We start from the raw sequence: 60,001 nt of genomic DNA on the forward strand, positions 1-60,001 counted from the left end.
GCTGGGCTGTCTTATCATGGGCATCAGCAGTGAAGAGGCGCTGGACTCCAGGTGTGCTGAAGCTAAAGGTGATACAGGTAAAGCCAAGCAGTCACAGGAGAAGGATCACTCCCTTTGGCCATGAGGCTGTCTCTGCGACTGAGCAGCATTTCTCCCAGATCTTGGGCTACACCCTCAGGGCCCTGGTTCTCAGAGTCCTCAGGTGAGCACTCTGCAACTACCTTGCAGAACCTAGGTTGCTGTTCCCCTGTGACTGCCAGGTGCTGCTGTTGGATGTACTCCAGTCTTCCTGCAGTCATCACGTCACTTCTTTATGGTGAATTCTCTCCCAAAGCCCAGAAACTCTTTATTATTTGGTCTCTGCCAAATGTTCTCATTTCTAGAGTGAATTGCTAGGTCACATGTTAAGTCTATGTTTAACATTTTGAAGAAATACCAAACTGATTCTCAGTGTGACCTCGGTTTTTATATTCCCCCAAAAAACAATCTACAAGGACTCTGGTTTCTCCACATCCTCACCATAAAATAAAAGTCCGTCTGTCTTTTATTTTAGCCATTCTAGTGGGTGTGGAGTGGTATCTTGTCATGTTTTTGTCCTCTGAGACAGGGTCTCACCATTTTGCCCAGGCTGGTCTTCAACCCTTGAGTCCAAGTGAGCCTCATGCGTCAGCCTCTGAGTACTGGAACTACAGTAACAAAATAAGCAGAAATGGAGAAGAGTTAGGAGGCTGTTGCAGACTGAAGATGATGGTGGCTTGAACTTAGCCGGTGGCAAGATGGAAAAGACAAGCAGATGCATGTGAGGACTCCAGGATCATACCTGCCTGGTTCCACTGGGCTGTTTCGACTTACATTTCCTTAAGGACTTGATGCTGAACAGGTTTTCATGTGCTTGTTGGCTATTTATAGATGACTACCTATAAATTTGGTAAGGACAGAGTCATGGAATGCTGAGTGTTGAGCTCACACTAAGTTAAGAAAAAAAAAAGCATTAAAAGTAAATAAGAGGGAAAGCAAATTTGAAAAACACTGTGAGAAGTCTTCCTTGCAATGTTTTGGGACAGTCTCACGAGCATGTGCTAGTGAAATGACCTAGAAGACAGAGACCCTTGATCATGGAGATGAGGAGAAGTAACTGCAGGGCAAAGTCTCATCAGTGATCAGAGTGGGGCTCTGAGCCTATTTGATCCATCTGTGGATTTGAGGGGAGGAAGACTAAGGTATTCTTTTCCCATGGCTCTCATTTCATTGAAGTTGTCAACCAAGAAGAGGAGTGGAAACGGTATGGCTGGTTTGAAAAAAGAAAGGAAATAGTAAAATAATTATTTGGACAGTAATAAGTCAAACTTAAAAAAGAAATGTAGGTTTGCCAAGGGGTATAGAGTACCCACTGTGGTTTGAGACTATGATGTTATAATAAACTCACTCAACTCCACTTGATTCTCTCCGAGAACATTCTATGACTGGCCTGTGGGAACAGGAAATGTGGATAATTGGACTCGGCTGAAGCAGAATTGTACCAGGTGAATGCAATACAGTGGGCTGACTGGAGAGTTGAGGATGTGTGCAGAGCAGCAATGATATCAAGGACCACACATTGACTCTCAGACCAGCAGCAGTCACACACTGACTGATTTGGGGGTCCCATCCTGAACTACAGGGGAAACTGTGTCTTCAGAGGACAGAAGTGAGGATACATATGGTAGAGTCAGATGGTTACAGATTGGCAGAGCAAAGTGAGAGGTCAAAGGTTTATAGATCACAAGGACTCTATATTAATTTCCTAGGACTGCCATAACAAAATCCCACAAATTGGATGGCTTAAAACAATGAAAATTTATTCTTAGGGTTCTGGGGACTAGCAGTCAAAATCAAGGTGTCATCAGGGTCATACTTCCTCTGAAACCTGCAGGGGAGACTCTTTCCTTGACTTTTCTACAATGTGGGGTTTGCTGGTGATTATTGATATTCCTTGGCTTATAGAAGTAGCACTAAGATGTGTGGCTGCTTTCTTCCTGTGTACCTCTCTCCTTTCTTATAAGGACACTGGCCATATTGGATCTAGAACGCAACCTATTCCAGCATGACCTTTGTGTATTAATTACATTTGCAGTGACACTATTTCTGAATAGGCTCATATTGTGAGGTATTGGGGGTGAAGACTTCAACCTATACCCATAAAGACCCTCTCCTCTTCCTGCTCTGCCATTGTTTACAAGCTGGCTTGTATTTAGGCTGTCCTCCTGATGGTCAGGCCTGGCTGCCAAAATTCCCAGTGTCATCTGGTGCAATGGTACCTGGCAGATGAAGACGGAGCATCTCTATCTTGGATCTCTTTTAGAGGCAAAGAAACCTTCCCAAAACATCTTCACCAGCAGACTTCCTCTAGTTTCTTGGTAGCAAAAGTTTCATCACCTACCCATGCCTAATTCAACCACTGGGAAGGGGAGCAAAGCCACTCATTATGATTGGCTTAGACCAGTGGTTCTCAAATTTGAACACTTCTCAGGGCCACACCTCTAATCCCAGCTACTTGGTGAGGCAGGAGTTCAAGATGGGTCAGCTTGGCAAAGTTAGTGAGACCCTGTATCAAAACCAAACAAACAAACAAAAGGACTGAGGGGGGCTCAAGTGTAAAGCACTCACCAAATATGAGTGAGGGTCTGGGTTCAATCCCTAGCACTGAAAACAAACAAAACAAAACAAAGAAACCCACAGGTTGTGGGCTAGGGATCCGACTAAGTAATACAGCACTTGCCTAGCATGAGTAAGGCCCTGGGTTTGGTCTGCAGCACCATAAAACAAACAAATAAATGACCACAGGTTGCAGGGCTCCATCCCCAAAGTTTCTAATTCAGTAAGTCTGGATAGAGTAGGGCCTGAGAATCGGAGTTTTTCTTCTTTTTTTACATCAATTTATTTTTAATCAGTACATAATAATTGTACATGTTTATGAGGTACAATGTGATTTTTGGATACATGCATACTTTGTATAATAATCAAGTCAGGGTAATTAGCATATCTATCACCTCAAACATTTCTCATTTCTTTATTAGGACATTCAGAATACTCTCTTCTGGCTATTTTGAAACATACAGTCCATTATTGTTAACTATGGTCACCCTACTGTATAGTAGAACACCGGAACTTACTCTTATAACTACTCCCCATTCTTACTCCTTTTTCCCTTCTTATCTTCTGTTAACCACCATTCTCCCCAATACTTCTCTGAGGTCAACATTTTATTATTATTATTGTTGTTGTGACATTTACAAAAGTTCTTATAATATATCAGAGTTGAATTCACCCCCTCCACCATTCTCCTTTATCCCCCTCCCCTATTCCTGGAATAGTTTCAACAGATCTCCCATTTGAGGTCAACATTTTTATCTTCCACGTGTGAGTGAGATCATGTGCTATTTGTCTTTCTCTGTCTAGCTTGTTTCTCTTAATGTGGTGTCACCAACACTCATCCAGGATTTGAAATTTTAACACATTACCAAATGAGGCTGGTGCTGTTTTTCTTAGACCACACTTTGAGATCCAGGTTTAGACCAATGAGGATTCATTTCAGAGGATGTAACTTAACTCCTGAGTAGTGCATTGCCATGCAAGGAGGATCCTTTACCAAAATCAGGATGGATTCCATCCAAAATCAGTAGTGTCTGCTACAGAGTGGAGACATCTCCCAAGGAGTACCTTCTGAGAAGAGGCTGAGAGGGAAGTGTCTAATGGTTAAGAAGAAGGTCAGAATGGAGTGATATAGGAGAGGCATGGAGAAGAGATTCGGGAGAGTGTGGTCAACACTGTCAATGAACAGAGGACCAGGAAGGTAAGCAGGGAAAAGCAACCATTGGACTGGACAACTAGGAAGGCTCTCCTGATCTTCTTGTTTCTTATTTAAAAAAAAAAGACAGAAAGATTCCAAGATGGCGGCTAGAGGGAGGAAGCAGAAAGCGAGCCTCCTATAGTGAAATCTTGGAGAGATGCTGGAGACACACTTTGCAGGCAAAATTACTGAGAAGAGGCAAAACTTTGACCCTTCCACACCTCCAGCTGGCACAGAGCATCTCCACTTCACGTTAAATGGAGAAATAAGGAGGGCCACCGGGCCGCCAGTCGCCCGCGCACAGACAGGGAAGACGTGGACAAGGTGAGCTTCACGGTACCACGGTACTCACACAGACAAGGCTGGGCCAGAACAGCATAGCAACCTCCACCCGGGGAAAAAAGAGAAACTGAGTAATAAGCAATAAGAACAATAAAGACATGCGGGAAAGAGGGTGGGGCGCACTGAGCACTGAAGATTGGGGGAAGGGAATCCTTCCCAGGACTGTAAATAAACAAGCTGGGCAGGCTGGAGAGGCTTTGGCGGGAGCAGGGGTGCACACCCAGCAACCAGGAGCAGGAAAGCTTGTGAGAGTGGTGGAGGGAGGAAAACTCCACAGGAGGGGGGAAGACCCACCTCCCACATGAACTGTAAATAAACACGCAGGCCTGACAACGCAGGTGCAGTGTCACCTTTCCCAGTGTGCTTGGAAAGGGGAAAGCTTGTAGCAGAGGCTCGAACACAGGAGAACTCTGAGCAAACAAAGCCTGCAGGGCCAGGTGAGTGCTAAGCTCACCCCTGAGATCTGCATAAATAACACTTCCAGCAACAGCAGCCTGACAGCAGCGGGCAGGCAAGCCACAGCTACAGATACCATTCTCAGAACTGTCTCCAGACTCTTTTTTTTTTCTCTTTTTCTCCCTACCTTTGATGAAAGAACAACCAAATTACACCTGAATGCTGAAAAACTTACTGAAACTGTATTGCATTTGAACTTGAGACACTTGGTGGGGTTTTTGTGTGTGTATGTGTGTAGTTTTGTTCTACTTTATGCATCCCCTTTGATGAGACAACTACAGAACAACATCTGAGGCACCATCTCCTGGATTGGAGACTGAGACGAACACCCAAATTATTAAGACTGAAACTTCATTGCATTTGAACTTGGAGGTTTTTTGGTTTTTTGGGTTTTTTTTTAATTTTCTATTTTTCATTTTATTTTATTTTATTTATATATATATATATTTCTTTCATTTACTTATTTTTTATTTTTATTCTTATCTTTATTTTTTTTATTTCTTATTTTCAATCCTCTGTCTCTCTTATGTCTGTTCAGCTTACTGTCAATTAGTACACTAACACTCCCTGTTTATACCTTTGAAACTTTCTTCTCTGACACCTTGTTCTGTTTTCTCCTTCTTGTCTGTTTATTTGTTTTTCCCTTTTCTTTAACTTATTGCTTTCCATCTCTGCTCACCCTTCCATTCTAAATATTGCCATTGTTATTATTACAAGCTAGAAAATACTTAATTGCACACAGCACAGGGACAGTACCAAAACCAAAGACAATGATGGGAAGACAGAAAAAACAGGGAAACCTGTTTCCCCACAGCAAAAAATTAGTACAGGAACCAGAGGGGAATGAAGAAAACAGATACTCAGATCCAGACTCCAACAAAATGAAGATAAACTATGCCAAAGGACCCAATGAAGCCCACAAGAATAATTTAAAAGAAGACATACTACAGGTACTCAATGAGAATTTTATAGAGATGATACTGGATAGGGTCAACCAAAATGTACAGGAGACACTCAAGAAATTCCAAGACAACAAAAATAGAGAATTTGAAAAAGCAAAAGAAGAAATAAAGGAAACCATAGAAGCACTGTATAAACACCAAAGTGAAACAGAGAACATGATGAATAAATGGATAAATGAACTCAGGACAAAAATAGACAACATTAAAGAGGAAACCATCCAGGATATGGAAAACCTCAGAAAAAAGAAGGAAACAGAACTGCAAAACAAAATGGAAGACCAATCCAGCAGAATAGAACAAACAGAAGACAGAATCTCAGAACTTGAAGATGAAATGGTAATTAAAGGAAAAATGGAAGAACTATTAATTAAACAACTCAAGACCTGTGAAAAGAAAATGCAAGAACTCACTGACTCCATCAAAAGACCAAACTTGAGAATCATGCACTTCAAAGAAGGAGAAGAGGTGCAAGCAAAGGGAATGAGTAATATATTCAACAAAATAATAATGGAAAATTTCCCAAATCTAGAAAAAGATATTCCCATACAGATGCAAGAGGCCTCCAGGACACCAAACAGACCAGATCAAAATAGAACTACCCCACAAAATATCATCATTAAAACAACAAGTTCAGAAACTAAGGAAAGAATATTGAAGGCTGTAAGAGAGAAAAAACAAATAACATACAGACATAAACCCATCAAAATCACAACAGACTTCTCAACAGAAACATTAGAAGCAAGAAGAGCATGGGGTGAGATCTTCCGGGCACTGAATGAAAATAACTTCAACCACAGGATATCTACCCAGCAAAACTATCATTCAAAATAGATGGAGCGATAAAAGTCTTCCATGATAAGCAGAAACTAAAACAATATGTGACCACAAAGCCACCACTACAAAAGATTCTTCAAGGGATTCTGCACACAGAAATTGAAATCCAACTTAACCATGAAAAGACAGGCAGCACCAAACTATAGGAAAGAAAAAGCAAGAAAGTAGAGAGTAACCTCAACTTAGGTACACACAATCAAACCTTCAAACAACTAAGACAACTAAACAACAGAAATCACCACATACCTATCAGTACTGACACTTAATGTTAACGCACTTAATTCACCAATCAAAAGACACCGCTTGACAAAATGGATTAAAAGGGAAGATCCAACAATTTGTTGCTTACAGGAGACCCATCTCACCGACAGAAATAAGCATAGGCTTAGGATGAAAAGCTGGAAGATTTACCAAGCCAATGGCCCCCGATAAACAGGCAGGAGTAGCAATACTTATCTCTGACAAAGTGGACTTCAAACCTACATTAATCAAATGAGATAAAGAAGGACATTCCATATTAATAAAAGGGGAAATAGACCAAAAGGAAATAATAATCATCAACCTGTACACACCCTATGTCAACGCACCCAATTTCATCAAACATACACTGGAAGACCTAAAAGCATATATAAATGCCAACACAGTGGTTGTGGGAGACTTTAACACCCCATTATCATCAATAGATAGGTCATCCAAACAAAAAATCAATACAGAAATCCAAGATCTAAAATATACAATAGATCAAATGGACCTAGTTGATGTCTACAGAACATTTCATCCAACTTCTACACAGTATACATTCTTCTCAGCAGCCCATTGAACCTTCTCCAAAATAGATCACATCCTAGGGCACAAAGCAAGTGTCAGCAAATATAAGAAAATAGAAATTATACAGTGCATACTATCTGATCACAATGCAGTAAAAGTAGAACTCAACAATAAAAGTAAAGACAAAAGACATGCAAACAGCTGGAAACTAAATAACTCATTACTTAATGAACAATGGATCATTGATAAAATAAAAGAGGAAATTAAAAAGTTCCTGGAAGTCAATGAAAATGAAAATACAACCTACCAGAACCTATGGGACACAGCTAAGGCAGTCCTGAGAGGAAAGTTTACAGCCATGAGTGCATATATTAAAAAGACTGAAAGATCCCAAATCAATGACCTAATGATACATCTCAAACTCCTAGAAAAACAAGAACAAGCAAATCCCAAAACAAATAGAAGGAGAGAAATAATAAAAATAAGAGCTGAAATCAATGAAATAGAAACCAAAAAAACCATACAAAGAATTAATGAAAGAAAAAGTTGGTTCTTTGAAAAAATAAACAAGATCGATAGACCCCTGGCAAACCTGACTAAAATGAGGAGAGAAAAAACCCAAATTAGTAGAATCAGGAATGCAAAAGGGAAGATAACAACAAACACCATGGAAGTCCAGGAAAGCATCAGAGACTACTTTGAGAACCTATATTCAAATAAATTTGAAAATTTTAAAGAATTGGACAGATTTCTAGATACATATGATCATCCAAAACTGAACCAAGAGGAAATTAATCACCTGAATAGACCTATAACACAAAATGAAATTGAAGCAGCAATCAAGAGTCTCCCCAAAAAGAAAAGTCCAGGACCTGATGGATTCTCTCCTGAATTCTATCAGACCTTTAAAGAAGAACTGATACCAACCCTCCTTAAACTGTTCCATGAAATAGAAAGGGAAGGAAAACTGCCTAACACATTTTATGAAGCCAGTATTACACTTATCCCAAAACCAGGCAAACACACCTCCAAAAAAGAGAACTATAGGCCAATCTCCTTAATGAACATTGATGCAAAAATCCTCAACAAAATAATGGCAAACGGAATTCAACAACACATCAAAAAGATTATTCACCACAACCAAGTAGGCTTCATCCCAGGGATGCAGGTGGTGGTTCAACATACAAAAATCAATAAACGTAATAAACCACATTAACAGAAGCAAAGACAAAAACCACTTGATCATCTCAATGGATGCAGAAAAAGCCTTTGATAAGATCATACACCATTTCATGATAAAAGCTCTAAGAAAACTAGGAATAGAAGGAAAGTACCTCAACATTATAAAAGCTATATATGACAAACCTACAGCCAGCATTATACTTAACAGAGAAAAATTAAAACCATTCCCTCTAAAATCAGGAACCAGACAAGGATGCCCACTATCTCCACTCCTATTCAACATAGTACTGGAAGTCCTACCCAGAGCAATTAGGCAAGAAGAAGGAATAAAAGGAATACAAATAGGTAAAGAAACTGTCAAAATATCCCTATTTGCAGACGATATGATCCTATACCTTAAAGACCCAAAAAACTCTACTCAGAAGCTTCTAGACATCATCAATAGCTATAGAAAGGTAGCAGGATATAAAATCAACATAGAAAAATCATTAGCATTTCTATACACTAACAATGAGCAAACGGAAAAAGAATGTATGAAAACAATTCCATTTACAATAGCCTCAAAAAAAATCAAATACCTAGGTGTAAACCTAACAAAAGATGTGAAAGACCTCTACAAGGAAAACTATACACTTCTGAAGAAAGAGATTGAGGAAGACTATAGAAAGTGGAGAGATCTCCCATGCTCATGGATTGGTAGAATCAACATAGTAAAAATGTCTATACTCCCCAAAGTAATCTACATGTTTAATGCAATTCCCATCAAAATTCCAATGACATTCATTAAAGACATCGAAAAATCTACTGTGAAATTTATATGGAAACACAAGAGGCCACGAATAGCCAAGGCAATACTCAGTCAAAAGAACAATGCAGGAGGTATCACAATACCTGACTTCAAACTATATTACAAAGCAATAACAATAAAAACAGCATGGTACTGGCACAAAAATAGACATGAAGACCAGTGGAACAGAATAGAGGATCCAGATATGAAGCCACACAACTATAAGCAACTTATCTTTGACAAAGGAGCTAAAAATATACGATGGAGAAATAGCAGCCTCTTCAACAAAAACTGCTGGGAAAACTGGTTAGCAGTCTACAAAAAACTGAAACTAGATCCATGTATATCACCCTATACCAAGATTAACTCAAAATGGATCAAGGATCTTAATATCAGACCCCAAACTCTTAAGTTGATACAAGAAACAGTAGGAAATACTCTGGAGTTAGTAGGTATAGGTAAGAACTTTCTCAATGAAACCCCAGCAGCACAGCAACTAAGAGATAGCATAGATAAATGGGACCTCATAAAACTAAAAAGCTTCTGTTCATCAAAAGAAATGGTCTCTAAACTGAAGAGAACACCCACAGAGTGGGAGAAAATATTTGCCAACTATACATCAGACAAAGGACTGATAACCAGAATATACAGGGAACTTAAAAAACTAAATTCTCCCAAAACTAATGAACCAATAAAGAAATGGGCAGGTGAACTAAACAGAACTTTCTCAAAAGAAGAAATTCAAATGGCCAGAAAACACATGAAAAAATGCTCACCATCTCTAGCAATAAAGGAAATGCAAATTAAAACCACACTAAGATTCCACCTCACCCCTGTTAGAATAGCCATCATCAGCAACACCACCAACAACAGGTGTTGGCGAGGATGCGGGGAAAAAGGAACCCTCTTACACGGTTGGTGGGAATGTAGACTAGTACAACCACTCTGGAAAAAAATTTGGAGGCTACTTAAAAAGCTGGACATCGATGTACCATTTGATCCAGCAATACCACTCTTGGGGATATACCCAAAAGACTGTTACTCCAGAGGCACCTGCACATCCATGTTTATTGCAGCACTATTCACAATAGCCAAGTTATGGAAACAGCCAAGATGCCCCAGCACTGACGAATGGATTAAGAAAATGTGGTATCTATACACAATGGAATTTTATGCAGCCATGAAGAAGAACGAAATGTTATCATTCGCTGGTAAATGGATGGAATTGGAGAACATCATTCTGAGTGAGGTTAGCCTGGCTCAAAAGACCAAAAATCGTATGTTCTCCCTCATATGTGGACATTAGATCAAGGGCAAACAGAACAAGTGGATTGGACTATGAGCACATGATAAAAGCGAGAGCACACAAGGGAGGGGTGAGGATAGGTAAGACACCTAAAAAACTAGCTAGCATTTGTTGCCCTTAATGCAGAGAAACTAAAGCAGATACCTTAAAGCAACTGAGGCCAATAGGAAAAGGGGACCAGGAACTAGAGAAAAGGTTAGATTAAAAAGAATTAACCTAGAAGGTAACACCCACGCACAGGAAATCAATGTGAGTCAACTCCCTGTATAGCTATCCTTATCTCAACCAGCAAAACCCCTTGTTCCTTCCTATTATTGCTTATACTCTCTCTACAACAAAATTAGAGATTAGGGCAAAATAGTTTCTGCTGGGTATTGAGGGGGGGAGCGGGAGGGGGTGGAGTGGGTGGTAAGGGAGGGGGTGGGGGCAGGGGGGAGAAATAAACCAAGCCTTGTATGCACATATGAATAATAAAAGAAAAATGAAAAAAAAATGAAATAAAATAAAATGGGAAAAAAAAAAAATCAAATACCTAGGTGTAAACCTAACAAAAGATGTGAAAGACCTCTACAAGGAAAACCATGCACTTCTGAAGAAAGAGATTGAGGAAGACTATAGAAAGTGGAGAGATCTCCCATGCTCATGGATTGGTAGAATCAACATAGTAAAAATGTCAATACTCCCAAAAGTAATCTACATGTTTAATGCAATTCCCATCAAAATTCCAATGACATTCATTAAAGAGATTGAAAAATCTATTGTTAAATTTATATGGAAACACAGGAAGCCACGAATAGCCAAGGCAATACTCAGTCAAAAGAACAATGCAGGAGGTATCACAATACCTGACTTCAAACTATATTACAAAGCAATAACAATAAAAACAGCATGGTACTGGCACAAAAACAGACATGAAGACCAGTGGAACAGAATAGAGGACCCAGATATGAAGCCACACAACTATAACCAACTTGTCTTTGACAAAGGAGCTAAAAATATACAATGGAGAAATAGCAGCCTCTTCAACAAAAACTGCTGGGAAAACTGGTTAGCAGTCTGCAAAAAACTGAAACTAGATCCATGTATATCACCCTATACCAAGATTAACTCAAAATGGATCAAGGATCTTAATATCAGACCCCAAACTCTAAAGTTGATACAGGAAAGAGAAGGAAATACTCTGGAGTTAGTAGGTATAGGTAAGAACTTTCTCAATGAAACCCCAGCAGCACAGCAACTAAGAGATAGCATAGATAAATGGGACCTCATAAAACTGAAAAGCTTCTGCTCAACAAAAGAAATGGTCTCTAAACTGAAGAGAACACCCACAGAGTGGGAGAAAATATTTGCCAGCTACACTTCAGACAAAGGACTGGTAACCAGAATATATAGGGAACTTAAAAAACTAAATTCTCCCAAAACTAATGAACCAATAAAGAAATGGGCAAGTGAACTAAACAGCACTTTCTCAAAAGAAGAAATTGAAATGGCCGAAAAACACATGAAAAAATGCTCACCATCTCTACCAATAAAGGAAATGCAAATTAAAACCACACTAAGATTCCACCTCACCCCTGTTAGAATAGCCATCATTAGCAACACCACCAACAACAGGTGTTGGCGAGGATGCGGGGAAAAAGGAACCCTCTTACACTGTTGATGGGAATGCAAACTAGTACAACCACTCTGGAAAAAAATTTGGAGGCTACTTAAAAAGCTAGACATTGATCTACCATTTGATCCAGCAATACCACTCTTGGGGATATACCCAAAAGTCTGTGACACAGGTTACTCCAGAGGCCCTGCACACCCTGTTTATTGCGGCACTATTCACAATAGCCAAGTTATAGAAACAGCCAAGATGCCCCACCACTGATGAATGGATCAAGAAAATGTGGTATCTATACACAATGGAATTTATGCAGCCATGAAGAAGAACGAAATGTTATCATTCGCTGGTAAATGGATGGAATTGGAGAACATCATTCTGAGTGAGGTTAGCCTGGCCCAAAAGACCAAAAATCGTATGTTCTCCCTCATATGTGGGCATTAGATCAAGGGCGAACACAACAATGGGATTGGACTTTGAGCACATGATAAAAGCGAGAGCACACAAGGGAGGGGTGAGGATAGGTAAGACACCTAAAAAATTAGCTAGCATTTGTTGCCCTTAATGCAGAGAAACTAAAGCAGATACCTTAAAAGCAACTGAGGCCAATAGGAAAAGGGGACCAGGAACTAGAGAAAAGGTGAGATCAAAAAGAATTAACCTAGAAGGTAACACACACGCACAGGAAATTAATGTGAGTCAACTCCCTGTATAGCTATCCTTATCTCAACCAGCAAAAACCCTTGTTCCTTCCTATTATTGCTTATACTCTCTCTACAACAAAATTAGAAATAAGGGCAAAATAGTTTCTGCTGGGTATTGAGGGGGTTGGGGGGAGAGGGAGGGGGCGGAGTGGGTGGTAAGGGAGGGGGTGTGGGCAGGGGGGAGAAATGACCCAAGCCTTGTATACACATATGAATAAAAAAAAAAGACAGAAAGGTCATAATATAAAAGACAACAGTATTTGTGCATCTTTATCTGCTACTGATGCCAAGTGCTAATTCCCAGAGTTGGGTCTGATCTTTCTGAAATCCAGGTGATGTGAGGAATAAAAAGAAGCAATGGAGTTTTTATTTTCTGCTGAAAAATGAGATGAGTTTGCTTAGAATTCAGAGATCTGAACTTGGCTTTAAACACAGCCACTCCCTTTGTCCTGAGTTACAGACAGGGAGTAGTGTCTGTGGAGAAAGGTTTGTCCAGCCTCGTCCATTCACAGTCCAGGCATGCATCACCATGTTCAGCAATGTCTGCTTACCCATCCACTCTCTATTTCTATTTATTATTTAGCTACATGTATACACATTACTATCTACAAACAAGTCAAGTTCTGCCCCTTGCTACTAGAATGTCTCTCTTGGCATCTTTTAGCATCTGTGACACAGAGATAATAATTGTACATCTTTTAGAGTAGTTGTGAGGATTAAGTGAAATCATGTTTATAAATAAAGATGTGTTTGTAAGGTCATTGGTATTATGGCTATACATCCATTGTTCTTTCAATGTATGACATCATCCTCAGTTACATATTGATTCCCAAATGTTGGATGAGTACAATTTTAAAACTATTTTTATAGCTACTGGCTTCCATCCACCTACATAAATCTATACGTAGAGAGATATACCTTTGCTTTCAGCACTGTATAAAAACATTTATGTACCTATCTACTTGGTTGTGTGTCTTTCTAATAGCGATCTACATGAACAATATGTAGACACAGAATCTCTGTCAGTGATGCTCATGTATCAACTCCCTCTCCTTATTTAAATGAGAGGTGCACCATTCCAGGTCCTCTGAGAATCAGATGCCAAAAAGGGATTAAATGTGCAGGGATTTTATTAGGAGAGAAGCCTAATGAAAGGGAAATGAGGAGAGAGCTGTGGAAGGCTTCAAGGACTGTCAGACTGCAATGCAAGACCAACATGAGGGAAGAAGGTAGGGAAGGAGGGTTGGAAGGAATCTTCCCAGAATGCTGCACGGCATATGGAAGTTTTAGCAAGGCCTCTATGATGTTCTTCAGCTGGTCAGCCATCAGAAGTGTCCCGTCTCCCAAAAAGAGGCCTCTGTCAGCATCCTTGCCTCACTCAGTCACTGACTTCAAGCAGTTCACAGGACAGGTGGCCTGGCATAAATTCTCCCAAGGATTTCAGAGCATCTCTGGAGCCCTTGGTTTAGTAGTTGGTGGCCCAGGATGAGACACATTCTCCTGGTTACCATATTGAGACATCATCTATTTTTGCATTTGTTCTAAACTGCAGATTCAATAGTAGAAAATCAACCAGGTATGGTGGCACATATGCCTGTAACCCCAGCACTCAGGCTGAGGAAGGAGGATTGCAAGTTTGAGGCCAGCCTGGGCTATATAGTGAGACCTTGTTTCAGAAGGAAGGAAGGAAGGGAGGGAGGAAGGAAGAGAGGGAGGAAGGGAGGGAAGGAGGAAGGGAGGGAGGAAGGAAGAGAGGGAGGAAGGGAGGGAGGGAGGAAGGGAGGGAGAAAGTGAATAGAAAAGATAGAAGAGAATCAGTTCCAATTCAGAAAATTCACCAGGGGACTCTGTCACCATGGCTGTTCTACATGGTACCCTTGATGCTGGTGTCTTAGGAAGGCCTGGGCAGTGGCTACCCTTGAGCTTGGTGGGGCTCTGCCTTGGGCACATCATGAGAAGCTCTGCCTGAGCTTATTGCTGCTGTTCCCTCTTCACTTTCAGGGATGCTTTCCTTACCCAAGGAAAGGAGAAGCCAGGACACTCTCGGCCTCAGTTGGCTGGAATGTGAGCCTCAGGCTGGGCACAGGGTGAGGTAGAAGCACCCACTCCAGACCCCTCTCCCTGGGGTCTGTGACTTCCTCCCTCATGATAGGGCTGCTGGTTCAACTCTGACCAGAGGACAAGGGATCCATGATGGCCAACCAGGCCACTGGCTCTGTGGGAATAACCTTGTGCTCCAAGGCCAAATCCCATTGATGAAATCGTGAGCAGCACAGCTTCCTAAGCCCAGTACTGTACAGATGAAAGTCTTATTTATGTGAAAGATATATCTGCAGAGGGAGCAATAAACAGCAAAGCAAAGTATGAAGGTTTGCAGCAAATGCCATAAAGTTTTATATTCCTGAAAACTAGGGATAAAAAATATAACCATTTAAGACAAAGTGGATAAAAGGGGCTTCCACACAATTGTAAAACAATTGCAAAACAGCCTTATAATAGTTAATTGCTAGTTTCTTATTACAACAGAGAGAGTCAAAATAACCTTTAAAATGTTCAGCATTGGAAAGTGAGAGAAGGGAGAAAAGAGGGCCAGAGGGAGTCACCTCCTAGAAAGGTTTGGGTCAGGTATTGAGGTGTTCTCAGAAGAGAACCATTGTCAATCCTGTCCTAGTATTGAGAGCTGGTTGCTGCCCAAGTCTGTCCCTTGCATTCCCATTTATGATTCACCACCAAAGCGAGTAGATAAGGTACTTGTCCCTGGTCCAGTGTCTTATGCCCAGGGAAAAGGTGCAAGTGCATTCTCAGCCCTTCCAGCTCCAATGCTCAGTCAGGGCCACAACATTGCAAGCACTGTGCTAGGAAGGTGAGACCTGGAGGGACAGTAATTGAAGAGTGGGGAAGACAAATTCTGAAGGAGATCTTTGAAATTCCATGGAGGAGGCCATAGAACAGAAGTATGGTGGATATGATGGATAAGAGGAGATCCTAAGGCTTCACAGAGGAGCTCAAATCTTACTTAGATCTTTTAGTTTGAGTAGGAACTTACCAGAATGACATTCTAGGTAAAGAGACCATCATGTACAAAGGCACATGATGAGTGCATCCTGAGTGGCACCACTCCAGGGGGCCCGTACACGTCAATGTAAATGGTGCCCAAGGATTGTGCTGTATATAACCTATGTGACCCAATGCAGTTGCCCTGTAAAGCTGGGGCCCCAGAAGGATACAAGGAATGGTGACCCCAAATCCCAGCACATACCACAGTAGATCTTCAGGGGAGGATTTCTTACTCTGCCTTCATTTCTCATCATTTCTGACATCAGGACCCTTCGGGGGTAGGACTGCTGCTTAGATATGGCCTGGCCCCAGGGAGAATTCTGTTCCACTCCTAAACTGTAAGGACCCTAAGTAGATATCAGGAAGCTCAGGAGAAACTCAAATCCATTTCCCTTTGTAGCAAAAATAATTACTCTTTTTCTTCACTCTGCGAGGGAGCTTATGTGTTCCTTCCACACAAAAAAGAATATTAATGAAAAATAGATTCTGAAGACAATGAGTTATCTAGGGATTCCTGGTTATCCCAGCTGTGCTTAGTCAACTCTCAACCCCATGGGATGTGTCCCCTCTGCTGGCAGTACCCATCCCACATAGAAGGCCGAAGGTGAAGGGGACTGGCAGAACCATGTTCTTCTGCAGGTGGGGGTGGGGTGACCCTCAGCCTGCCCACTGGGACTATTTCCTGCTCCAGAATCAGCTCATCCTTCTTCCTGGGGGAGGGGAGGCTGCAGGCTAATCTGGGTCTCAGAGCTCTGCTGAGGCATGCAGCATTTGACCTGTGACCCCCACAGGAAATCCTTCTGACCTCTGAGGCCAACCTCAGGAAGAAAACCATGACCTCACACTGGACAAAGGGCGAGCTGAGACTCCTCCTCCCCTCCCCAGCCCGAGCTGTCTTGACTGGAGGGGGCCAAGTCAGAAAATCTGGAGCCTGAGACAAGGGGCTCAGGTCTCAGCCACCAAAGGGACCAGGGAGACCTAAAGAAGTAGGGTGACCATATACCATGCTGGCCCAGGATGGCCCCACTTTATAGCACAGTCCATGTGTAGTTATTACTAACATCTCCATTTCCAGGACAGAGGAGCCCTGGATTGGATGATAAATTTTATCATCATCCCAACAAAAAAGGGGCTCCTATAGAACCCACACCAACACTTCCTTCATTAATTCCATAAGTATGGAGCCCCCGTCTGATGCCAGGCCCAGGGTCCAACTCTGGACTCAGTGCTGAGGAAAACTCAGATCTCTGCTGAAGGAACTCATGATTTTGGCAAACACAACCCCAAACCAGCTAAAACACAATATGGAGGTTCCAGGGAAAATGATTCTCTCTCTTAAAGATATGAGGAGGTTCATCCAGAAAATGACTTCAGGTCCTTCAAGGGCCGTAAGCCTCCTCAAGGCCACCCCCATCCCACCCCACCCCATTTCCTCTCAGCTGCCCACATCTCTCTCATGCTTCACTCCCTCTCCCTGCCCTGACTCTCAGGGACAGGAGAGCTGAGGAGCAGACAGAAGGATTTCAGATATGCTCTTCCCTCTTCCTGGTACATTTCTGTTTCCCCAATCACACACCATTCATTCATTAAAGGCAAAGCATGGTCCAGGTGTCCAGCACTGTGTGAGTGGGGCACAGGATGAAAAATACCTGCTTAGGGGACTTGCAGGCTTGGAGCCAGGATAGGTGCTAAGAGTATCACAATAAATAGGTGAATTACAGTTATTGTGAGGGTAAAGAAGGGAAGGTATTGGAAAAGTGTACCAGGTTTGGCTACACTTGCCCTCAGAAGACTCAAGGGCTGACCGCTATGGGAATCATAAGCCCGATGACAAACCCATACTGCAAGTAGGTTAGAATTTCATCAGCAGGAATCAGAACTATGGGCCCTGGGGTGGGGTGGGGGGGCAAAAGGCAAAGGTTGTATATGTCAGCCAAGAGGAGAAGGTAGAGTACAAAGCTGGAGCTCCAGCTCCCAGTAGAGCATCACCTAGAGGGAAAAGCAGGATTTCCTGAACCAGGGCTGGGAAGGTTCCGTCCAGGTCACTCAGCCACTTCCTGCTTCTATGCACTTTCCTGGACAAGGAGGATGGATCAGGAGAAGGCGCCAGTGCCTCTGCTAAAGGCCTGAGTGATGAGTCCATGCCCCATTCCAAGTGTGATTCTTCTTGCCTCAGGAAACCTTTACTGCCATCTAAATGCTTCTCTCTGCCCCCAGGAGAATGAGCTAACTCTGGAACTCTCAGGAGACAGGGGAAAGACCTCATTGCCTCAGAAGCCTGACCCTCCATCTCCCACCAGGTGGAAGTCCTGAAATCAATAGCCTCTACCATTCTGCTTTCCTGTTTCCTTCTTCTAGGTTATAGAGTAGCTCAGTATGCATCATCATAGTCATCACACTGATGAATGTGGCCTAAAATAATTTCCTTTCCTGTATTAATTCACTGTGTTTGTCATGGACCACACCACAATTTGCAGTGTTGGAGGTATCTAGATTTATGTATAAGAGCAATATTAAGAGCACAGTTAAAATTTGTCAGCCATTTACTTTCTATCTAGGACCTCTTACTTGCATAGACTCATAACAATTCTATAAGATATGTGCTGTTATTATATTGATTTTATACATGAGAAAGCTGAGCACAGAGAAGTTGAGCAACTTTCTCAAGGCTGAAAGATCAATAAAGCATAGACCATAGAGAGAGAGAGAGAGAGAGAGAGAGAGAGAAAGCACTTGAGTGTTTTAGCTTTCTGGAGGTAGCTTTAAAGACATGAGCCAAAGCCAAGTAAAGCAGGCAACCTCTAAGATCTGGAAAAGGCAGAGGAACAGAGTTTCTTCTAGAGCTTCCAGAAGGAACACATCTCTGTTAATCAGTGTTAGCTTTCCATCATGGTGGCAAAATATCTGAGAAGTCAACTTTAAGGAGGAAAGAGTTATTTTTCAGAGGTTTCAGTCCATGGTCACCAGCTCCACGACATTCTTGCCATGGTGAGACAGAATGAGGGCACACATGGTGGACCAAAGCTAGTCACCTTGTGGTGACTGGGAAGCAGAAAGAGAGACATACCGAAAGAGGCTGGAGACAAAATATACACTTAAAAAAGGACACTCCATTAGTGACCGTCTTCCTCCATCTAGGCCCACCTCCTAGTTTCTACCTTCCCCCAATAGCCCATTAAGTTATGAATTCATCAATGGATTATCTGATGACGTCAGAGCTCTCACGATGCAGTCACCTCTCAGGTGGCCCTACCTCTGAATGCTGCTGCACTGGGGACCAAGCTTTCAACACATGAGCTTTGAGGGACATATTGTATCCAAACTATAATGTGGTCCTTTTTGGACTTCTGCCTTCCAGAACTGTGTAACGACAACCTTGTTACAAGTTACTGTAACTTGTAACAGCAGCAGGAGTCACCCGCAACTAGAGAGTGTGTGACAGCAGCAATGTTGTGGACATGATGGACATTGGCCTTGTGGGTAAAAAGAAATCACAACATTAAAAACCTACTTAGAAAAACAAAAACAAACAAACAAAAACCTACTTAGGATGGTGACATCCCTTCTGTCTTTGTCCCCAGCCAAGCCTGGGAGGAGTGAGTCTCTCTATAGGCCTGTCATCCCTATCCAGCCACTGGCCTTGCCTGCCCAGATCCTGCCTCTAGCATCTCCCTCTGTCCTTTCCCTAAGACTCTGCAGGAGCTTCTCAGAGCCAGTGTAACAGGGACCAGAGTTGGGCTTTAGAGATACGGGCAGAAGAGAAATGCATATTTCTCCATGGGCCCATGTTGTTTGGGGACTAAAACAGTCTTCTGCACCATCAGACATCAATATCTTCATCACTTGTGCAGAAAGGGGGAAAACTAGAGCAACCAGGTGTGTGCTCGGTCCATGCCTGAGCATGTATGCAGAAGGCTCAGGTGCCTATCAGGGCAGACAGTTGTGAGATGGGGAAGGTGACAGAGGACCAGCCTCTGCCAGAGTGACAGGGAAGTGCGCAAACCACTCTGGAACATCATTCTTAGGGCTGGCCCTAAGAAAAGGACCAGGCTTGAAGGAAGGGGACTCCAGCAGCGCTGAAGAGGGATGGGGACGTTTATTTGGGAGGGGCAGAAGAGAAGGGGACAGTAAAATGTTTCATCCAGGTTCTTCCATAGAACTTCTGGACTTTGCTGCCACCCTGTGGACAGAATCTAGAAGGCAGGGCTGTGACTGCCGTTGGCCAAAGACTGACATCTCACTGGAGGACTTAGGATGGATGCTTCTTTCTGAGTCTTGAATTGGGGGTTTTCCTAAGTATGTGCAAATGAATACCCAGGCTCCCATAGGCTTGGATGTCATACTTATGATGTGTCTTTCTGTCAAGGGCTTAGTTCTCTTTGCAGACACACAACACAGGAGGTAGCCTTGCATGGGAGAGACCCAGTCAGGACAGGACCCCAAAGTGTGCCACAATCTCTCAAACTATCCCAGAACAGGAACTCAAAGCTGGGGCTTCAGGAAAGGACCCTTTACAAAGTAGCAGACTGTGCGGGGGTGAGGGAATAAGAAAGACACGCAGAGGTCTGAATTCAGCCTGATGGGAGTAGAATAGCCCATTTAGAAAATGAGGTGGGTGCTCAGCTCATTTTCCCTGCTTATCCCTAGAATGGGACAAGGTGGACAAAGACCCCCTGTCTGCTAAGAGCAGTGTCTCACTCACTCAGAACATGATGCGGATGAGGTGTGCTCCTAGAAATCTCTACCACAGCCTTGTAATTTCTCTAGGCTTTTCCACATTGGGAGCGTGGTGCCCCCAACACCTATGAGCTGGGTACTAATGTGACCCCCATCTTACAAATGATCAGATGGAAGCCTAGGGGGAACAGACACTAGCCAGAAGTTTCACAGCTAGACTGTAACAGGGCCACACTTCACACTTGGGGGTCTCCCATTCCACACAGCACTCCTGTATTGTTCTCAGTATGAATGGAGGTGACCAGGCCTCAGGTGCATTAGCTCTTGGCTCCCTCCCCATGAAAGCTCTATGACAGGAAACCAAGGCAGATCGCCTCTCTCCGGTCTGTCCTCTCCCAAGCTGTTTTTATTTAGTTTTGTATTTTTGTTTTTTTCCTTTGGCAGTACTGGGGTTTGAATTCAGAGTCTCATGTTTGTTAGCCAGGTGCTCTGCCACTTGAACCACACCCCCAGCCCTTTTCGCTTTAGTTATTTTTTGAATATGGCCTCATGTTTTTACCTCAGACTCTCCTCTTTCCTATGCCTCTGGCATAGCTGGGATTGTTGCACCACCAAGCCCAGCTTTTTTGTTGAGATGGGGTCTAGCTATCTTTCTGCCCAGGCTGACCTCAAACTTTAATCTTCCTTATCTGCACCATTCATGTAGTTGGGATTGCAGGTGTGCACCACCATACTTGGCAGGGTCTCTCTTTAAAGACTTTTAAGAAATGATATTCCATTCCTTCCCTTGCAGGCTCCTGAGCTAATTCGTGTTAGGAATAGCATTGGCATAAAGTTTTTCCTACAATGTAACCTGCACATCTCCAGACAGAAGAAAGAGAGCAGGCAGGACAGGCTTCTATTTCAGGGAGGGGTGTTCTTGGCCCCTAAAATCCAGGGTTTCATTCTCTAACCATGACAGCCAGGGCTGGCCAATCACAGACCTCCACAGGATGGCTTAAATTATAGGGGACCAAGTTAGAAAAAAGAGAAAAAAAAAAAAAAGCCCAACTCCCAGCACTGTATTACAGATAATTAATTATTGGCTGCTTGTGTGCATTGGTGGGGCCCCCAGGACCTCTCACTGGTGAAGGCACTTGGTATGGCCAGGGAAGAAGGCCAATGCCTTGGTGTCAGGTCAGGGCTTTGTCAGACCACTGGACCCTGCTCAACTTCATCCTCCTCCCTTCTACCCCTCCACTCCCCTCCAATCAAGGGAGGAGCTGTCCTCTCTTGCCCACCACTCCTCCCCAAACACTTGGAGGGAGGAAGAGGGAGTGATTAGCATGGGGCATTGTCCCCGGATAATGGGCCCCAGCTGTCTCATGAAAGAAGAGACAAAGCGCCTGGCGGCTCCACACGCATTATCCCCTCGTTAAATCTCTGTTATTAGATTAGATTCAAAATGTATTGATTCAGAGGCTGGGAGGAGGTGGTGGAAGGGAGGAGAATCTGGCTTGTGGTTGCTGAACCTCACTCCCCACTCCTTAACCCAACCAGGAAACGTTTCCTACTCTATGTTCTTGCAGAAAAATCTTCCCTCAGCCCATCCCATGGCCTTGAGCTCAGCCTCCCTGCTTGGGCTCTCCTGAAAGCTGCTGAGTGTCCATTCCTGACAGGTGCCCTTGAAATCCTTGAGCACAGGGGGTCTGGAGCAGCTCCAGCCCTTTTGCAGAGGGCTGAAGGGTTAGAGCCTGGCACTTTGAATATCTCTGATGGAATCTTTTTAGTAGAAAGGACAGCTTTGGAAAGCAGGGTAGGTGGAAAAGATGAGAACTGGGGGTATTTGGGAGGTGAGTAGAGAAAGCTGCAGGAGGGGAGTGGAGATGAGAGAGAACTGCACTTATAAAGACAGTTCTTTCCTCAGAAGAGTTGTCTCCTGAGGAAAGAATCAGAGGCAATGGGCCAATGTGGCAACAGGAGGGGAGGAAGCAGGTTCCGGGAGGTATACAAGTGGAAGTGAAAATCTGTGTCTGCATATTCCCTAGACAGAGCAAAGATCTCCTTGGGAGAAGTCCAAAATCAGTATTGATGGACAGGAGTTAGCGCACGGGAGGATTCTGCAGCCCCTGGCCTCAGTTTCCAATCCCTGAGAAGCCTGAGAAGCTTGATCAATGAGCGGATCAGATGTGGCTAGTGGAGCACAAGATGTTACATGTGGCGGCTTGTTCGCAAGGTGGTTAATTGGCTGCCTCATTGCAGGGCTCTGTTGCCCCATTGATTATGGGTGAAGGTTGAAGAGGGGGAGATAGACAATCAATAGGTTGATTAGTGTCTTACTAGCTCTCTGGTTGGACACTTTGTCAATAACCACCCACTTACTGGCCAGTGGTGCATTGACGGTGCCAAACTGCCCACCTTTCTATCCCTGTGGCCTGAAAATGACTGATTCAAGCAAGTCCTAGTATGTGGGACAGCTTTTGGTTTTAAGACCAGGTTCCAGGGGCCATCCTGAGTGAGGAGGGATGAACAGTCCCCGGCTGTTGCCCAATGTTGCTCAGCTCAAGGCAACAATGGTGAGTGGAATCCAGGCTCCAGCACTACAATCTCCTTCTTTTTTTGAAAGACCCTGATCCCTACTCAGCAACAAAACAAAGTAAGTGTTAAGTCCCTAAATCACATCAAAAGTTCCTATATCTGGGGCAGAGGCAGTGGATGAGACCTCATTCCCACTTCACCTTAGAAATAAGCAGCCAGTTAGTACTTGGTGGGTTCTTTCTGCATGCTGGAGAATGTGGGGAGAGAAGAAGTTGAGGGAAGCTAAGCCAGGTGAGTCCCCTTCCTCAACTTCTCAGCTCCTTCAGACACAAAGAACCCAAGGACCCACCACCCATCCTCCTGGATAGTTGCAGAGTTTGGTGTTAGGGGAATATATCATTTCAGGTATTCCATGTAGAATCTTTTATAATTGGCTTAACTGGAACATTTGGGGAGGAGGTGAAAATGATAGAACTCACCCCAGGTATTTTTTGGGGGGTCCTGATGCTTAAGTCTGCCAGCATTTAACCACTTCTGCCAGAGTCACAGGCAGCCCAAGACATGGGGAGGGATAATGTTGGACTGCATAATCAGAAAAGGCCTTATCTATACATTGTGGGTACTAAGAAAGGTCGCCTTTGGTGGGATCTAGTTTTCCTCTTCTCTGACTACTCAGTATGTAGATGGAGTGGTGCAGTCAGGGTGTTTCTTAGCATGACTTAAGCCCTGATGTCTGAGACAGACGGCCAGGATATGAGAAGTAAGATCAAACAGCATTATCCCAACTCTGCCTTCTTCACAGTCCTGCTTTCTGGTGGATGTGCCAGGTGTTGGCCGCTGAGAGTCCCCAATGCAGACTTGTAAATCCAAGCCTTGGCTTGCTTTCTTGGAGGTTTAAAGGTAAGCGCCAAACCAATGGGTGCTGGCCATGGTGCTGAAGTTCTGAACTGCTTTATAGGATCCACTTGCTGGGAGAGAGCTTGCTCCCACCTTCGCTGAGAGATCATGAGCTAAATGTTCACAGTCCTCATCTTTACCCCATAAGTCCCACCTCCTACTGTTTCTTATTTATAATTGCTACCATTTCATCCCTCCTCCTTTCCTGGGCCAGGTAACATCTAACAACTAAAACTACAGGTAATTCTCAAACCTCATTTCTACCAGTAACTTTCAACTATTTCTTCCACCCTCCAACCTTTCCCCAAAGCTGCTGACAAATGATTGAGAAGAGAGTTTCAGCCTTCATTGTGTTTATTACCCCACTCCCACCCCACCAGCTGATGGAGCATGAATGGTAGGGAAGTGGCCACAGGTGAGGTGAAGAAAGAGACACTAGGGGTTGGGTAAACCTAGTGCAGATTTATCAGGCACCTGCAGTAGAGAACTGGTTTTGCCTTCAGTCTAAAAACAAGACTGGTGGAAGTGAGCTTTATTCAGAGAAGTGCTAATGGGGAAACTGAGACTTAATGCATAGATAAGTAGAGTGAAGTTAGGGAATGGTGGGTTTCTCCTGATCTAAGATAGCATGTTTTAAAGTCATAAATGGCAGTTGGAGTGATGAGGGAAGGATTTAAGGCTCTTGAACACTAAGTTTGGGGAGAAGGGCACGGACAACAGTTTGGGATTGCTTAGATGAACTGGTAGAAATGGAATAATGCTATATCTGTGTCTTGGGAATGTCCCGGGCATCCCCTGGGCCTGAAGGATATAAGCAGAAATCCTCCATCCCATCCTAGCCAACCCCACATCCCCTCCCTGCTGGGCTCTGTCCACTCAGGAATAATTCCAGATGGACCAAAGTGTGACCAAAGTGATGCTGTAGGCCAGCACTGCCAGCAGGTAGATGCGGAAGAGCAGCTTGTCCAGCACAGACCCCACGCGCAGCCAGTCCCGGGCCACCTCCCGTATCTCTTCCCGTTTCTCCAGGTAGTGCCGGATGGAGGACAGCTCCTGCAGTAGCCCACGCACAGCCAGAGAGGTCTCCCGCGGTGGTGGGGGAGGACTGCCTCTGCCCCTTGGTGCTTTCTCCAAGTCCTGGGGTCCCCCCAAATGACTGCAGTGGTTTCCCATGGCTGAAAGAAAGGCAGACACTGGTAAAAGAGGGAGGCAAGTGGGGTGACCTGAATACTGCCTAATTTGTTTCTACAGTCTGAAGGGTTTTTTTTTATTATGAACAATTTCAGATATAAAACTGTAGAGAATAACTCACATATTTGTATACTTACCATATAACTTAAGCTACTTAAAAAGCCAATATAATGGAGAGTCCCTGTATACCTCTCCTTAGTCACATCCTCCATCCTTTCTCCAAACCATCACTATCATGAAATTAGTATTTATCCTTCCTGTGCATTTTTTAATCTTATGGTTTTTCTCAGCAAATCTGACATCCATTATTTCACCTGAACCTTACAGTAACCCCATGAGAAAGGTCCTATAGGAGAGATTACTATCCCCACTTTTCTATGATGGTGCTGAAATTCAGAGAAGGTAAGTGATGAATGTAGCAGGAGCAACAAAAAGGAGATCACCAAGGCCAGGTACCTGGACTCCCAATCCTCTGCTCTTGGCTACACCACATTGCCTCAGAAGGGGGCAGCTGGCCAGAGTCACTAGCCTCTTCTCCGTGATGTCAAGTCCTCTGGACAAAAAAAATACACGCTCAGAGATGGCTGCCTTCACCAAGTGAAACTGGGCACTAGGCTGGTGGACTACTTCACCAGCTCATGATGAAATAGTGAAGTGTTCTTAGCTAGGTCAGATGTCTTGTGTAAAAGGCCTGGATCAGCCAAGAGGAAGGACAAAAAAGAGTGAGTGGGGAAGGAGAATCAAAGACACAAGCTTAGAGTCAGGTGGGCCTGGGTTCAAATCAAGTTTCCTCAAGTTCCTGCTTCTGTAATGTAGGGCAAGTGATTTAACCTTCCTATGCCTCTCTTTCCTCATTTGGAACACGAGAATGAGAATCTTATTGGGTTGTCATGAGTGTCGCGTGTGATAATGCACAGAAAGTGTTTTGCGTGTGCCTGGCACAGAGGGCTGGATGAATGAACCAACCACACAGCCAAACACTATCGACAACAACACACGAAACAATTGCTCAGGAAGAAGAGGTATGAACTACTCCATGTCTAGTGAGTTTTTGAGCCCCATCTCTGCGTCATAGATGTTTGAATCAGAAAGCCTTGATCTTTGAGCAGTTTAGAATGAGACAGTTTTAGAAATCCCAGCTGCAGTGTTTAATCATATGAAGCAAGGAGGCCAACAACTTCCTGAAGAACATTTATTTGACCTCACTTACCGGTCCACCTAAGAGGCCATTCATAATCTAGAACGCTGAGCTCCTGATAGGCTCAGCCTCTAGGACTCCTCCAGCCTGTCCACCCAGGCTGAGGAGAGGTATGCAAGTGAAACAAGAGTTCGGATTGACACGTTTGACTGAAGTCTATCTACTTCCAATAAGTCTAGGCGAGAGGCACCGTGTGTAGGACCAGACCCAATTCCCAGGTCCTGGACAGAATCCTTGGCGCACCACAAGATATGGTCTCTTTGTATCGGATTCTTCTTTTCTCTCTCTCACCTGAACAGTCATCAGTCTTCGTGGCTTGGGAGGTGGCTGGAGGCCTGTGGGAGGTCGGCTGCTCCCCTTGGCCGAGTAGCCTGGCAATTCTCTCCAGGACCAGGTGCCGCAGCCAGGCAGGCACGGGTTTCTGTAGGTCTTGCTTGTGTACCAGCCGCACGATGAGGATGGTCTCAGCTAAGCTTATCACCAGCAGAGCCATGCACACCACAAAGTAGACACCTGTGCACAAAGCAGAACAGGGGTGGGGGGAGAGACACAGACAGTGGGTGGAAGCCAGGTTCTCACCAGACTGAACTCTTCACGGAGGGGAGGCCTTACCAATGAGTGGCGTGCCGATGGCAGTGGCCGGTAGAGTGTCAGACACAATGATCAGGAAGACCGAGTAGCCCAGGAGAAGTGTGATCTTGAAGGAGACCCTCTCGCCACTGTCTGGGGGCAGGTAGAAGCCCACAATGTCCACGACCATGAGGAAGATGCTGGGCAGGAGCAGGCTTACTGCATAAAATAGGGGCCGCCGGCGGATGACCACCTGGGACCAGGAAAGGAGTTTGGGGACAGCCTGGAGCAGGCAGGCTCTGCACCCAGGAACTACCAACCCTCCAAACCACACCCCATTGCCTTGTGGAGCTTTCAGCGTGGATTGCTCAGGGAAAGAAACAGACAGAGCCCACATTCTGCCTCTCATCTAATTCACTGACATTCCAGGGGACGTGGGTGACTCTGGAGTTGGGAAAAGGATGATGAAATCTTCCCACTATGCCTCTGGAAGTCACCCTGGGTGGGAAGGTCTAAAAGTTCTAGTCCCCACTTTACCCACAGCCACTCCCACTCACGTAAAACTTCATTTCTGCGTAACTGTCGCTGCTTTCACTGAACTCCTGAAACTGGGTGAGCACAGCCAGCAGCTCCCACTCGCCCTGATTCATGAACACACTCTTGTCAGACTTCACTTTTTCTGGCAAGCGCCACAGGGAGACGTTGATGTCCTGGACTGAAAGAGAAACAAACAGGACCAGCTTTGGAATTTAGCACTCAGAGGCTGTGATCCTGTGAAGGTGGAGCATGGAGTGAGCAGCAGCTAAGGGACCCTAATGTCAGAGCCTTGGACCTCAGAACCATATAAGCCATTTGTTAGAAAGCACACACACATGCACGCACCCCCCAAGCACCCTTCTAGGTCCTTGTAAGAGCAACTCATTTAGGATATGAATGCATCAACCTTCCTTGCCTTGACAGAACTACCTGTCTTTGAAGGCGAATTAGGAACATAAGAAAAATCTTCATAGCATTGTACTGGGATTTGAACTCAGGGCCTTACACTTGCTAGGGAGGTACTCTATCACCTGAGCCACATTCTCAGCCCTTGGTGCTTTATTTATTATTTATCTATCGGATTGTTTGTTTATTTGTTTTGTTGGTACTGGGGGTTAAAGTCAGGGCTTCCAGCTTGTGAGGCAGGTGCCCTACTGCTTGAGCCTCTACCCTGCTTTGGTTAATTTTGAGATAGGTATGCCCAGGTTTGCCTAGACCATAATCCTATTTCTATTTCCTACTAGCTGGGATGGCAGGTATGTGCTACCATGCCCAGCGTTTCCTATTGGCATAGATGGGTTTTTGTGAACTTTTTCGCCCTGGCTGACTTTGAACTGCCATCCTCCTGACTTTCACCTCCTGAGCAGCTAGGATTACAGGTCTGAGCCATAACACACTACTACCATAATTTTTTAACGGAATGAATAGATAGGAAGAGAAATGGAAGATGCGTTTCTTCAGTCGGGCAGTGTTCACCCTCTGGTGACCACATAGTGTTTATTCACTCGGTAAAATTTGAAATCTAATGGCGGGCTAGAAACCGTGCCCCGCCCTCTCTCAGTTTATGAGAAAAGCAGACACTGAATGAATATTGATAAATAAAAGAGGTGGTGGGAGAGACAGGGCATTTAAAAACTGTATCGCATGGGTGGCTAGTCTAGGGGGTTAGGGAGGCTCCCCAGGAGCTGATATTTAGGGGCCTACCAGAAAGGTGAGGAGAAAGGCTATCCGGGCTGGGTGGGACAGGAGGGAGAGCGGGAGAGAGAGGAGGTGTAGGTAGCCTAGGAGAGGAAGCAGCGTGTGACAAAGAGAATGTGGGGGCTCTGGGCCTCAGGACAAAGGCAGCTGGGCTGGCCCGAGCGTGTGCCAGAGGAAGCTGGAGGGTTGCACTGTGTGCAGGACCAGGTCAAGGATTTGGATTGTGTCCCAGGACTGCTGGGAAACCGTCGAGGGTTTTAAGTGACAGATCAGATTTGCATTTTAATAAGAGCTCACTGGCTGCTAAGAGGAGCACGGACTGGAGGGGAACAATAATGACTGGGGAGACCAGGTAGGAGGCTAATGCAGAGTCCTGGGCAGGAGATGAGGGTGGCTTGGTTAGGAGAGGGGGTGAGGAGAAGTGGGTGGGTCTGAGAGACATGTAGTGCGGATCCTTTTGGGGTATTGGAAAAGAGCTGTTTCTTACAGAAACAGTTCACACTGTGTCACTAAATCCTTACAACAACCAGGGAAAGAGTGAGGGCAGCAATACGGGCCCTATTTGGAGGAAGAAGAAACAGGCTGCTTGACATTAAAAAAACAAGTGGCAGAGACAGGCATGGTGGTACATGCCTGTAATCCCAGCACTCGGGGGCTGAAGCAGGCCAGCTTGAGCTACATGGCAAGACCTGGGTGGGGGGGAGGGAGAGAGAAAGAAGAAAGAAGAAGAAGGAGGAGGAAGAGGAGGAGGAGGAGAAGAAGAAAAAGAAGAAGAAGAAGGAGAAGGAGAAGGAGAAGAAGAGGAGGAGGAGGAAAAGAAAGAAAGAATAAAGAATAAAAAAGAATGAAAGAAAGAGAAAGAATAAAGGAAGAGAAGTGGTTGAAGCTGAGACACAGCTCGGTAGCAGAGTGCATACATAGTATATGTGAGGTCCTGGATTCAATCCCCAGCACAGAAAGAAGGAAAGGAAGGAAGGGAGGGAGGGAAGGAAGGGTGGAAGGAAGGGAGGAAGATGAAAATAAGTGGTAAGTTGAATAGAGAGAATGCACTCTAGACAGTGCTCCTGGCTCAGGTGTCCAGCCCTCCCCAACCACTCCCCTCCACTCCCTGCTCAAAGCCCACATACTCACTGGTGTGCAGCCAGCTAGTGAAGGTCAGTGAGCAGTTCTGTACGTCAAAGGGGAAGTTATAGATGTTGAGGCTACAAGCGGTCACCACCTGAAAGGGCTTGTAGTTCTGGACCTCACCCTGATGCCGAACATACACATACGGGATACTTGGAGACTTCCCCACGTCCACACTGGCCAGAGAAGAGGGATCAGTTTAGGAACTCAAGAGGCAGATCCAGCCCCAGGTGTCTGAAGATCTTTGTGCAGCCCAATCAGGAAAGAAATTCAGGGAGGGTAGACGCAGCAGGGCAACGTGTACAGTTTGGTCTGGCCTCAGTTTCCCAACATTCTTATCTATCTTAGGTTTCCTGACTCACCATTGTCACTATTTTCTAAAGCAGTAAAGAGCATTTCTCCTTCACTTATCTGCAACCTAACCACAAATCCAAGGATGGAATCCATGCACCTCAAGCCCACCAACTGTAGGGAACTTGCCCCGAATCTATCATGCCCTCAGAACTTGGCTTCCAGAGCCAGCAGGACTTGGGAGGAGAACAGAACCTTGTATTCTATCCCCATTCTGATTTCTCTTTGTTTCTCATTCCTAGAAGTGCTTGAAAATTAGAATAATTTTCTCTGGAGGAAAGAGAGCTAAAGAAATCATGGTAAGAATTAGGAGAACCCAGAAAAGGTCAACAAGACTTCATACTGGTTTTTTGAGACCCTTAAGCTCTTTCAAGTGTCCACATGGCATAAGGTGGACTAAGCCCATGGTTTTAGCCTTCAATTTTGAGTGGAGTAAGGCTGAGAGATAAAAAGTCAAGACTAAGCTTACTTCATTGTTGTAAATGGGAGTGGAGCCTGAAACAGATTTCCCAGAACCCCTTCCACCTGAACTTTACAGGGCATTGGAAGGGTAAGGTCAAGGTCAACTTCCTCCCTTGGGAAAGTCATAGAGTTGAATAATGCAGCGGTTATTAGGTGGATTCAACTGTTCCCACAGCCCACCCTGATTTCCCTTACTCTTGAACTCAAAACTCCTGTTGGTGGACCCTGAATGATCCTGCATGATGGGAAGAAGGTCTGCTGGCTGAGACCAAATGGTCCCATGCTTGGGTGCTGTGAGTAAGGCTGATGGGTTCCTCTTCATATTGGAGGGGCAATTTGTGGCCTGTTAGGCACATGTGTGACTTAGGAGTTTTGAACATGTTCTTTGGCTCCAAATCTCCTCATGGTTGGGAGCAGTGGCTGCCATCAACGTTCTATTCCTTTCCAAAACTTAACTGTCCCTTTAAAAAATCCAGCTGTCCCCATTAGGCTATTGTAACTCAGTGTGAGCTCATTCACTGACATCTTTCCACATGCTGGGGCCCTTAGACTAACAAGTAGAGTCTCAACATCAGGCATAGGAAAGGAGAAGTTTTATAAAAGAGAACATATGGAAAAAAGACAAAGGTCAAGCTCAGTTGATCTACAACCTGAAGTCTGAATGAGACATGTGAATGCAGCATCAGTGATCTTGCCTCCCAGTGCCTGGCTTCTTCAGCTCCTGAACTCCCCCATCCCCCCAGCCTCTGATGACAGTACTCACAATTCATTGATGAGAATGTCGGGGACCCAGATGCTGTCCGTGGGGATGGACAACTTGGTGATGTTGTCAAAGTCCTCAGGATTCCACTGGAGAAACTCATCAGTCCAGAACTGGGGGGAGGAGCAGGAATGGTGATGGGCAGTCCCTCCACCTTGGGAGGGTTGCTTACATGTCAGGCAGTCTTGACCCCTCATGCCCAGGCAATAGGTGAACATCTTCTTGGGGAAGTATGAGATGAGTGTCCATGGCACACAAGTCCTCTCAGTGATAACTGAGAGGTCTCCCCTTCCCCCCGCACCCGTACTCTCCGTGCATACATAACAACCCAGGCTGATGCTGCATCTCTCCTGGAGGGCACACAGCTATTTGTAATGTTGTGAGACCACCCCCCAGACACCACATGCAGGATCTTGGACAAATAGCTATCTGAGTCTTGCTCTGCATACATATAAATGGAAATAACATTCATCTCACTGAGTAGAGATCATTACTGTTAAGTTTGAACTCAGGGCTTTGCACTTGCAACATAGGCACTCTACTGCTTGAGCCATGCCTCCAGTTCATTTTGCTCTGGTTATTTTGGAGATGGGGTCTTATGAACTATTTGCCTGGGTTGGCCTTGAACCATCATCCTCATAATTTCAACCTCCCAAGTAATTAAGATTACATGTATGAGTCACTAGCACCTAGCTTACTACTTCTTCTTCTTCTTCTTCTTCTTCTTCTTCTTCTTCTTCTTCTTCTTCTTCTTCTTCTTCTTCTTCTTCTTCTTCTTCTTCTTCTTCTCCTTCTCCTTCTCCTTCTCCTTCTCCTTCTCCTTCTCCTTCTCCTTCTCCTTCTCCTTCTCCTCCTCCTCCTCTTCTTTCTTCTTCTTCTTCTTTCTTCTTCTTCTTCTTCTTCCTTCCTCTTCTTCTTCTTCCTTCCTCTTCCTCTTCCTCTTCTTCTTCTTCTTCTTCTTCCTTTGGTGGGACTGGGGTTTAAATTCATGGTTTTGTGCTTGCAAAGTAGGTGCTCTACTGCTTGAGCCATGTCTCTACTCCCTACTGTTAAGTTTTGATTAATGCATTCTCTATTCCCCTGCCAGAATGGTTAGTCTAAAATGTAAATTTGATCATATCACTCCCTTGCCTAAAATTCTTCAATGGTACCCCATTCTCTCATTGCCAACTGCAACCAGCTGAGCAGACAAGTGACCCTCGGAGTCTGGAGGGTTCTAGAGAAAGGAATTCCAGGCTGCCTTCTCTTGTTTGGGTCCCTTGTCATGACACAGGGTATGCTCTGCACTAAGGGATCCTTCTGTGACAGAAATGGAGTGGTATTTCAGGTATCTCTGGCTTCTTCCTCTACCCCACTCCCTGTCCCATGAGCTGGTGGTAGTGGTAGAACATTCCTGTGATGGTGAGAAGGGAGTTCACAGAGACCATGTATGACAGCTGTGTCTACAGAAGTTCTCAGGCTTGACCTTCTGGGACTTGTCCTCATCTTCAGCCACTTTCATTTCCCCACCGTTCCAACTTCTTCCCCACAACCCCAGGAGCTACTACACCAGAACCTGCCTGTGGACAGCAGCCTCCCTCCCCCGCCAACTCGAGGCCATTGCTCAGCCAAGGCCTGAGATGTACACACACCATGCTCATCAGAAGCTGGATGAGTGGGAATAGGAACAAGTTGTGAAAGCTAAGTAAATGGAACCATACTGTTTCAATCATCCAATTTGGCTGTTGTCCAGTTTGGCTTAACAGAAGGAAGAACTTTCTAGTAGTTAGAGCTGTTTCCTTGAAAGTGAAGTTACTGCCTTATGAGTTCCCAGTTTGAAGGTGGTCCTTCCACAGGAGTTGGGCAGCACTCTTCTGGGAAATTGTGAGGAAACAGAAGGGGCTTGGGGGACCTTCCTGCCCTGAGATGGGAAGATTCCAGATTCCTGGATCTCACACAGAGTGTGCCTCTGAACCTCTCTCCCCACCATCCTGCACCAATGCCTTTAAGGTTCCTGACTCTTTTATTTGGAAAGGTCCCTGGAAGGAGAAGTCCCCTTCCTAGAAAGTGGGGTGAGGGAGGACCTGGTCTGCTTACCTGCCGGTACCAGATGTAAGTGGTCAGTACCTGATTCTTCTCATCCTGGGAAAGGAAAGGGAGTTCAGACAGGTGGTCATGGGACCACATGCACCATCCCCTCAACAAACTGCTTCATTGTGGATCTTTTCTCCTGGGAAGGGAGAGTGAGGGAATGGGCTGAGGGGAAGTGGACAAGCTGGAGCTGCCTAGACAGCCAGGAAAAGTTGGTCTATTACTAGGGTACGCCTATGAAGAAATACAATGATTTCTTTCAATTTCAAGGAAATATGTATATATTATGTATGTATAATATATACCTTCTATTATTACCAACTATTATGTTGTACCATATGTCTCTAAATATTGTATATTTTCATATACTGTATATTATTAAGTTATATAATACATAGTTTACACACACACATGTATATAGGCTGCCTTGGTACGAAATTGAGAGGCATAAAACCACTAGAATAAAAACTCTATCACTCTCTCCCACTCCATCTAATTCTAAGTTTCCCTTTTTGAAGCACCACAGTAACCAGTTTACTGTGTTTCTTTTTAGAGATGATCTAAATGCGATAGCATTGTCTGGTATCGAGGAGGGCATTGACTGTCCTATAGACTGTGAAGTCAGGTCCCATCCCCCACCCCAATGCAGTACTACTACTGCAGCTCTGTGATTGCCTTCCTTACTATAATTATAATTATAATTGATGAATGAATTGATTAGTTAATTGATATGTCCATTGACAGTTATCTATTGTTATCATTTGGTGATGCCTGTCATGTACCAGGGACCAGTGCAAGGCACTGATGGCATAGAGATGAATAGGAGAGTCCTTACCCACACACAGCTGACATAGGGAGATGGTTCCCATCATGCACTGTGTGGACAACCATGTGAAGGAAGTGACCACTGGCTGTACAAGTGTGGGAGTGGAGTTACATAAGCGGCCCAGGCGAGTGCTTTGGGCAGCTGTGCAGTATGTCCATGGCCATGGTGCCAGACCACAGATACTATAGTTCTTGATGGCCACCATGCTAATCAGGTGTCACCTTGGTCTCACATGGCCCTTTCTACCCACAGAAAGATCCATTTCTAATAAAAAGGTAAAGGCAGATTGGTGCTGAGCTCACCACACTGAGGATAGCATAGATAATGACATCGATGGAGACAGTGGTCGGCTTCCTCCAGTCCCGCACAGGCCTCACTGCCTTCTTGTAGTGGGCCAGGAGGTGATCAGACAGTCTCAGCAGCGCAGGCATCGTGCTATTGGGGGTCTGGGGGGCTCCCCTCTGCCTGGCTGGAAAGGAGAACAGCTCAAAGTGGGAGCCAGAGCCCCGAGTCTTCCCCTGGTTCTGTTGCTCTAGATTACAAGTGATAAAAGGAATGTGTCCCTACCTTACGAAACTCCCAGGTCCACCCACAGATTAAAATTCCCATCATTAGAGTGTTTTGTGGAGATTCCTGGTGTTGTAAAGGCGCACTGCATGCTCATTTACAGGACAGCAAGGAGCTGCTTTGTCAGGGCAGGTGACAGGAGACAGATGAGGGCCAAGAAAGGTAGAGAGGAGGCAGGCCTTGTGGGCCTGAAGGGGGAACCTGGGCAGCTAGAGGGAAGTGGGTGGTGGGGGTATGTGATTATTGACAGGCAAGAGAGCCATAAGAAGGTGAGACACCAAGTGCACAGGCACTGACCCCACCAGTATGCCTCCAGGTTCCCTTAGCTAAGGTCAGATCATAGCAAGTACACAGCTCATTGTCTACTTCTTGACCCTAGCATAATACTGGGGGGAGAATAAAGGAAGGTAACCATGCCATGAAAGCTAACATTCCCTTCCCCTCCTGCCAAGGCCACATGTGCTTCAGGGAGAGTTGGTCAGGTCCTTTTCCTAGGGTGTCGAAGTGGGCTAGGAAGGAGGTGGGTGAGGTGTTGGGGGCATGAGAAAGATCCAAACTGCTCCCATGGCAGGAGGTTTCAGGTACTAAAGAGCGATGAGAAAGCCCAACACCTAGGCCTGGCCCTATCCTATGGGAATTTTGTGTGCATCTCAGTTCCCCTCTGTAAAATCGTGGGAGCATTTCCTGAAGGAGGGTATAAAACATGCATATGCACGAGAAAGGACACAGCTAGAGGGCCAGGGTGCAGTCAGAGAGAGGAAGTGGGACTGCAGGGTCTGCCTACTCTTTCCAGACCAGGAAGTAGAAGGCCTAATTTCCACTCAGTAACACTGCTCCTCTTGTTCCACCCCTCACATGTCCCACCATGTAGCAGTCAGTCCTGCAGGTTTCCTCCAGTGTCTCACCCACCCAAACCCTGATAAGCTTCCTTCCTCCCTCAGAAGGACAGAGAAAAGCAGGAAGAGAGGGAAGACAAGAGACTATTTTTTAATTCTCTTTAAAAATAATAACCATTAGCATAGACTTCATTCCAATGTCAGAGCAGCCTGCTGGAGTGGCTAGCATGAGAGCCCATTTTAGAGACAAGGACCCCCAAGGCTCAGGAGGGTGAATATTGTGCCCTGCAAGTGGAGGAACTGAAATTCAAACCAGGTCTCTGGTTTGTGTCTCTTCACAATGCCAGTGACAACCCAGACCCCATTGACTAAGGCTCTGATCCCTTGGAGAGCACTAGATTGATACCAGCTGGCTTCAGAATACAGTGAGAGCCAAGGCTGGGAAGACAGAGTGCAACCCAGCCAAGGAAGCCCACACCACTCCTCACTCATGGCTTGCATTTGCATGAAGCTTCTCCTAATGATAGCTTGTGGGAGAAAATTGTCTCACCCATAATCTTCACATATGTCCCGCCTGTGGGTGGCATCTTTCTCACTGTGCCCCAAGGTGCTCCAGCCTAGCTCTGTAGAGATAGATAGAGACCTCCCTATGGGGGGATTAACATAGTCAGGAGCAGAAGGAGAGATTCCTTTGTGGCTAAATGCTCAGCTTTCAAGTGAGTGAGGAGAGGATAGAGAAGGGGGTACAAAGAAGTCTGCTATCACTGGGGTTAGTCCTGAAAGGGAACAGGAGGAAAGGAAAGCCCAGAAGACCAGTGTAACAAAGCAAGCAAAGATGAGGAAAGGTCACTACATTCCTTCTGGTCCCCACTCTGCTGCTTACAAGCTGTGTGACCTTGAATGAATTACTTCTTTTCTCTGGACCATGGTTATAACAGGAAAAGGTGGACCAAATGAGCTTGAAGAACCCCTGCAGCTCCATTTGATAAGTGTAGGGGCGGGGCAGGGCAAGGAGAAAAGCCCCTCTCCTGGTCCCTGGCTATGTATTTCTGATACACTGGCTACCTCTCTGCTCCACTCTCTGCAAGCCCTGCTCTCACCCCAGTTCTCTACTTTAACCACCAATGCCTGAAAATGCTCACCAATATATGGTGAGCTAGTCGACATTCCTGCAGCCACGCCACTCCAACCTCTCCTTGCCTCTACTCTCTGAAGAGTGAAGCCTCTCTAAACACCGCCAGTGTGTTTCAGAAGCCCCCTTACCTTTTCCCTGAGCCAGGAGCACAGGGAGGACCAAGGCCGGCAGCACCTGCCGGACCCACAGCAGCATCCCACACAAGGGAGGGCCTGGGAGTGGCCGTTCAGGGTGAGTCCCGCCAAAGGCCAGCCTGATCACCTTCTGTTAACCTCCTGTCGCAGCCAGCCTGCCTCTCCAGCCGCTGCCTGCACCTTCTGAGTGCAGCCTGGTACTCCCTGGGCCACCAGAGTTGGGGAGCCTCCAAGTTTTCTTGCTAGCAGCCCTTCAGCTGGATCAGGTTTCAGGGAGGAGAGAAGGGGAGGGAGCTGCTGAGAGGAGAGCCCACTGGCTGATGTCATATGGAAGGAGCTCAGTCCACCCACTCAGCCATGTTTCCCCAAGAAGTAACTTGGGGGTGGGGGCTGCAGGGTCCATGGAGCAGGGAGCAGCCTGCCTGCTGGGAGGTGCAGCAGGCTGCGCTATCTTTTATGTCCCAAGGCAACTATGTTTCAGTGGCACTGGGCTGGCTGAGTGGGGTGGCTTAGGCAGGAGCAGGAGGCCACTCTTTTGTTCCGCAGGGTGACATAATATCCCTAGTCAAGCAGGGGACCGGGCACCTCTGTAGACAGAGGGAGGGTACCTGGTACACCACAGGTCTACTCCTTTGTTCTCCTCCAAATATTAATATTTAAGTAGTAAAATATATTTTATATGTGTTTGTTTTGTACATTTTTCCAGATGTAATAAAAATATAATAGCAGTCCATGCTAATTATAGAAAATTAAAATCATCCATAGACTTCTGTCCAGAAACAATTACTGTTAACATTCTTCTACATATGGTATATATTCTCCTATAATTTCCTTTCATAATATGTGTATAATAAAGTAAACATATGATATATATATAATTTTGAATCTCTCTCTTCTTTGTTTTTGCTTAGTAGCAGTTCATAAGGATTTTCAATACCTTCATTTTAAATGGGGCTTTCCTGAAAGAAGTGTTTCTTTTCTCTGAGTTAAGTTAGTAAATATCTATTCCCCATTACTCAATTGTGTGCCCCAAAAGTTGTCTGAGCAAAAAATTGCTGTGTATTTCTATTTGAAGGAGTCCTACCCCAAATCATCATGTGGGTAAGTAAGCTTTTCTACCTCCACTGTGTGGAAGGCAAGACACATCTGTATCAGTCACTGCAAGCTTCAAAAACAAAACATTTTCATTCTTTTTAATTCTTTTCCCAGTTGAATATAAGTATGGATGGTTAGGCTGGAAAGGTAGGAAGGAGGAACTTTCTGAATTGTAGTTAAATTAAAAACAAATACTTTTCTCAAGGAGGATTTATTTTCTTATTCATGTGCATCGTGGAGTGTGCATATAGCACTACGCTATTCTTTGATGGGGGTCCCTTCATAAAGCCATTAGCCAAGGTTTGGCTCTGAAAGGTTTCATCCAGCTCAAGCATGGGCTACCCTTCTCTTATGTCGCGTGCTTCTTCATTTCACAGTTCAGAAAAGCAAGATAAATCATCCCTTGACAATTCCCTTTGTGAGAATGGAGGTGAGCATACATGGTAGAATAGACTAAGTGATTAAAGAGGGAGCCCCATACTGTAGAGAATGCATACAGCCAACAACCTAAAAGGAATGCTTACACTGTACATTTGAACAAAGCAGGTCAGGAAGAGCCAAGCTGCCTCCTGGGCCTCCAGGCTGAGGTCCTGAAGGGGCCAAAGTTTTCAAGCATCCTCAAAACCAGCAAAGATACTTAGGCTCCTCCATTATGGTCATTGCTACTCAGAGGCTGCTGTGGATGGCTAGAAGAGTATCTTCCTTTGTTCATATGCATTACAAAATCTGCATGCAGCATTATACCAGTCATTGATGGGTCCCTTCATGTAGCCATATACCAGGGTTACAACCTTAGCAATAACATACCCTCTTGGGGTTACCAGTATAGTCATTTTATTATTGAAGAACAGACAACTGCTCCCTGAAACCCTAACTGCTACTATCAAATGCTCTATTGTGTACCTTTTGGGGCCCTTGTGCCTATCCCTAAGGCCTTCCTCTACCTCTTGCTCCAAGTCAAATCATTTGGAGATAGAAAGTCAAGGAGAAGCATTAAGATCCAACCTTGTTCTGAAAGGGGCCACATCATAGCAAGAGAGAAAAGAACAAGAAGAAACAGAATTAAAAACAATGTAGAAAAGGTTGAGGGATCCAAAGAAGAAGAAGAGGGAGAAGTAAAAAGTAAAAGGAGCAAGAAGCAAAGGAAAATAAGACAAGAAGGACAGGCAGGAGACTGAAGAGGAAACCATGTTAGGAGGACAAGGCAAGGAGGAAGGAGAAAAAAGAGATGGAAGGAGCAAAGAAAGAGGAGGGATAGACGGGGGAAGAATGGCAGAGCAGCTGTGGGTGACTGACATATGAACCCACCCTCCCTGTCACACTACTCTGATGAGTGGGCTCTCCACCCTGTGGAGTGGGGTGCCTGCCATGTGTGTGTGTTTGGACCAATCAAGAGGTAGTGACAAAGCCTAGAGACCCTGTCCCATGGGCCCCAAGCCTTCATTTCTACATTAACTCCTGGAATCCTCTGGGGTGGTCCAATTGGGTTAGGAGGAAAGAGGATGTCTTCTATACAGCATGTGCATTAGAGAATTAGCTCCTTAGGTAACAGGATTAGAAGGAGCCGGGCAGGCCATAGCCTCGAATGGAGATATATTGCCTGTGTGCCTGTCTGATGGAGTGGCGATCAAGTTTCCCCTGAAGAAATTTCCTATTAATGGAGTTGATAGCACAACTGACTGGGGTGGGAGGTTGGAACTGTAGCCAGTGGCAGGGTGTAAATTGCCTCAGATGAAACTGTGGAGTCACTTTTGCCCCTTTTAAACAAGATAAGAATTAGTGCGAGGACTTGATGAACTTGCCTTGGCCGATGGGGATAAGGGAACAGCAGAGGCCTGGCTAATTTGATTCCTGAGCTCTGCCTGCAGACGACCAGGCTCCTCCCAGGGAGTGGAAGCAGACACGCATATGGCAGCAAGCCAGGCTGGGTAATGAAAAGCTCCAGGACTCCAGGCCCCACAAGCCTTCTCTTTGTACCCAATGCTCCCTATGCTAGAGGAGTAGGACTGCACTCACGCACATGAATGGAACTTCCCACCCATCAAGGGATGCTGCTCACATTGTGTTACCCCTTATCACTGTTCTTGCTCCCATTTTCTAAGTTAAAACACAGAACTGGGAGAGGCTTAGTTTTGACTTGCCTTAATTCCTACAGCAAGTTACAGATGGAGCTGACTCCTAGCTCCAGCTTTTTCCATTACAGCTGTGTTTCCCATTTTCTGCAGTAAATTTTTACTGATCTGTAAAACTTTTACCACCAAAGAGCCTCACCTTTTAAACCTATAAACTTAGAAAAACTCTGCAACCCGTAGTAACATCTGGACCTACAAGGGGCCCACCTGCCAAGGCAGGGCTGAGAGAGGCTGCTGGTTTGTCATCACAGTGCTAAATAGAAGATATACTTCCTCCTCCCTATCATCTCAAAGCAAGGGCTCCATGGAGTCCTTGGTTGTACACCTAGGCTTGGCACTTACTCATAGTGTGCCCCTGTGAGCCCACCTCTGTCTGTGTTGATGGTCAGACAAGAAGAACAGACAGGTGTACCTAGTTCCAGCAATCCGCCATACTTAGCATGAGACTGGGAGATTTAGGGGCTGTCACTAATGGAGAGGGGAGAAACCAGCAGGACAGGAAATGCCTCACAATATCCCTAGTTTTCTGGCAGAAGAGGCAGCTGTGGCCTTTACAGGGAAGAGGGAGGAACAGTAACGTTCTCAACATATAGAGGGTCTCTTCCTCCCTGGTCTTTATTTCCTTGATGTCCCATTGTGTGTGACTCTGACCTTTGTGACACCAAAGCTCCTGGTCCTTGGAATGGCCAATTCTGTATCATCCAATCTGTAGCAGTCACCATTTGCTGAGCTTCTACTATGTGCCAGGCACTTTGCTCAGCTGTTGATCTTACTTACTCTTTGCTTCCAACAAAGAAGATACAATGATTATTTCCACAATGCAAATGTGAAAATTGAAGCAAAGAAATGTTAAGCAACCTATGTAGAATTAAATACCTCATAAAAGGTGGTGTGGTGGTGTGATACTGGGTCATACAGGCTCAAAAGTTTGGGCTGATTGCAGTGAACGTAATCTGAGCCTTCTTTCGGATCTAGACCCAGTTGATTGGACTCTGGATCCTACACTCCTCCTTCCCTTATCCTGGGAATGCATGGGGTCACTGCTCCTGCCTTGATTGCTCTAGCTGAAAGCCAAGCTCATTTGGCTGGTTCTGTATGAAGTCTGCTAATTAAAAACACTTTTATTGAAGAACACCATTAGAAGATATGATAAGTGAATGGACATGAAGCTTAATATTTTCCCCAGTACAACATGGTTTCAGATGTACTATGCTCTGCCATCCTGGTCCTGGCAAAGACTGTTTAGGTACATGTTGAACATAAGGCTTCATGGTGCACTTGGCCTGGTGGCCACTGCAGCCCCTCCCCATGGTAGGGAAGTAATGCTAGAGTTTGGGGACTATATTAGTATTCTGTTTGGATCTGGATGCATGGAGTAGGGCACCATTGATGGATGAGGTTGCTTGTTGTCTGCTGACACTTGGAGAAGAGACCTTTTCTTCACCAACCAGACAGCTTGGTGATCCTGGCAGAGTAGTGTCATGGTGCTTTTTTTTTTTCTCAATGTTGACCCCAAGAGGTCAAGATGACTGAATGGCTAGTCCTAGGAGGTGAATGTTAATGTTGGTACTGTCAAGTGAAAACACTGGAATTAAGAAACCAAGCAAGAGGCCTCTGACATTATGCTGTTCATATGGCATTCTTATTTCAGACCCTTAGGAAGAATAGGAAAGCTCTAAAAAAACTGATATCCCTAGTCTTTACAAGTGTGTGTTTTGGTCATTACAGTACCCCTTTTACTTATTTCCCTGTCTCTTTCCTTACACATGGTCATACTGGGATACCCAACCTTCATCCTCCACACTGAGGGAAAGAGAAGGAAGGGGACTTTGTCCCTGATTAGGCCAGTGTGGTGGTCACGGTGATGATCTGTGAGAGACTACAGAGGAAGGTACAACACAAGAAATTGCATGGGATGCTTGGTTCCTGCCCACTGCCTCACTCCAAGCCTGGAGATCTTCCTGGTGCTTAACTTTGGAGATTTAAGGATTTGTTTTCATAAGGATGTGATAATCCTTCCTACAGCCACAAAGTATTCAGGGAATTATGAACAGGAAATATGGCAAAGCAGGCAAGGTCTGTCTTTCCTTGTCCCCTTCCCCTCCTTTCTGGCACAGAAAGATGGAGGTTTCATTCCAGTTCTTACAGGTATCTAAGAAAGGAATGTCCCAGCCTCCTGGATACGTCTCTTTCATGTAAGGTGAAGTTTCTTACCCCTTTCCTCAAATCTCCATCAAATCCTAGCCTTTTCATTTCTTAGAGGATAGAAGCTTTCTTCTGTGCTCCAAACAACCCCAGGGTGCTCTCCAAGGTAGAAGGGTAGAAGGTCATTCTGGAAAGTATATCTAAAATTACCAACTGGTAGAAAAGGCCAGGCTTTAATGTATCATTAGCCCATATGGTTATCCCAGAGCTGGAGCTGGGGGTGGAAGGTCATTTGGCTTAAATTTCTCCCTAACTCAAGAGAATTAATAAATTCCAGGGAGGAAGTGTCCATAGAGACCATCTTATTCCTATGGAGTGGCTGTTCATCCATCTGGCCACCCCAGAATTGACCCTGGGGGCTGAAGGTGGTTTAGCTTAAATTTCTCTTCTACTTGAATTCTAATTTCTAGAGAGTAAGGGACCAGAGAGCCCGTCTGACACATCCCCTTGCTTCTGGGAAGAATAAAGGCTTAATGTATTATAATTAGTACTTTCTGAGAAATTTTCAAAGATAGAGACCTCAAAAACCCATTTTAGGATTCCAAAACAAAGTTTTTTGTAATATCTAACTTTAATTGCAATTGGTAAAATTTGAATCATTTCCTTTCATCCTGTAGAAATGAGTCCCATATCCGTTCCTGTATCTCTGAGAGAGAGTGGCAACAGTGATCATTCCTGGGCTTTTCCAGAAAAAGGAAAATGAGCAGAGAAAAACATTAACCAACCCTCATACAACATTGCATGGTTTACAATATGCTTTTGTGAATGTTCTGTCTGAACTCCTAACACTCTGAGGTAGGTGATGTGGTCCTCATTTTACAGATGAACTATAGCTCTGAGGTATTTGGGGACTTGTACAAGGTGACCAAGCTTAGTTCATAACATAAATCAAGCCAGGACAGAACTCCTGAAGAGCTGGCTCTGTCTTCTACCTTTTCCACAGGGATAAAAGGCAAAGAGGAAGAAAATACAAGAAACCTAGTATTTGTTGCCTCTGGGGATGGGATGTATATCTAGGGAACAGAGCAAGGAGGGAGACATATTTCAATCTTTACCTTGTTATGTCTTTAAACTGTAAATATATGGTCTATACAAAAAAGTGGATGAGTTTTTGAATGGAAGCCATGGGAGGAATACAGCCATTCCTAGTCTGGTTCTGGTCAGAGCCCTCATGAATGAGAGGCACTAATCCTAGTTCCATCGTAAACTTTCTTTGATCTTGAACAAATCAAACCCTCAGGTCTTGGTTTCATATCTACCAAATAGGAATAAAAGGATAACCATCCTGCCAGCACTTGTTTCCCAAAATTTCCAAGCTTTTTAAAGAGTAATATAGTTCAGTAATTATTAATCTGGAATTGGAAAGGCAATACGCCATGATCTGGTTCAAAATACGCATACCTTGTCTTTCATTCCTTCTTCCTCACTACACAGAAATTAAAAAAACCATAATTCACAGGACTTTCAGCTCTCTGGCACCTCTTCTATAAGCACTAATACTATTCATGAGGTCTCTGATCTCATGACCTAATCACCTCCCAATGGCCTCACCTTCTTATGGTGGGGAGGGGTTAAGTTCCACCAACATATGAATGTTGGGAAGACACAAACATCAAGTCTACAGTCATAGCTAAAGTGTCTAACCTCATTGTTCTCACGTTTTAAGTTGGGCATAACTAACCTCACAGATTGTCTTAAGGATTAATTGAGATGTTGTGTGCAAAGCATGTTCCACAGTGCCTGGCATAGCTGTACTCAAAAAATGAAAATGATTGCAAGGTTAGTAAAGAAATGGAGCGATAGGGCATGAATGCTTAAAAGGATTGAATATAGAAACACAACCCAAAAGGGGTTATTCTTGAGCAGCATGCCACAGTGGAGTGAAGGTGGAGTCTGACAGGATGGGCAGGGAGAACTGGGAAGTCATAATTTGCATGTGACTCAAGTGGCTATTATCTTCTTCAAAGATGACCTTCTCTGAAGACTCTATCTAGTTACACTCCCTAATCCTCTCTATAGTCATTCTCCACAGCATTGTCACCATCCAACAAACTCTGTCCCTCCTCTAGAACATAAACTCCATGAGGCAGGGATTTTTATCCATTTTATTGGCTGTTAAATTCTCAGAACCTTACATGAGGGCCTGTCACATAGCAGCTACTCATTAACTATTCATTGGATAAATGACTAAGTGAACCAATGTCATTAGAAAAATAGGGGGATCAAGTCAAATCTACCTGTGTTCTGGGGCTCTCCCTGTCCTCTCAGGAGACCTGTCAGCGAGGCAGAAAGGATGCCACCAGCCCTGAAGCTTGGTGCTTTGTCTGCCTTCTCTGGGAATGTGCTGGGCAGATAGTCATAGCCCCACTGCCCCTTGACTCTGTTCTCCTGCTCTCTTGAGCAGTGACACAGTGGGACTTTGCTAGCCACTGGGTGATCTGTGCAATAACATATTTCATGGATGAGGAATAATGGCCTTGAGCTGTCCTTGTTTGGAGAGAGGAAATACTCTGGAAATATAAGCCTATAGTCCTGGACCAGACCAAGAGATAGAACAATGAGGAGAGGAGAAAGAGAAGGCTCGAAGACTCGGGTAAGGAAGATTCTGCCCACACTACCTGGTTAAAAGGCAGAACCCACTGACAAGGCCATGTGGCCTTCCTGTGCTAAGAGAGGGGTACTGTCTTATTCACCTCTGTATTCATGGAACAGCAATCTGTCCCTCAGCCTAAAGCAAAACTCAACACATCCCTTAAACACCAACCTGCCTTTGTATCAAAGTCCTCCAGAGATAGAGATATCACAGAAAACCCTCAGGCTTCAAGAATCATCTAGTTCAGCCTCTACCCAGAAAAGGATCTTTCAGCCTTTGTCTCTAATGGTGAGGAGCATGGCAGCCCATTTCATTTTTGGAGAACTCTTTCTAATACTGATCCCCCAAAGTCCTTTCTCTAAAACTTCCACCTATCCAGTATTATCTTTTCTGACTAATGCGTTTTTAATCTTAAAATTCCTGCCCAACATACCTTCTCTTCTGGGGCTCCTACCCTTAATTCTTCCAGCACTAAGAGTTAGAACTGGAAGGACTCTGGGTGTGGAAGGTAGAGATTCCCCTTCATGTCCACAGTGCTGTATCACATGCCTGGGGCCATATCACTGCTCAATGGAGCCCACCGAGTGGATGAATATAGGAAAGAACCTGTAGCTTTTCCATTGACAGGGAGGAGAGTGACTCTCAACCAGAATAAGTGACTTGAGCAAGGTCACACAATCCTAACCTAAGAACTAGTTTCCGGTTCATAGGAGTTTTTAGGGTCTTATACCAGAGAGTGCAGGGCCCTTGTTTTGTTTTTCTTCTCTCTTTTTGGGGGTGTTTGGCCTAGTTAGATATGCAGTTCATCTGACCCCTGTTACCTCTCTGTTCTTACCTGTTGTGACTTTCCCATTGCTCTGTCCACTCCAGATTCACTGGCCTTCTTTCTGTTCCTCAGAAATACCAGGCATGTTCTGTTCATCACCTTTGCTATGGCTATGGGGACTCTATCTTATATCTATCTACTTGGTGAATATACTGCCCTCCTCTAAGTCTGCCTAAATCTTATAAGAGCCCCGCTTGAATTAGCCTAACCTACTTCATTTTGTAAAGGACCCCATTGTGTCTGGCAGAAGGCTGCTTTACTATGTTTTGCAGAAACTATTTTTCTGAACTCAAGCAGAACTTCATTTGCATCTTATTGACAACATATTCTGACCACATGATCTCATAGAAAAGATTGTAGAGCTAACAAAACATTGAGAAACTGACCACTCTAGCCATTTCCTGGAAAAAGATAGCTAAACCAAAAAAACAAAACATCAATAGCAGCACATTCTTCCTACATCTTAAATGCTTATAAATTCCAGTCCTAATCTCACTTTGGGCCAGTATTATTCTGGCTCTTTTCCTCTCTTGTAAACTGAATAAAAATTTGCTTCTGCTTCAATTCCTGCTTTTTCTGTGAGTTTGAACTCAAGGCCTACACCTTGAGCCATTCCACCAGCCTGTTTTTGTGATGGGTTTTTCATCACAACTATTTGCCCAGGCAAGCTTGCAACTGATCTCTGCCTCCTGAGTAGCTAGGATTATAGGCATGAGCCACCAGCCTGCTCAATGAGTCTTATCTTGTCCATTTAATACCATCACCTGTCCTGTCCCACCCAGGACACTAATCTACTTTCTCTTTTCTCCATAGCCACATCACCTCCTAACATTGCACATGGTTAACTTCTCTTTACTTAGGTTAATTATTGTCTATCTATACTGATGAAATGTTAGCTCCTTCAGGGCATGGATCTCCACATGCTTTGTTTACCAGTATATCCCAAGTGCTTAGAAAAAGTGCCTGACACATAGTAGGGACTCAGTAAATATTTGTGAGAAGAGTCTCCAACCCAGAGAACCCAGTAGAGCTTCAGATCTGAACCCCCACCCTTAGGACACAAGAGATGCCAAAGATATATTTGTTAACTGATTGGCGACATGGCATGTCCACTGCTCTGTAGTGGCTATATGGCTGAAGGAAGATGGGTATGGTATACACAGGCTCTCCTAGGGTCATCATAGAAGTCTCAATTATGGCCGTGGCCGCAGCCCCAGTGGGAGCTCTGTGATACAGTTGGGTCCATGGTTGTCTCTTTTGCTGTCTAACCCATCTCAAGGGCTCCAGATAGTATCCCAAATAATGGCTCCAAAGGTACCCAAATCCTAATCCCTACAATGTTACCTTCAATGGCAAATGTTACCTTCTATGGCAAAAGGGATTTACAGATGTGATTAAATGAAGAACTTTGAGATGAGGAGAGTATTTTGGTTATCACAAGTATCCTTATAAGAGAGAGGCAGAAGGAGGTTTAATGACAGAAGATGGAAGGCCATATGGTGACAGAAACAGAAACTGAAGTGTTGAGCCTTGAAGAATGGAGCAAAGAGCCACCAACCAGGGAATGCAGGTAACCATGAGAAGCTGAAAAAATAGTAAGGAAATAGATTCTACCTTCAGAACCTCCAGAAGGAGCCAGTTCTGCAGACATCTTGACCTTAATCCAGTGAAACTGACTTTGGACTTTTGACCTCCAGAGACCTCAGACTTTTCAGAGAGCAAGGTTGGGGGTGGGGGGGGTGGGTAGAAAGACCCTACAGTAGCCCAAGCAATTGTCAGACCTTACAGCCTTGGGTTCCACCTCTGCGGTGTTCTGAATTCAGCCACCTTCTTCCTCCTCCTCTGGAGATTTCCACTTCTGTAAATAGACTTTGAAGTTTCTTGCTGGCCTGAAGTAGCTTCCCCAAGAGGACCCTCTCAATCTTCCTCATTCCAAGCATTTAATGAGTCCTAAATGAAGAGTCTTCCAGAAGTGCACAGCACTTTGCATATTTGCTGACATAATCACATTTGCACGTTCGCTCTTGCCACTGATTGCTGTCCTGGCTTCCCTGAAGGTGGTTTCATACCCACTGAGAGCAACAGCACTTTCCAAAGCACATCCTCTTATTTCACAGGGAATCTTCTGTATTCTACAGTTTGTCATTTCACTGAGTGAACTTTGAACTGACCAACCGTAGTCTGTTCCTGACATATGAACACAGATCACTACAACTCAGTGTTTCTTGGCTTGAGACTTTTTTGCACATTTTATCATTTATTCATCTTGCATTCCTACAAGGTAGACTTATTATTCCCACTCTTCAGATGAGGAAGCCAAGGCTCACTATGTGAAGGACATGAGTTGAACACAGTGATTAGAAGCTGTAAATATGGTAATCATGAGTGCCGTATTGCTTATTAAAGTTCTTCCCTTTCCTGGGCACTTGTAATGATTATACTTCCTGCCCTTATGGTGGTTGGGTGGGTTTTGTGACAGGGACAGTAGGATAATGAGTTATAAGCAGATGGGATCCTATGTCTTCCAGGACAGGCAAGACCCTACCAAGTTCTCTTCATCTGCTATGGTGACTGGTGATGCTCCAGATGGAAGCTGCTCCATCAGCCTGTTTCTCAGAGGAAGGATGTAGAGGGTTGGATCTGACCTATAGCGAGAACATAGCATGCTATTGTAAGCCACTGAGATATTAGGTTACCAAAGCAAAACTTTGCCTGACCTCTCTAATTTGTTCAAGTGTCAGCTATGCCCCTTTTCATCTGTGTAGCCTTGGACAAGCCAATCAACCTCTCTGGGGCTTGGGAGGATGGAGGCATTGCACCTAACATAGAGTTTTGAGGCAGATGTAATGAGATCATTTGGGTAAGAATCTTAGTGCTATGCCTGTCACATAGAATTTGTTCAGCAAATGGAAGCTATTATTATTATTACTACAACTATTATAAAGAAAATTAAGAGCCAGGCACCAGTGGCTCATGCGTGTAATCCTAGCTACTCAGGAGACAGAGATCAGGAGGATTGTGGTTCGAGGCCAGCCCAGGCAAGTAGTTTGAGAGATCTTATACTGAAAAAAAAAAGAAAAATCATCACAAAAAGGGCTGGTGGAGTGGCTCAAGGTGTAGACCCTGAGTTCAAACCCAAGTACTGCACAAGAAAGAAAGAAAGAAAGAAAGGGAGAAGAGAGGAGAGGAGAGACAAGAAGAGAAGAGAAGGGAAGGGAAGGGAAGGGAAAGGAAGAGAAGAGAAGAGAAGAGAAGAGAAGAGAAGAGAAGAGAAGAGAAGAAGAAAGAAGAGAAGAGGAAAGAAGAGATGAAAAATTGCCTAGACTTCCCTAGTTAGAAGTGATTGGTAGAGACCAGGAAGAGAAAGAGAATAACTATTTGGACAACTATTAAAGGTCTTATACTATACACTCATATAGTCTTCATTCTAGATATTGGAAATCATTATCCCTGCTGACCTAGAATAAAACCAACCTAGTTGAGAACAAAGAAAACAATATTGACTTGGGACTCATTACAATTGCAATCTGGGAAACATAGATTTAAGCAATCTTGAAAATATGTTCCTGAATTTTACAAAATGATGGTTGCATGTATAGTTTTATACCACAAAAGGATTGGAAATTACATCATTTGTTAGCCAGAAATTATGGTTGGTGCTAGCAAAAGTTAAGCTGTCATGTAAGAAAGGGATTGGGTCTGGTATCAATGTCTGGGTAGCTTAAGGGAAAGGGTCCATTGTACAGGTCAGCACTGTTTCAAAGGTCAACTCTCATAGCGGTGGTGGGGTGCCTGCAGCCCAGTTCAAAGGTTCCGCTGCATAAGTACCCCAGTCAATGCTATCATTTAATTTTTTCCCCTTGACATCCTTATTTTACAGATGAGTAAACTGAAGCTCAGAGAAGTTATTAACTTATCCAGAGTCTTGAAGCCATTCAACAGTGGAGCCAGGATTTAAATTTAGGCCTGGATAACTCTCTCCATCCTTTTCTCTATCTTCCTTAAAGGAGAATTGCCCCAGCACGGGGCACATAGTCCCCTATTAACACCCCACTTCCTTCTCTCTGCCCTCCAACCAGCCAGCCACATCGCTTTCTTAGATCAGCACGGCTTGTCAAGGGCTCCAGAATGCCAGCCTTCTCTGGCCTGTCCCTTAAGTCAAGATCAGGTATGCTCATGCTGGCCAACATGTCACAACCCAGCTCCTCTTCTCACCCCTCCCCCTGCCCTATCCCCTGGCCTCTCTCCAGCCTGAGCAGGGGAGCCCTGGGATCCTCAGGATTCCAGCCTAAGGCAGTGTGTATATTTTCACATGGGCTAGAGGCCTCTTTCTCAGAAGGGTATGATCTTAAGGGAAGCCCTGCCCTACACACCACTAGAAGAAGACACTAATGCTACTACGTGTTAGTGCAGAAAATCCTGAGGTCAAACTACTCCTTCTCTCACTCATTGTATGATGGTAAGCAACTCTCTTAACCTCAGTCTTTGAACTTGCAAATTTATCCTACCAAGTAAGATTCTCAGGACTTAGTCAGATACAATATGGAAAGTCCTCAGACAGGATGTGACATGTAGCAAGTGTTCTGTAGGTAGCACCTTTCAGTAATCAACATTATTACCACCACTTTTATCATTATCTTCAGTATATTATCTTTTCCCAACCTCATCTGCAAAATGAGAGCTCTAATACCTCTCCAGTTTTGCAACCCACACACACATTTCGCATACACCCTTGCCCAAAGCGGTAGATACGGGGACTTCAGTCCTGTAGAGCCACAATGACCAGTCTGAGCTTTCCCCAGGGCCCTCAGGAAGCACAGGATGGTGGGAAGAGTGGCTTCAGGGTGGCAGAGGGCAAGAGGGCAGGGAGTGTGGGAATGAGTATCCAGAAGGATAGGTAGACTATAAAGGAGACCTAAGGCCTGGAGTGCAGCCCCAGAGCCATCTTCTGTAGCCCTGGAAAAGGTGCCCCATAAAACCTAACGGGAATTTGAAATATCATCAGCGGGGGAGTTCTGGAAGATGGAGAGAGCTTTCATCCCTCCCAGGGACTAGGACTGAGACACAGTGGCTGAGGACTTGCGTCGGAAGACAGAACATCAGCTCCAAGTCATGGCGCCTCCTCCCACTCAGGCACCTCTGGGAGGTAGGGACAGGAGCGGGGACAGCAGCACAGACTACCCTATTGCCTGATATTCTTCCTCTCCCACTCCCCAGATTCAGCACTTAGGTGGCAGCCAGGCACTTTACCCACTGCTGTCTGGCTGGTTGCCTTTCAGGGAAATTGGCATGGATGTTCCTTCAGCCAGAACTCTGTGCCCTGCTCCCTGCCAGCCTGTGTACCATATGCAGGAGATACAGAGAGGATGGTTATCACGTGGTTCCTCCAGTGTCAGTCCTACCTCCACCTGATGTTCAGATGTTTCCAGAACTGAGGAGAGGGGTGTCCAGTGAGCAAGAGGGTGACATCTGTCAGGGGCAAGTCAGTGAAAGGAAGCTCCCACCTCAAGCAGAGGGACTAGGAGCCCTGCATGGAGAGTCCCTGAAGATACTACAGCCATGACTCAGGGGGGTAAAAGGAGTTGCCCAGAGCTGGGCAAGGGATGGCACTAGGACAGGGTGTCTGATGTCTTGTGCTGCAGCTTCATTCTCTGCGAAAGAGGGTTTGCTGTCAGGGAAAGGGGCCTGCTGCACCCTCATTCACTCTCTCCTTGGACGGCACACAGAGCCATCTCTGCCATCTGCCCACAGCCTATAATTCAGCGGCCCAGCTGCACTGGGTGCTTGACTGCTCTGATTGTGAGGAGGAGAGATTAGCAAGTAGAGTGCAGTGATTGGCAGGTGCCTGGGGCCCAGCTGCCTGGGTAGCAGGGTGGGTTCCATGTCACACTGTGCTATCCCTGTGCCTCCTAGCTCCTTTGGCCTCCCAGAGCCTCCACTGTCACCCTTTATCTCATTGTTCCTTAGCTCCCCTCTTCTCTGTGGCAATATGGGAATAATGAACAAACAAATCCCTGGTGGGGGTCTGGTTAGAATTCAGATTCTGAATTGTAGTTCTGGGAGGGTCTAGGCCTCTGTATTTCTAACAAATTTCCAGCAAATGCTGATGCTGTGAACCCAGGCCCCAACTTTGAGTAGCAAACCTTTAGGTTTTATAAAGCTTTTTCATATATTTGATCCACGTGACTCTCACGACAGTCCCGTGAAGAATTGCTATCATTCTCAATGCCTCTTATACAAGGCACTGTTCTTGGCACTTAATAAGACTCCTGACAACTCAGAGAAAGAGCTCTTTCTAGAATTTTCAAATGGAAAAAAAAAAAGTAAGGGTCTGAGTTACTTGTGTAACTTGTCCAGAATAAATGAATAAATGTTTGAGTTGGAAATCAAGCTCACATAATCCAACACAAGTCTCTTCCTTTACTCACACATAGAGTTGGCAACTCTGAGACACTTTTAAGAAGTGAAGGTCAGTGGTGTAAGGTCTGGATTCAGGAATGTACCTGAGTATGGGAGGCTGTCTAAGAGCACGGAATCCAGACCCAGAAAGCTTAGGTTTGAATCCTACTTGCTATAGTTTGAAACTGGAATGTCTGCCAAAGGAATAGCTGTTACAGACTTGGTCCCCAGTTTGGTGCTTTTGAAACCAGAGTTTTGGACCCAAGCCCAAACTCCTAGGATTCCACATGCCAGGTCCAGTCACTCACCCCTATATGTCAAATAAAGAGGCATGGTGAAGACAGAGAAAGATTTATTACATGGCTTGGGACATGCAGTGGGAAAAGATAGAGTAAGCGCTCAGCCCATCTTCGGCCTTCTTAGAATACAGACACGAGTACTATGCTTAGATAGACAAAAAACTGGGGGAGGGGACAAAAGGTACGCACAATTAAACAACTCTAGTCACAGGTGTAATCTGGTTGGTCATGATCTCAGTTCTCGTTCTGGGACAGGTCCCAGAGTTGTTATCAAGAGGGTGGTCCATCCAGAGGACACTATACTGTTGGGGGTAGTTTCTGTTACATGTTATGAAAATGTTATCGTCTGTCTTTCTTGGAATCCAAGGTGATTGCAAAGTGACTGCAAAGAGAATGACTTAGAGCAAAGACAGGTACAAAATGAAGGACAGGTGCCATGCTTTTTGTTAATTCATGGGCCCAAGTGAGGAGTCCATGCTCTTCAGCAAAAGCAGTTTGTGAACCTCTTAAACTTTTGGGAGTTAGTGGAAACTTGAAGAGGTGGAGCCTACTGGGAGGTCTTCAGGTCATTGGGGGTATGCCCTTAAAAGATCGTGGGACCCCAGTCCCTTCCTCTTTCTTATTTGCTTCCCAGCAATGAGGTGAATAACTTTTCTTTATTGTGTGCTCTCACTATGATGTGCTGCTCCCCTCCCCTGAGGCCTAAAAGCAATGTGTCTGTCTAATCATGGACTGGAACCTCCAAAACTGGGAACCAAAATAAGCCTTTTCTCTTTATAAGTTGATTCCAACAGGTATTTGTTATGGTACTTGGAAGCTAAAATACTAATTTTGTCACTTGCAGTGATCTTGGGCAATTTACCTAATTTCTCTGTGCCTCAATTTTTCCAACTGTGAAATGGAATGATAATACTGGGGTGACATATATAAATACATCATCATAATAGATAGAAACCTCATAATAACCCTAGTGTTCTCCATCATCTCTCTGCCTAGGATATGTAGGCCTTAGAAATACAACACTAAACACAAAATAACAAATAAGCTCCCTGCTTTCTCAGAGATGGTTCCTTTGTAATCCTGGGATGATTTCACGCAAAACCACTCAGCACAGTGCAAAGTCTTCTATGAGCATTAGCTCAGATTATCTTCTAAGTCAATTAGTTCACGATAGTGGGACTCACCCCAGGATTCTGACCCCCTAAACCTGTATTCTTTCTATACTACCACTTCTGCTAGATTAAAGGCTCCTTGAGGCCAGAATGGGCACTAGGCCAGGTCACTAACAGGACAGATGCTCAGGTCATTAACTGAGTGGTTGAGTGAATCACTGCATAAATGAACCTGTCTTGCCTGGGTGTGGCCTTCTTCACACCACTTTTCCTGCATGCTTGCACAATACACAGCTCTCTCCATTAGAGTCAGTCCTTTGAGTTATGTGACCTGTTTCCATTACAGTACCCATAAAAGCACTAAAGTGATCATGCCTCTGGGAGTCTCAGAAGGGGCTGGATTAACCTTGCCTTATATTTTTGGTATTTTAGTGCCTTGATATCTGGAATCCTCTTGACCCTGGAGAGACTGTCCCTTCCAGGATAAGCCAATTCCTAGACACAGTAAACAACTCATCTACAAGCATATTCTTCAAACACAAACCAACTCATCCAGAGCCACACCCTACCCCCAACAGCCTTCTTTATTGATGTATTATACCCAGGCTCCTATCCACCCGCTCTACCACCCAAGACCAGATACCAGACAACTAGGGATAGTCCCTGTGCCTGAGGACCCACTGAAAACATTCAAAGTAGCCAATTCTAAATCTGCTTACCTTGCCTCCTCTATTCCTCCTTGCAGAAACCACAGTCCTGGCTCTTGCTCATAGTTTTTCCCTTTGCCTCCTCCAGCTCTTGTGACCAACCTTGGCATTTTCTAGGGTGGAAACTGCCCCTCCTCACTGTGACGTGGTATGGCTCATGACCCACCTTTGGGAACCATAAATAACAAATTATCTTGAACTGAGAGCATGATTCAAGCAGTAGAGTGCCTGCCTCGAAATTGCAGAGGCCCTGAGTTCAACCCCCAGGACTGAAAAAACAAAACAAAACAAAAAAACCTTCTCTTTTCTGACAATAGTTTCCTGATTGGTTGGCCTTCCTACACCTCATTTTTTCTTTTTACTGATACACCATTTTTTTTGAGACTGGGTTTGAATCACAATCCTTCTGCATTAGCCTTACAAGTGCTGGGATTCCAGACATGCACCTCCACACCTAACTTGCTGCTTTTAAGTACAGTGTATTAAGCCAAGTTTGATGGTGCGTGCCTGCATTCTCATGACTCAGGAGGCTCAGGGAGGAGGACTGTGAGTTTGAAGCCAGTTTGAGCTATGTAGCAAGACCCTGCCCCCCCCACAAAAAAAATTAACAGACTAACTAAATCAGAGGCAGAGCCAAAGACACCTGCTCCCATTTCATAAAGTCTAAAGTTTTGTTTTTGAAATTCTGTTCTAAATATTTAGTTTATCACCAAAACACATCAGTGTTTATTTTCATAGGAAAGTAAACTCATCTGTCCTAGCTCGTGATTGGGTAAAACTAATACTCATTTGGGACATTTACTACACCTGGCACACCCCTGAGCCCTCTGGTGCTCCAGGTACCCCAGATTAAAATTTTAGCATGGCTGTGTAGTTATTGGCACAGGTGGAAAGATCTTTTTTTGGTGGGACTGAGGTTTGAACTCAGGGCTTCACGTTTGGAAAGCAGGTGATTTTGATCAGACCCTCTACCTCTTGGGTCACACTTCCAGTCCATTTTGCTTTGGTTATTTTGAGATGGGGGTCTTGTGAACTCTTTGCTCGGGCTGGCCTCGAACCACAATCCTTCCAATCTCAGACCCCCAAGTCACTAGGATTAGAAGCATGAGCCACTTGCATCCAGCTAGGTGGAAAGATCTCCACAGATTTTGTGCACAGTGTCCAGGAAGGTACCTTTAGGATGAAAACCATGGCAGTAAGAAGTCCTTAGGGCAGTGTGATGATATAAGTGGGGAAGAAGAAGGAGCAAGAGGAAACTCAGACAAATTTCAGCAATTGCCCTCCCTTATTATCAAAGTCCATCTTGATGTTCAAAGAGCCAAGTGAGGGGAGGAGATTGCAGGAGGATGGGCCTGACAAAGAGAAGGAAACTTGTTCTGTGCAGGGAGCTGAGAGGCCAAGACTGGGCAGGGAGGTGGGAAGAAAAGAACTATCAATAGTACTTGGATTTCCTTGCCCTCAGCCTGGAGCTCTCCAAAGAGTGCAAGCAGGCAACCAGGAGCAGGTGATCAAGGGCTAACTGCCCACTTGTAGCCTCATCCCCACTGACACCCAGAAGAGCCTAGACCTGCTAGGCTGGGCCCCAGTTCTGTGTGGACTGGAGGAGAGGTAGAGAAGTCAAAGTAAAGGGAGTAAGGGGCTCCCTCCCTCTCAAATCTGGAGCCTGCCACTTGACAAGGAGCCAGCACACCACCCAGCAGTGCCTTCCAGCCCCCGCAGAAAGCCTAGCTGCAATTCCTGCTTTATGGCCTTTGCCAAATGAAGCACAAACTTAACTACATCACCTCCCCGACAGGAGTGGGGGAAGAGGGCGGGTGGTGTGCTGGGCTTCTTCAGCCCCCTCATCTAATCACTGGTGTGGGTCATTTCAATTACGGACACCAGAGAGTGGTGGGGGGCGTGGCTGCTCATAATAGTCTCCTGCTGGGGCTCAGCTAATTGTGAAGCTTTCGCTGTCTCGGCAGGTAAATAACTCTCAGGACTGAGTGGCCAGCCATTGAGGAGGAGTCTGAGCTGGGGAATCAGACTGGGTAGCCCAGCTGACCAGGAGATGATGAGGTAGGGCCTGAGGCGTCAGGTTGGGGTTCCAGTGGGGAGGCCCATCCTTCCCAGATGGAATATAGGAACTGGAATCTCTGCCCCAGGGGCTAACCACTCACCACCCAGAGACTAGTGGAGGAACTCTTTGCCTTACAACCAAGGCCCCCTCATAGCTGTTCTTTCTTTATTTCCTGGTTCTGACCCATCCTGGCTCAATGTCAGGCCACAGGAGACTTGTTATGTACAGAGATTTAAGAGTTGAGTCAGGTGTGGTAGCACATATGGGTAATTCCAGCACTCAGGAGGCTGAGGGAGGAGGGTCGTGAGTTCTAGGCCAGCCTGGGCTATAGAACTAGATCATGTCTCAAAAAAAGTGGTGAGAAACTCAGCTTCCTTTACCACCACCGCAGCTCATTCTCCTGGTTATTTGCAATGCAAAAGGTCGCCAAGGCTCCATGAGTTATCATAGCAGTGTGTCTTGAGACATTGTGATGAATTAAAGGCTACCTGGTTAGCCAGGGACTGTGCTTAACCATCTCTGTATTTTAGACATCAGCGAGGTCCCCAGAACTGGAGCTTTCATTTCTTGGTGAATGCTAAACTACCTTAGATTCTAGGAAACAGCAGATGGTAGGGGCACTCACAGCTGGGAGAATCCCATTTTTACTCTGTTCCTCAGTTTCTTTTCTCTTTGAAACAGGAATCATGAAATGAATAAACATTTGGAGAGGCTGAGCTAAAGCTCCTCTGTAAAACGGCTGCTGGTAACCCCTGTTCCTTCCATGGCAAGGGGCACTATTCCATGAGGAGGTCGGTAGTCTCTTATGTTATATAATGTCATTGCTTTGTGATGCAGACTGACCCTGGGGCTTACAGTGAGTTCCTGGCTGCCAGCTGAGATCAAGACCACTCAGTAGTCCAGTTAGAGAAGAGACTCATTGTTGAATGACTGCTTCTTGGAGGCTGACATTTAGAACCTGAGTGATAGTATCTAGGAGTGGAGCAAAGTCCCTTTGCCATACTCCACCACTCAAGTTTCTCTGTCAGGGGTACTTGATGGATTCAGACCTTGGCCTTTGGATCCTGTACTAAAGACGCTGCTGAGGAGAACCAGAGTGCATAACAAGGGGTTTCTGACAGAATTATGTGGAAATCAGATTCCACAGTTTTAGTGTGGAGACTCAACACTGGAATCCATCTGTTGATAATAGGCAGATCTTAGGTTTATTTTGTGACTTATTATTTACTTCTCAAAATGTTAAATACATTGCTTCATTTAGACCTCAAAATTCTGCAATATGGTTAGAGTAAGTACCAAAAGCTCCAATTTCAAATAAGGTAAAGTGAAGACTGAGAACTTAAGTTCAAGGCCCTCTGGGTAGATAGTACAGGAACCAAAACCAGAATGAGGTCTCCAACTCTGAATCTGGTGTTTTCTCCAGCATGCAGGTAGGAAGGAGGGAGACCCCACAGCAATGCATTCCTCTGTTATCTGAGGGAGGAAGTGGAAAAAGCTGGCACCAATATAGAGACTAACTAAGCTGGGGGTAATGGCACATCCCAGCACTCAGGAGGCTGAGACAGGAGGATCTCAAGTTCAAAGTCAGCCTGAACTACATAGTGAGTTCCAGGCCAGCCTCAGCAACATAGAGAGGTCCAATCTCAAAATTAAACAAAACAAAACAGAACGAGACTAATTGAGTATGTTGAGCCAGAGGAGCAAGTGGTAGAAAGTAGGAAGTAGAGAAGGAAACAGGTGGAGGTTTGCATGGACACTTCCTGTTCACAAACTTCTTATGTTCCTCATTTCATTAACAGCAGCAGTGGAATTTCATGGACAATTGGCGTTGAGCACTAACTGGGAGGTAATGAGAGAGGGAGGATGCAGGTAAAGGCTGTTTGAATTTAAATTCTTTTTCTTCAGGGGGATGGAGGGGGGCAGATTTTTTTTAAAGGCAGTTTTAGTTCTAGAGAAAGTTCCTGGCAAACAGCTTTAGACTTTTGTGTCCTCTACTGGGAGCTTTAGGACTGAGGACAATCCTGCAGCCCACTGTGTCCTTCTGCCCACCAGCCTCCTGAAGACTACCCTTCTTGAGGTGTAGAGAGATGTCCAGGGACTGGGAGTCTGACCATAGGTAGATTTTGTCCTGCAGACATGGGAAAATATACCAGATGTATGTCCACCATCAGCAGTGAGCACAAATGAGATGCTCTGTAATTGTTATTGCAGAATCGCCATATGCAGAACTTTCTGTGGACCTGGGCATGGATGGGGGACAGAAAGAAAAAACAGGGTATATGTGCAATGTGTGATCTATTTGACAAACCTCTATCTCTTTCTCTGTCTCTCTCAGATACACACAAAAAAAACATAGACACGTGCGAGCATGCATGCACACATGTATAAAAGAAGCCACAAAATATTCAAAGGGAAAAGGATATAAGGTAACATAATACTAAGGAAAGAGATGAGGAGAAGGAGTCATGGATGAACGGGTGAATGTGGTGGGGATGAGATTGTGATTAGCAGGGCTCTGAGGCAGAGTTGACATACAGACTGTTGGAGCAAAAAAGGACTATGTCAAACAGAAGTAGATGGAAAACCCCTTCCTCAGGAAGACAGCAAACAGGTTGTCTTGACTGGACTGAATACTCTGCGACAGGAAACAACAAGAAGCCAAGAAAGTCAAATTCAAAGGCAAGGATATTTTTTGGAAAGCTTAAATTCTAATCTTACAATTCAGGTTTGAGTCCACAGAAATTATCACAAGATAGGATAGTGACTAAGCTTTGGCTTACTGGAGAGATTTAGCCAGAAGTTGACTAGTTACCAGGGTTTCAGGTGACAAGGCTCTTCTCTTTCTGGGTGAGTGACTATGGCATAGATGAGAAGCTAAGGAGACAGTGAGACTGAGACAGTTAACTTTATGTGTCATCTTGGTTAGGCCACAGTACCCAGTCAAATGGTATCCTAGATTTTTTCTGAAGGTTATTTTTAGATAAACTCAATATTTAAACCAGTAGATTTTTGAGTAGCACAGGTTTCCCTCCATATGTGGGTGGGCCTCATCTAATTGGTTGAAGGTTTTAGCTTTTAAAAAGACTGATCTTCCCAGAAAAGGGAATCTTGCCAGCAGACAACCTCTGGACTAGAACTACAGGTCTCCCTTGGATCTCCAACCTACCCTGAAGATTTTGGACTTGCCAAGTGTCCACAATTACATGTGTGTTATGATTTATTTGTGTCCCTCCAAAATTCATCATGTCTAAATCCTAATCCCTAGTACCTGAGAATATAACTGTATTTGAAGATAGGGCCTTAAAAAGAGTAATTCAGGTTAAATGGAGACATTAGGATGGGCCCTACCAATATGACTGGTATCCTTATAAGAGGAAGAAATTCGGATATAAGCATCCCCACCCTGGGCGGGGGGCACATGTGAAGACACTGGGAAAAGGCAGCAGTCTAGAAGCCAAGGAGAGAGGTCTCAGAAGAAATCAACCCTACAGGCAACTTAACCTTAGACACATGGCCTCCAGAATGATGGGAAAATAAACTCTGTTCAGGCTGCCACACAGTCTGTATTATTTTATTATGGCAGTCCTATTTGACTAATAGAAGGACTGTGGATCCCAAATTCCTTGACTCCAAGGAGCACAGGTCCTTACACACGGTGTGTGTTCACTAAATACTGTGCTAGACAGGA

General features: G+C 44.8%; 1 protein-coding gene across 2 annotated transcripts; it reads right to left on the reverse strand.

The window, feature by feature from the left end:
- Positions 1-24,272: 24,272 nt before the first annotated feature.
- On the reverse strand, positions 24,273-37,167 carry Htr3a (5-hydroxytryptamine receptor 3A). Of its 2 annotated transcripts, none has more exons than XM_074066694.1 (9): positions 36,881-37,167; positions 34,517-34,679; positions 33,395-33,439; positions 31,322-31,431; positions 29,752-29,921; positions 27,444-27,601; positions 26,929-27,139; positions 26,608-26,829; positions 24,273-25,102 (listed from the first exon to the last, which is right to left on the reverse strand). In XM_074066694.1, exons 2-9 carry the CDS (start codon positions 34,643-34,645, stop codon positions 24,804-24,806), a joined length of 1,344 nt encoding a protein of 447 aa, XP_073922795.1. In that variant the 5' UTR covers positions 34,646-34,679; positions 36,881-37,167; the 3' UTR covers positions 24,273-24,803. The 2 variants fall into 2 exon arrangements, with proteins under 2 accessions (XP_073922795.1, XP_020035706.1); XM_020180117.2 differs by having other exon boundaries at positions 34,517-34,683.
- Between the last annotated feature and the right edge of the window lie 22,834 nt (positions 37,168-60,001).

Source organism: Castor canadensis, chromosome 2 (genome assembly GCF_047511655.1).
Source record: "Castor canadensis chromosome 2, mCasCan1.hap1v2, whole genome shotgun sequence".
Lineage (NCBI taxonomy): Eukaryota > Metazoa > Chordata > Mammalia > Rodentia > Castoridae > Castor > Castor canadensis.

Coding starts and splice junctions, on each gene's coding strand:
- Htr3a (XM_020180117.2), bottom strand. CDS start 36,947: ATGCTGCTGTGGGTCCGGCAGGTGCTGCCGGCCTTGGTCCTCCCTGTG. Junction 31,432..33,394: donor CTTACATCTGGTACCGGCAG/GTAAGCAGACCA, acceptor TCCTCCCCCCAG/TTCTGGACTGATGAGTTTCT. Junction 25,103..26,607: donor GAAGACTGATGACTGTTCAG/GTGAGAGAGAGA, acceptor CCTTTCTTTCAG/CCATGGGAAACCACTGCAGT.